At 49.4% G+C, this 72,089-nt stretch overlaps 1 protein-coding gene across 1 annotated transcript; it reads left to right on the forward strand.

Moving 5' to 3' along the window:
- Nucleotides 1-24,853: 24,853 nt before the first annotated feature.
- LOC144766958 (glutathione S-transferase P 1-like) lies at nucleotides 24,854-35,493 on the forward strand. Its single transcript, XM_078650644.1, has 5 exons — nucleotides 24,854-25,123; nucleotides 27,092-27,179; nucleotides 34,548-34,651; nucleotides 35,000-35,107; nucleotides 35,187-35,493. The coding sequence occupies exons 1-5, from the start codon at nucleotides 25,037-25,039 to the stop codon at nucleotides 35,373-35,375; spliced, it is 576 nt and encodes a 191-aa protein (XP_078506770.1). The 5' UTR covers nucleotides 24,854-25,036; the 3' UTR covers nucleotides 35,376-35,493.
- The last annotated feature ends 36,596 nt before the right edge of the window (nucleotides 35,494-72,089 follow it).

Below are 72,089 nucleotides of genomic sequence, written 5' to 3' on the forward strand. Positions count from 1 at the left end.
AATGGTGTGTCGACACGAGGAAACCGTGGTGGTGGTCCTCAACAGGCATCACGAGGTAGAGGTCGTGGTTCACCCCAAAATCAGATTGATCACCATCAAAATCAATTAGACGCGAATAATTGTTTTGACCAGCGAAATGCGGGGTCAGTTCGATCTGCACAATATAATGTGGACGATTATTACGTAGAACATGAGACTGTTGCAAACGGCCATTACTAGGACAGCCACCGACAAAGAGAGGGAGTAGTATCAGTTCCGGTTGATCAGAGTGGGCCTTACGTTGCAGTGACTACGTCGGGCGTAGTTGAGCCTTTTCTGTTAGACACTGGTGCGACGAAAAGTTCCATCATGCATTCGAAACTCCCTGGCGCACCTTTGTCTGGCTTAACGAACGTTTCCGTTGGATTCTCTGGCGCCCCTGTTAGCAACCCCGTCTCTAGTACTTTGCCCCTTACGATTGGCCCTCGTGAGCTGAAGGCTCCGCTGATTCTATCTACCGGCTGTGGTGAGAATCTTTTGGGTCTGGATTTGTTGAAACGACTATATGCAACTTTGTATTGCTCTCCTGAAGGAGTGGAGCTTACATTAGGTCGGAGAGTGATCTCTCCTATGTACTTGTCGATCGATAAATTCCCACCGGAATTGAGTTCCCTTCCTGCGTCTCTATGGGCCACAGGTCCCAATGATGTGGGTCTGTTAGACATTCCACCTTATGTGATTCAATTGAAACCAAATGTGCGATTACCACGTTTACCTCAATATGTGGTGAGCGAGCGCTGTTAGCAATCGTTCATGATCTAATTAAGAAAGGTGTTGTTGAAGAAACTCGTGGAAACGTGTGTAACAGCCCTGTATTGCCTATTTTGAAACGAACTGACCCATCCAAACCTCCTGTGTATCGTTTCGTAATAGATTTGAGAGAAGTAAATAAAATAGTGATTCCACAATTTCCCGTGGTCCCTGATATCACGGCCTTGCTAACAATGATTCCGGCCTCTGCCTCCTGGTTCACTGTGATCGATCTAAAGAATGCTTTCTTTAGTATCCCGATTGCTGAGGAAAGCAGGGACCTATTCGGATTCGCATTAGGTGGTCGCAGTTTTAGGCTAAAACGCGCTCCACAGGGCTACTGTGAGAGTCCGTCAATCTACAGTCAAGCACTTAAAAGTCAACTTGATGCCTTTGTATTACCGACGGGTGCGGCTTTGATTCAATACGTTGACGACCTGCTAGTGGCAGCTGATACAGAAGCTATTTGCAAAACGGCTACAGTATCATTATTGCATTACCTGCATGACTTACATCACAAGGTATCACCTTCTAAGCTACAATATTGTTGTCAAGAAGTTACCTATTTAGGTCACTTATTGTCAAAAGAAGGGAGAAGGTTGACCCCAGAGAGAATTGCAGCGATTTCCCGAATGACTGTGCCAAAAACCCAGAGAGATGTTCGTGCCTTTTTAGGTATTACGTCCTACTGCAGACAATGGATTCCAAATTTTTCATTGTTGGCGAAACCATTGATAGCCCTTACGTGCAAGGATGTTTCATCTCCATTGCCTTGGACTGAAGAGTGTCAGAAAGGTTTTTCTGAATTGCGTGATGCGTTGTGTTCGGCTCCTGTGTTGGGTACTCCTGACTAAGGTAAGCCGTTTACACTATACGTTCACGAGAGGGATGGCTGTGCGTTGAGTGTTCTGACACAACCTTTTGGCGGCAAACAACGCCCATGCGCCTATTTTTCTTCGACTTTAGACCCAGTAGCTAGAGCCTTGCCGAGTTGTTTAAGAGCAACAGCGGCAGCTGCGGCGTCCATTCGACAGTCCGCAGGTCTGGTTATGGATAATATGCTTACGGTGATGGTCCCGCATGCAGTTGACACCCTTTTGAACCGAACGAAGACTCAACATTTGACGAGCGCAAGATTGTCTGGATATGAGTTAACGTTACTGGCCAGTCATATACGGATAAAACGATGTAATGTGTTGAATCCAGCAACATTGCTGCCGATCGACACAGAGTCAAGTGGTGAAGCACTACATGACTGTTATCTAAAAACTGAGGAAGAAACAAAGGGTCGTATTGACCTAAAAGATACTCCATTGGTAGATCCCGATGGTACTTTGTATGTGGATGGTTCCTGTTTTAAGTTGCCGAATGGTGATGTGACGACTGCGTATGCTGTAGTAACATTGAGTACGATTGTAGAAAGCGCAAGATTGAGTCAGAATTCGGCTCAGGCTGCTGAGCTGATCGCATCGACAAGAGCGTGTGTGTTGTCTAAAGATAAACGGGTGAATGTGTTTACAGATAGCCAGTATGCGTTTGGTGTGGCCCATAGTTTTGGGCGATTGTGGAGAGAAAGAGGATTCCTTACGTCGCATGGCACGAAGATTCAGCATGGTCAGCTTGTGAATGACCTTTTAGATGCACTCACATTGCCTAAACAGGTGGCCGTAATCAAATGTAGTGCACATCAGAAAGTAACGGATGACTTGGGTCGTGGTAATGCGTTTGCGGATGAGACGGCTAAAGAGACAGCTAAAGATTTGACGAATCGAATGTATGTTACGAGTTCAGTGAGATGGCCTGCGGAAACTAGTATGTGTGAGGACACGATTGAGAGTGTGAAGGGAATACAGAATGAAGCCACTGAGACGGAAAGGTCTAAATGGAAAGAGAGTATGGGAAGGCTGGATGAGAACGGATGCATATGTGCTCGCTGTCGTTACAATGGCTCATGGTACAGCACACATAAGCACGAAAGGCATATGCAAGTTGTTGTCTCATGTATGGAAGAATGATGGGATTACTAAGTGTGCAGAGAGAGTGGTTAAGAATTGTATGGTGTGTTTGATGCACAATCCCGGTAAGGGCACTCCCACTCCACCTGGTCATTTTGCCCCTCCTACTTACCCTTTCGAAGTTATCCAGTTGGACTTCATCCACATGGAGAGATGTAACAACTTGAAATACGTGTTGGTGGTGGTATGTGCATTCTCCAGATGGATTGAGGCTTACCCCCTTAAGGAAAATACTGCCTTATCCACGGCAAAAATTTTGCTCAAGGAGTATTTTCCCCGATATGGAATGCCTCGGGTTGTATGGTCGGACAACGGAAGTGAGTTCGTGGGAAGGGTGATGAAGAGTGTGTGTCGTGGCCTCGGTATAAATCAAAAATTTCATAGTGCAAATCCTCCACAATCAGCGGGCTTGGTGGAAGGATACAATGGCACCCTAAAACTAAAATTGGCTAAAATTCAGGCAACAACTGGGTTATCATGGCCCGATGCTTTGCCTCTAGCTCTCCTATCGACCAGGGCAACTGTACACTCAAGAGTAGGGCTTAGTCCATACGAGATTGTGTTTGGCCGTCCTGCTAATATATGGGGAGTCTCAAGGCCTAAGGAGTTTGATAGAATCGAATATCCAATGTTGATTGATTATCTTCATGATCTGACTGCTAAATTGAGTTTGATTCATCAACAGGTCTTTGAGGCTCTGTCGTCGCGAACAGAGGGTCCTGGTCATCGGCTCCAACCAGGGGACTGGCTCCTTGTCCGCAACTTCGGACGAAAACGGAACCTTGAGCCGAGATTTGTGGGACCATACCAGGTGCAACTAGCTACGAGGACGGCAGTCCGGCTGGAGGGACGGAAGCACTGGGTACATGCTACCCACACCAAAGAGTCCCGTTTCCTTTGCCGTCGGACACCTGGATGAGAAGAAGTCTTTCTTCATCTGAAACCGACACTCCACAACGCTTTGTCCCATTCAGCGAAGCTCAGCTTGTATCTGACGCCCTTGTTGATTCCCCTCAAACAATTTCCTCTCCGTCAACTCTGGAAAATTCGAGTACTGAACAATCATCTGAACAATCGAACACTCGTTTGCCATCCAATCCACTATTTGAAGACCAGACTGGCCCTGGGAGCAGCCGATACCTTCTTCGTCCACGTACAAGCCACGAATAAAAAGATTTTTGTTTTTAGGTTTCACACTTGCCCTGAACATAGTGGACATTGTATATTGTGTATTTTTTTTCCCTTTTCGTACAGCCAAGAACATTATAATAAATTGAATGTTCAATTTAGCTAAAACCTATCATCCAGGTTGGCCGTAGGGCCGTGCGGGTACTTCCTTCTGTTTAGCAGCTATCGACACTAGGTCGGTTTCTTTTGTCGATTTCTGGGAACTCCTGGGAATTGATAATCGCTACTCAGAACGAAGTGCGTCAAGAACGTCGCGGACGGTTGTTAGGGGATGGAATCGTCATTGTCTGAGCTGTCTAAAAGAGAGAAAATGTTGGCGCAAAGATCTGCATTAGGTAAAATGTTTCGTACAAAATGGTTTTTTCTACAGGTTTTCATATTGTTCCTGACTGTATCTATGTTACTGGTGGGGGGAGTATATTTTGGGTCCCAATTCTTACTGCTTTCTACTATACCTACTCTTCCATCTCATGATCTAAATTTCGTTTCAACTGTCTCTCCACATTCCTTTTATCTTCTGCCTCAGCACGAACAAGCCAGACGTGCGGAGTTTAGAAACAACTCCTTTATTCAACTCTTGCATCAGCATCAGTTAGTGGTAAACACTACCAATTGTTGGGTGTGTGGGTTAATGCCACATACCATGGATAAGGGTATTCCGTACTTGGTGCTGCCTTATAGTTCCCAAGGGTCAGCTCGAGCATTGCAAACTATGTTCCGTAGCGCACTAGATTCCTACCCCCATCGAGAACCACGCTCAGCGAACTTTGGTCCTGGCCCGTACCACAAGACTCTGGCGAGAGCTATTGCTGATTTAGATAGAGATATTTTCGACGCATCGCTTATCCCAGAGGAGGAGGTGCGAGCATATAAGGAACTAAGTGAGGCCGAGTATAGTGTATCAGTGGGTGATAGGCAGCTTAAAAGCTCATCACCGATATGGATTGTACCTCACCTTGGTAACTTCTGCCTGAAAGGTCTTGGTCGAAATCCGAGAGCTCAGTTTGGGGAGAGTGCGTGTACTGAAACATATGTCTTACCAACGCTCTCATCCCCTGTCTTCCTAACTGCCACGGGTACCTATTTTGTATGTTATGATCGAGCCTATACGTGGTTACCTCATGACTTCTCGGGTACCTGCTACATTGCAAATCTTTTGCCTCCGACTTTCACTGTGGCCTCAGATTATCACAGAACTAGAGTTGTGAGAGGTGTTGTCAACAAAGAAGATACTGCCGGTCAAGAAGCAGGAGACTTCTTTAAGGGTTTCCTACCGTTCTGGGGCCCTATGGTCAATAGCAGGAACCTGAGGCAGTTAACTCGTGTAGTAGAATCAACTGCCAACATAACTGCAAGTGCCCTTGGTAATTTGACAGCCGAGCTTCAGGCGGATAGACTGATGACGTTACAGAACCGTATGGTTCTAGACGTTGTTCTAGCAGATAGAGGTGGTGTTTGTAAGGTCATCCATTCGAGTTGCTGCATATTCATACCTGATAACGCTCCAACGGTTTATCAAGCCATCTCTAAGTTGCACAAAATTTCAGAGTCCATACACGTGGACGAAGGGAATTGGACGCTTCTGGGATGGTTTTGGGGCCTGATGTCAACTTGGGGTTGGAAGATTCTGATGATCATAGGGGTTGTTGTGACGTTTCTATTCACATGTTGTCTTTGTGTGCAATGTGGTCCTGCCTTATGTGGCCTTTGTGCTACAACGTGTATAAGACAGCCAGTTGTCACCAAAGAGGCATTGATGGATAGAATAATGTATCAGCAACATCTAAATGATCTGATGAATATCGAAATCGATTATGATTCCGACTAGTGCTTGCCTACATGAGGGCAAAAGGACCGTCTGAGGTTCCGTAAAAATTATTACGACGTTCTGGGCATTACAGAATATGGACGAGTTTGGTATCTACGAACCGTAAATGGCGAGTTCGATAAGTGTACGCATTTTCGCTACACTACCTGATAGGGTTCGCCTAAAATTACGTGTTCTTCATCTGAACCCTCGGGTTCCATTTTAGATACGGCATCCATTTTGTTTCTTGCCCTCACGTAGTCAGCGAGCAGGTAACTGTTCGCCCCCTGACCCTCTAGTTCCCAAGCCTTGCGGAAGACGCATATTCCTTTCATGCGTCTTTATGGCCGGAGGAATGACACAGCGAAGGCAGATGGCTCAGCTTGAGGGTAATCTGGTCGTGCCGGTCTATTGTGACAGCCGTGCAGGCGATGGGATCCAGCTCTTTGATCCTACGATCATGCTTCCGATATTACCCCCACACTCTTTTCTCTACACGTGTCTGACTTCCTTGCAGCTGCTCTTGTCTCTTCTTCTTGGTCATTTACAACTCTAATGGGTGTGCCTAATGGTGGGAAGATGTACTTTTACGGTTGGGAACCGGCATTGCTACTGTAATTATGTTCCGGGGTTCTGAACACATGAAAGCGACCCTTTTGAAGTTTACTGTGGGAACTGAATTGTAATCTTTTATTCGCATGTTGTGCAATGGCAACATTTTGTATAAAAGAGAGCGACCTACATATGCAATTTGAAGCAGACTCGCAGAACCTACATGCCGATGTACTTCGGATGACTCTTGTTTCCCTGCAGTAAATAAACGCTGATCTTTGACGCTGAAGGAAGTGTCCCGTGTCTCTGTCATTGTGCGCCGAAACAGGTATCCCATGAAGGTTATAGGTGTTGTTCCCTGGCACCGCTGGTTCTGTTAAAAGTCCAGTCCTTCAGTTGGCGCCCACCGTGGGGCGACATCAGCGGTACCGGTCCAAAGCCTGACGATCGTGAGGAACTTCGTGTGAAATCTCCGAGGGAAGGTGCACCCCGCTTCATCGATCCTATTGTCGAAATAAGTGGCCCGAAGATTTTCCCTGCGAAGATTCCCGCCTCCTGACGGCTACGACGGACCGATGCCCTGACTGTCGACCTGTCTTCGACGCCCGGCGCAGACCTTACGTACAAGCGAGACGATAGACAGGCCTTCCGGATGACGCCATTGAAGTTCTGAGTTAAGTATTTGTGGGTCGCTCCCAGTCCTTAGTGGTTGTTCTAGCTTCTTGTAGCTTTGTTGTAGCCTTCTAGGCTTTGTTGTATTGCAGCTCTTGAAGCTTTGTTGTAGCCTTTTAAGGCTTTGTTGTATTGCATGGTTCCATTGCATTTGTGGTTCTTAGTTGTGGTTCTTAGTATTTTATTTGACAGTTGCAATTGCCAAAAACCGAGGGTTTTGTCTTACACGAGGATTTAGCACTTCGGTAACCCTTGAAGTTTGATACTAGGTTAGTGTGCACGATGCCTAGCCATAGTGGTTTGTTTGGTATCTTCAAATGTTGCGCAATGGATTCCTGGTTGGAGGACTCGTGTCCGATACCTCCAGTTGGAACTCCGATATATGAGCTCTACAGTCGACATGGTGTGGGTCTGGAGTTCTGGACTTTTTGGTTCCGTCCAGAGGTGTCAGGGATAACACCCGAAGACCCCGGAGTTCCACCTGTCTTGGTGCACAAACAAACAGAAACACGGGCTTCTCGATGGTGGCGTCAAAGACCAAAGGTTTATTACTGCAGGGACACAGAAGTCACAGAAACTACACATGGGCAGTATCTAGGAGCCTGTTCGATTTGTACAAAGAGGGTTGCTCCTTATATACTAAATATTGGGCTTCAGGCAAATTCTTTACATGTTACCACAGTTCTAAACATTCGTGTCTTAAACAATAAATATTTGGCGTTGCACAGGGATCGTCAACAGTATCTGATGTCAAAACATTACAAATGAGGGGTTCCCACTAGTCCATCATAATCCCATGTCAATTCTTCATTCAAGACCCGGACCGCCTCATCGTAAATTTCGTTACCTCCCCCTAATAAAGGCCCAGAAGGAAAGGAGTAGAGCCAGGTGCAGAAGATAGAAAGACAGGATAAGAAATGTTTGTGGGTCGTAAATGGGCACGGTTACCAGCTTCGGCCGCCTAATCATGATCAGGCCAACGAACACAAGAACCAGTATAGCAGGACTGGCCTCAGGCTGGGGAGGCAGTTCTTGCCGAGTCATGCTGCCACAGCGTTGCTGGCCTAAGGTGCACGTGTCACTAGCAAGGTGAATCGCCGGTTAAGGCCTACGTGTCCTTAAATAAAAGAAGTCATTGCGTGTCCATTGACTATGTGAGGGCAAGGAATACAAAATGGCTTCCGTGTTCTAAGATGGATGCCATGGGTAAAACACAAATGTGTTGGTAACAGGAGTGCTCTTGCTCGTAGCATCGCGAAAATACCAGGGTATACTGAATGGATCATTTGCGGTTCACTGATACCAAAATTATGTATTTACGACAATGATTACAAACACGAGTAAAATCGTCACGGAACCTCAGACCCTCCTTTTGCCCTTACATAGGCAATTACTCAGTCTATATCAGAGTCTAATTCTATGCTCATTAGGTCAGCAACATGTTGTTGTATCATCATCCTGTCTCGTGCCTTTTCTTCTAATGTAGGTGGTTTTCTGAAACAGGTTGCAGCACAGAGGCTACACAGAGCGGGACCACATTGGATAATAAGACAGCACGAGAACAGAAATACTAGGATGACACCAATGACCATCAGAACCTTCCATCCCCACGCTGATACCAGAGTCCAAAACCACTCCATGAAGGACCAGTTTCCCTTATCTACGTGTATAGAGTCGGAAATCTTATGTAGCTTAGAGATTGCTTCATAGACTGTTGGAGCATTATTTGGAATAAAGACACAGCAGCTTGATTGGATCATTCTGCATACCCCACCTCGATCTGCAAGTATTACGTCTAGAACCATACGGTTCTGCAACGTCATGAGACGATCCGCCTGAAGCTCAGCTGTTAAGTTACTAAGGGCACCAGCAGTTTCTGTAATAGTAGATTCAACTACCCGTGTTAGTTGACGAAGATTTCTACTATTGGCCATAGGCCCCCAAAACGGAAGGAAACCTTTGAAAAAGTCTCCAGCTTCTTGACCAGCGGTATCTTCCTTGCTGAAGACACCTCTTGCTACTCTGGTTTTGTGATAATCTGAAGAAGCAGTGTATGTCGGGGGTAACAATCGAGCAATATAACATGAACCTGAAAAGTCAGCAGGCAGCCATGTATATGCTCTGTCCTGACAAATGAAGTAGGTACCCCTAGCAGTCAGAAAGGCAGGGGAGGAGTTAGACGGAAATACGTAAGTCTCAACGCACTCACTCCTCCCTAGCTGAGCTCTCGGATTTCTCCCATTTCCTTGCAAACAGACCTGACCTCGGTGAGGCACGACCCAAACTGAAGTGGAGCTTTTACGCTTGCTTTCTCCCAAACTAAGGCGATACTCTGTAGAGTTCCAACTCAAATACACCAGTAATTCATCTCTAGGATAAGATGGAGTATTATTGACGTCTTTAATCATATCAATAATTCCCTGGACTAAAGCTTTGTTGGCTGAATTGTATTTAGTGGACCGTGGTGGACGCGGAGGATAGGTCTCAAGGGCATATGAAAAAATGGTCTGAAAGGCATGAAATGATCCATTATAGCTGAAAGGCAAGACTAGATAGGGAATGCCTTTATCCATAGTGTGAGGTATCAAGCCACACACCCAGCAGTCTGTAGTATTAACTATCAGTTGGTGTTGATGCAAGAGCTGTACAAATGTATTGTTAATAAATTCTGAGCGTCGAGCTTGTTCATGTTCAGGAAATGAGTGAAAAGAATGCATAGAAGAAACCGTAGAAGTGGTAGGATCAAGGGGAGGTACTGTAGTTACTGGCATAAAAATCAAATGTACACCAAAGACGATTCCACCCACCAACGTTATCAAAACAATTAAACATGTAACTGCACATTGCATTAGAAAGCATTTGCTGTGTAGTATTCTGTACAGTCTATTTCTGCGAACATAAATTACATTTGCTCGTTGTAGCTCAGGAAGCTCCATCTTCTACGACCGTTCGCGACCACTGATGATGTGTACGTAGATGAAAATGCCTCTATCAGCCCTGGGAGTTCCCAGAACTAACAGAAAGATCGACCTTGTGTCTGACCCCCGCAGATTCAACTAGGCACACAGCCACGACCCTACGGCTACCCAGACGGCAAGGCAATTTTAAAACAAAAAGAAACAATACAAAGTATTAGCAAACTTCCTGGCTGGAGGCAATGTATAGCAAATTCAAATCTGAAAATAGGCAGTTTCCTGCTTTATTTGTCCATATTGCGAGAACGTAAGTTGTATCTCAGTTTTGCAGGAGCTGTCTGATCTGGAAACAATGTATTTTCAGCTGACGTTGTAATGTTCACGTTCGCAGATGGCAAATGTTCTTTGGGTGTGGATGACAAATGTTCAGGGTTCAAAAGAGCAGTTTCAGGAGGAGAGTCAGAATTTGGTGAATCCGTGATCAGTTCTGCATCGCTGAAAGGTATGAACCTGGGGACTTGTTCCGTTTCAGAGGCACCGATTCCTTTCTTTACCCAGTTGTCGTAAGGAAGTGGCAGAGGCACACGTTTAGCATGTGTCGTATGGATCCAATTTTTCCTTCCGGCCACACGAATAGCAGTTCTCGTTGCTAACAGGACTTGGAAGGGGCCAATGAATCTGGGCTGGAGATTTTTTGTTCTTGCAAAATTTCTGATGACCACCTGATCACCCGGTTTCAGCTGATGGCCTGGACTCTCCGGTGGCTTTGGCAATGCATCGAAAACCTGTTGGTGAATAAGACTCAATTTAGCAGTCAAGTCGAAAAGGTAATCAATTAACATTGGGTATTCCAGCTGCTTAAATTCTTTCGGTCTAGGTACCCCCCAAACATTTGCAGGACGGCCAAAAACTATTTCGTAAGGACTAAGCCCTACTCTAGAATGTACAGTTGCTCTTGTTGATAGCAAAGCCAAAGGCAATGCGTCTGGCCAGGACAATCCCGTGGATGCTTGTATCTTAGCGAGTTTCAGTTTAAGGGTGCCATTGTAACCCTCGACTAAACCCGCGGACTGGGGATGATTCGCACTATGAAATTTCTGTCTAATCCCTAGGCCGGCACACACACTCTGCATAACTTTCCCTACGAACTCACTTCCGTTGTCTGACCATACAATCCGTGGCATTCCGTATCTGGGGAAGTATTCTTTAAGAAGAATTTTGGCAGTGGATAAGGCAGTATTGTCCTTCAGTGGGTATGCTTCGATCCATCTGGAGAAAGCACAAACTACCACTAGGACGTATTTCAGATTATTGCAACGATCCATGTGAATGAAGTCTAGCTGGATCACCTCAAAGGGGCAGGAAGGAGGAGCGAAGTGACCTGCAGGTGTGGGGATTCCCTTGCCAGGATTATGCATCAAGCATACCATACAATTTCTCACCACTCTCTCTGCACACTTACTAATCCCGTCATTCTTCCAGACCGGAGCCAACATCTTACAAATCCCTTTTGAACTGATGTGCGCTGTTCCATGTGCCATCGTTACTACTGCAAGCACATACGCATCAGGCAACATCCAACGCTGTTGTTCCGACAAGTCAATCCAACACCCACTCGAGTCCAATTTACCCGTGCTCTCTCTCCATGCAAGTTTTTCCTCCTCAGTCGCCTCTTTCTGAATTTCCTTCACGCTTTCCACTGTGTTCTCACACATTCCAGACTCAGAAATCCATCTTGCAGACGTTGCAACATACATTCTACTCATCATATTTCTAGCTGTCTGTTTTGCAATCTCATCAGCAAAAGCATTCCCACGACCAACATCATCCGTGATTGCTTTATGAGCACTGCATTTCACAATCGCAACTTCAGTCGGCAAGGTTAGAGATTCCAACAAGTCATTAACTAGCTGACCATGTTGAATCTTAGTCCCATGGGACGTAATGAAACCTCTTTCTTTCCACAAACGGCCAAAACTATGGGCCACGCCGAACGCGTACTGACTATCTGTGAACACATTCACTCTCTTTCCCTTAGCTAAAACGCACGCTCTTGTTAGCGCGATCAATTCTGCAGCCTGGGCAGAATTCTGACTCACTCTTGCAGTCTCCACAATCGTACTCAAAGTCGTTACTGCATAAGCAGCAGTCACATCACCATTCTCCAATTTGAAGCAAGACCCGTCAACATACAACGTGCCATCTGGTTCTGACAACGGAGTGTCTTTTAGATCGATTCGTCCTTTTGTTTCTTCCTCAGTTTTGAAACAACAGTCGTGTGGTTCGGAATCACTCGACTCTTGGCTAGTCGGCAACAATGTTGCTGGATTCAATATATTGCATCTTTTGATCTGAATATGACTAGCTAACAGTGTCAGTTCATAACCTGATAATCTAGCACTGGTAAGGTGTTGCGTCTTGGTTCGGTTCATGAGTGTATCCACAGCATGAGGAACCATAACTACTAGCATGTTGTTCATTACTAAACCAGCAGATTGTCGGATGGAAGCTGCAGCTGCGGCTGTAGCTCTCAAGCAACTAGGCAATGCTCTAGCTACTGGATCTAATGTTGATGAAAAATACGCACAAGGGCGTTGTTTATCACCAAATTTCTGCGTCAAAACACTCAATGCACAACCTTCTCTCTCGTGGACATAGAGCGTGAATGGCTTACTGTAGTCGGGTGTACCCAATACAGGTGCTGAACACAGTGCATTTCGTAACTCAGAAAAACTCTGCTGACATTCAGCAGACCATGGTACCGGACTCGGAACACCTTTCCCAGTCAAGGCTACCAATGGTTTTGCTAGAAGAGAAAAATTTGGGATCCATTGCCTACAATATGAGGTAATACCTAAAAAGGCACGTACTTCTCTCTGCGTGCTAGGAACATTCATCTGTGTAATTGCTTTTATTCTCTCTGGGGTCAACTTCCTTCCCTCCTTTGACAAGAGATGACCTAGGTAGGTCACTTCTTGGCAGCAGTATTGCATTTTTGAAGGTGACACCTTGTGATTCAAATCTGACAAGTGATGCAATAAAGAAATCGTAGCTGTTTTGCAAGTTTCCTTGTCATCGGCAGCCACTAGAAGATCATCGACATACTGTACTAAAGCAGAACCACTAGGAAGTACGAAGGAATCTAACTGGCTTTTTAATGCTTGACTGTAAATGGATGGGCTTTCACAATAACCTTGTGGAGCGCGTTTAAATCTAAAACTTCGTCCTCCTAGAGAGAAACCGAAGATATCTCTGCTTTCCTCGGCTATCGGAATGCTGAAAAAGGCATTTTTCAAGTCGACAACTGAAAACCATGCTGCTGTAGCAGGAATCAACGTCAACAATGCAGTAATGTCTGGAACCACAGGAAACTGTGGGATCACAATTTTATTAACCTCTCTAAGATCAATTACGAACCTATATACTGGAGGCTTTGTAGGGTCAGTTCGTTTCAAAATAGGCAGTACAGGACTATTACAGACATTACCTCTAGTCTCTTCTACAACTTCTTTCTTGATCAGGTCTTGTACTATCAGTAGGAGCGCACGCTCACCTTCATTAGAGATTCTGTATTGTGGGATTCGTGGAAGTTTAACATTTGCTTTCAAAGTTACTACATAGGGTGGAATTTCCAATAGACCTACATCATTAGGACCAGTCGCCCAAAGAGTATCAGGGAGTGAACGCAGCTCTGGTGGGAGCGCATCCATCGACAAGTACATCGGAGAGATTATTCTTTTACCCAACGTAAGCTGTACTCCCGCTGGAGAACAGTACAATGTCGCGTACAGGCGTTTTAACAAGTCTAAACCAAGCAGATTTTCGTTACAACCTGTCGTCAAAATCAGGGGTGCTTTCAATTGACGTGGTCCAACTGAAATAGACAAAGGACCAGAAACAGGGTTGTGAACAGGGGCGCCCGAAAAACCTACTGAAACGTTTGTTGAGCCAGACAAAGGTGCGCCAGGGAGTTTCGCATGTATGATAGAACTTTTTGCTGCACCAGTATCCAACAGAAACGGTTCGACTATACCTGATGTTGCTACTGCGACATAAGGCCCACTCTGATCTACTGGTACTGATACTACTCCCTCTCTTTGTCCATGGCTGTCCTAGTACTCACTTTGCTGAACTTCCTCACTAGCTTCATAATAGTCTTCGACATGATACTGTGGAGACCTATTCTGTTGGGCAGATTGTCCATTTCGCTGGTCGAAATAATTAGAGGGGCGATCACTCGTCTGCGGAGGCATAGCACCTCGTCCTCGACCTCTAGAGTTTTGCATAGAACTACCACGACCTCTTTGAGCTGCCACAGCATTATTTTGCGTTCGAACTGGACATTCACTTTTGTAATGACCTTCCTTTTTGCAATAAGCACATTGATTCCATTGGTATTGTGGCCTTTGAAAATTATAATCCGTTCTTTGATATGACCCTTGCTGCATATTAGTTTGATTCATGCGAGGCGGATAAGCTTGCTGTAAAAGTACTTTAGTTTTCAAATCTTTCGTCTTTTTATCTGATTTTTCCTTCTCTTCTTTATCCCTATTTTCATAGTACTGAGCAGTCGCAAGTATTTGCGCAGTCGTAGAGACAGCCCACGCACTTTCAGAATTCTTTAATTTACCACTAAGTTCTGGCAACAGATTGTGCACAAATTTATCAACAAATAATCTCTGGCCTCCTTCTGTGCTCATATCCTGACCACTATGATCCACGAAAGTCTCTTCGAATCTTGTGAAAAAGTCGGAGACGCTTTCGTCTTTCTTTTGTTTGCACGCGGACAATTTGTCCCAGTTAACGCGCAATGCTGGCATCAAGGTTTTCATTAAATCGATTATTCTACCAGGCAAATTAGAAATTAAAGGTTCAGGTTTGGAACCACCTATTTGTTGACCATCCGCTGCAATTATAGCTGCCCAGTCACCACCTAGGGCAACTGGATGATTCTCTTTACGAATTTTAGCCCAAATTGGTTGCGGTACTACATTACCAAATAGCAGATCTATGTCAGCAAGATTCAATACACAAGCGTCAACTGTTTGAGCCAACTCTTTGTAGTACCCTGCAGGATTTTTACGCGGATCTGGCAAGGCCTGTTTCACTGCTAATACTTCAGCTCGCTTCCATGGAATATGTATCCAGACTCTCTGGAATTGGGCCGGAGCGGCTTCAATACCAAGGTTTGCATTAGCTTGCACAGCTTCACGCCAAATTGGTGGAACCTCTCTCATTGGATATTGACGATTTTGTTTCGTACTACGTTTCTCTAATTCTCTCGGTGAACGAAGGGATGAGTCATTCCTATAACTTAAAATCAGTTCCATCGCTTCTTTTATATTTTGTTCAACTATCATACCTGCAGCAAACTCTTTCTGAACATTAATTAATTCTCCTAGATTTGATTCAGGGTCATCCTCTTCCAATTCCTCACGTAGAAGGAAACACATTTCATCGAACACATATCGTTGTGTCGGTTCGTTCCATTGCATAAATGTATCTAATACATTATGTACATTATATCTTCCAACTTTCGAAACCCATCTAAGAGCAGTGGAATCTAATATTCCTCTTTCTTCAGTACTGGGAAGCTGACTACATCTCTGCACAGAGTCAGAGGTAGGAGTCTTAATCAGAGTTTTATAGAAGGGAGATAGAATATTAGAGACAGAATCAGTGATTCTTCGACGAACAGAAAGCGGAGTCATAATATTAGCAGAGGCAGAAAATAGAGTAGCAGTTGGAACAGATAGATCAGGAACAGTAGGAGCAGCAGACAAGATAGCTTGTGAAGTAGCAGGTGTGAGCGACACAGGCATAGGTAAAGAAGCCGGCAACCCTAGAAGAGGGGTTGTCGAAGGAACATTAATATTGACCACAGGAGGTACAGGAACTTGATTCAGGGGAGCGGGAACAGGGACACCAGGTTGTCCAGCAACCGGTAATTGAACATTCGGTATAGGTGGAGCCGTAGCACCCTGTGCATACGGTGGGGGTGATCGTAACAAGTAAGACAACAGGGGATCCTTTTCAGGGTCCTCTACTATCTTAGCCGTACTCGATGGCAAAGCAGGATAGCACTTGTCTATCGCTAAATTACGCTCTCTATCGGCCACCTCCATCGCTTTCTCAGACTCGTTGAGTTGCAGCTGCCTAGCAGACTGTTCTAAAGTCAACTCTTGCTCTTTCTGTTCTTTCTTCAACTTTTTAATTTCTCTCTGTTTAGATTCTTTTCGCCAATAACGGAAAGAATCAAACATTGCCGGCCGGGCTTTCTTCTTAAACAACCTTCTTTCTAGATTATCGAGAACTTCAGGTTCAAAACTACCATGTAGTGGCCAACTAAGGACACCATCTTTCTCTGTGTAGCGGATCCATACCTCATTATAAGAGATAGGGCCCACACCAAATTTGCAATATAGATCATAAAGGGGAGTTCCAATCGGAGGAACCAAACACGAGTCCTCCAACCGGGAATCACTGTTGCAACTAAAACAAGACAACATACAATTTTTCCGACTTACCATTTTATAATCCGAAACACAAAACAAACAAGACACAAACAGAAAAGATGCGCACTCGAACCAAGAACTTAGGCCTACCAGAACTGACAAATGTATCGATACCTGAACTGAACAGAATGATTATCGTAACCAGAATAACCAGTGATAACCTTACAGAACTGAACTGAACTGAGAACTAAAAGGATTATCCAAATAGGAGCAACCCTTACAAAATAACCAACTAGCAACCACTGAATACTTAACTGAGGCACTGAAGACGTCACCAAGGAGAAACCCGTCACGTTTCGCCGTACTGAGGACTGCACCTCGGGTCCAAGACAGGGCGACGGTCAAGGCAACGGACCACTGCAGCCGTCTGAACGGGAACCCTCGTGGAAGAGAACGTCGGGGCCACTTTTGCGATATGCCGGGATCGATGAAGTGGGGCGCCTCCCTCTGAAATCTTCACACGAAGCTCCTCGAACTCTTCAGGCTTTTGGACCGGTACCGAATGACGTCGCCCCACGTTGGGCGCCAATTGGAGTTCTGGACTTTTTGGTTCCGTCCAGAGGTGTCAGGGATAACACCCGAAGACCCCGGAGTTCCACCTGTCTTGGTGCACAAACAAACAGAAACACGGGCTTCTCGATGGTGGCGTCAAAGACCAAAGGTTTATTACTGCAGGGACACAGAAGTCACAGAAACTACACATGGGCAGTATCTAGGAGCCTGTTCGATTTGTACAAAGAGGGTTGCTCCTTATATACTAAATATTGGGCTTCAGGCAAATTCTTTACATGTTACCACAGTTCTAAACATTCGTGTCTTAAACAATAAATATTTGGCGTTGCACAGGGATCGTCAACAGTATCTGATGTCAAAACATTACAAATGAGGGGTTCCCACTAGTCCATCATAATCCCATGTCAATTCTTCATTCAAGACCCGGACCGCCTCATCGTAAATTTCGTTACCTCCCCCTAATAAAGGCCCAGAAGGAAAGGAGTAGAGCCAGGTGCAGAAGATAGAAAGACAGGATAAGAAATGTTTGTGGGTCGTAAATGGGCACGGTTACCAGCTTCGGCCGCCTAATCATGATCAGGCCAACGAACACAAGAACCAGTATAGCAGGACTGGCCTCAGGCTGGGGAGGCAGTTCTTGCCGAGTCATGCTGCCACAGCGTTGCTGGCCTAAGGTGCACGTGTCACTAGCAAGGTGAATCGCCGGTTAAGGCCTACGTGTCCTTAAATAAAAGAAGTCATTGCGTGTCCATTGACTATGTGAGGGCAAGGAATACAAAATGGCTTCCGTGTTCTAAGATGGATGCCATGGGTAAAACACAAATGTGTTGGTAACAGGAGTGCTCTTGCTCGTAGCATCGCGAAAATACCAGGGTATACTGAATGGATCATTTGCGGTTCACTGATACCAAAATTATGTATTTACGACAATGATTACAAACACGAGTAAAATCGTCACGGAACCTCAGGTCCTATTATATATAATGAATACTGGGTCCGTTACACAAAGAAAGACGGTGTCTCTTCTTCTTGGTTATTTACAACTCTAATGGGTGTGCCTAATGGTGGGAAGATGTACTTTTACGGTTGGGAACCGGCATTGCTACTGTAATTATGTTCCGGGGTTCTGAACACATGAAAGCGACCCTTTTGAAGTTTACTGTGGGAACTGAATTGTAATCTTTTGTTCGCATGTTGTGCAATGGCAACATTTTGTATAAAAGAGAGCGACCTACATATGCAATTTGAAGCAGACTCGCAGAACCTACATGCCGATGTACTTCGGATGACTCTTGTTTCCCTGCAGTAAATAAACGCTGATCTTTGACGCCGAAGGAAGTGTCCCGTGTCTCTGTCATTGTGCGCCGAAACAGGTATCCCATGAAGGTTATAGGTGTTGTTCCCTGGCACCGCTGGTTCTGTTAAAAGTCCAGTCCTTCACCCATAGGATAGAATGGGAGGGTTGTTTATAACATATTATAAACATAACTGGCCCAGGGAATTAGGTAAGAAAAGAAAATTTAGTATGCCTGAACTCAGAATCTAAAGATGCATCTTTTAGTGAAGGTGATTTTTACATTCTGCGTTTGAAAATACCACTTTTAGAAAGTGGGTATTTTCCTGCTCAGTCATCCCGTGTGCCTCTGCTGGAATGTGGATTGCCTGTCTGGGTTTTGGATGACAGAAGGCTGGGGGGGGGTGGAAGGGCTCCAGATAGTCTAGGTAGGTCAGGAAAGGGCTGAATAGACCCCGCTATGATGGGAGAAGGGGGAGGAGATTTCCTTGCACCTCAAAGGGCCTGGTCTGCCTCTGACAATGCCATCTCCACCTCCTGCCAGGAATTCACACCAGAGAAGGAAGAACTGGTTCTGGCCGGGCACAGACACCCCCTGCCTGAAAGATCAAATGATTTTTGGGCATAAACACTGGGGCCCAGACCCTTGAACTTTAGAACTCATCTGGATCAAGAAGGCTGCCAAGAAGAAGAGCTGGAGAAGCTGTAAGGAGGAACTACCACTTTGCTGAGTGCTTTGCTGGGTTGACCTGCAGTGGCTGCTTCTGTCTTGGGCAGTGAAAGGCCCGGACTGGACTTTCTGCAACCTAATTTGTGAGTCCCTCCAATGGCTTGAGGTAGAGCTTTCCTCTGTTCATGAAGTCTCAGCTAAGACTTCAAGCTCTTGCCTCCAGCACTGGGGACTGTGTGTTTTGTGCTGCATCAGAAGAACAGCAACTCGACGAAGTCTACGATGCGGAAGACGACTCTGTGTCCTTAAGGCACCACAGAGGGCACCACCACAATGCCGCAACGTAACCTTGGTCTCACCGACGACGCCTGCTGACTCCGACACAAGCCGCTTCTCGCACCGCAACCTGTGGGCACCACACTCCACATCGCCTCGCTTCACGCCGAAGACTTGGCACCGCAGAGAGCACCGCCACAGCGCCGCACCATGACCTTGGTCTCACCGACGACGCCTGCTGACACCGACACGAGCCGCTGCTCGCACCGCAACCTGGGGGCACCGCACTCCGCACCTCCTTGCTTCACGAGGATGCCTTGGCCTCCCCGCTGCCGCCGCTCCTTGCCTAAATTGAAGCTGCTGCTCGCACTGTGGTTCGAGGGCACATCTCGTAAGTCAAACAAAGCTCCGCCCTCATCCCGCACCGCAGCCTTGGCCCTCCAACGCCGGCACCATCGACTCCTGCTCGTCAGCCGACGACAGCGTTTCAGCAACAACGACGCCGCTGTGTTGCATGCACCACTAACCTGGAAGGAGGCCCGATCCACAGGCACGAAGAGGAGCTCCCCCGCATTCCCTAAGACAGCCCCTAATATAGAAAATCAGTAAGTCTCATACAAGAAAGCTAACTAAAGGAGATGTGGGGAATACACTCAGGACAAGCGACCACTTCTTAAATCCCACAGCAGGCTCAAGGGAGTCAGGTCAGAGGAGAAGACAATAGGTAGTAGCCTAAGAGAAAGAAAATAAACAACTCTCATAAGTTTCCCCCCAAGCTATACCGTAGGTGAATCAGTCAGTAAATAGAATGCTTGTTCTGCAGAGACGAGAATACACTTACCAGCTGGACATCTCCGTGGAAAATAAGTAAAGGTAACAGGCTGCTTAAATCAGGATAGGTAGACAAATGCTTCTGTGCTCATCCAAACGCAGTCGTGTAAGTGGCCGGTAAAACAAGGAGCTCAGTGCAATGAAACCGTCCTGGTAAATCTAGTTTCAGAAAAACGCGCCCGCGAGTCAGTTTCGGAGGATGCGGACGCGAGCCAGTTTTGGAAGACGCGCCTGCTGTACTTTGGGGTAGACGCGGCCGCGTGTCAGCTGACAGCGAGCAAGAAGGAAGACAGAAGAAGGAATGAATAGCGGCTAGCGCAGTGAAGCAAAAAAGGCGTCCACTATATCGGTAGGGGAATGTGGAGTCTGGAAAGAAAGAAAATCCACTGAGCACCACTGAAAGGGGCGGGGAGTCAGGTCGGGACCGGAAGCCAAGCAAAGGGTCAATCGGCTGACCTCGATTTAAAGCCTAAGGGAGCGTGTGCAAACGCCCTCACGTCAGCGTGGCAAGGGGAACTCTTCAAAGAGCCCTTCATCTCTGTAGGACATGCCCCCCCCCACGCCCAATTAGGTAATGTCGAGGCCATCTAATCACACAGGAAGCTTGGGCTCTGACACGCTGCTTGCACCGAGACCTGCCCGCACCGTGACGAGCACCGCCTTCATCTCGCACCGCGACCCTGGTCTCACCGACGACGCCATCTGACGCCGCCACCGAGCCGCTGCTCGCACCGTGGCCTGGGGGCACCGCACGCCGCACCGCTGCACTTTGCACAGCAGCCTCCACCGCCTTCCGACACCAGCGCTCCTGATTCCATCAGAGAGGAGCTCGACCTGCAACGCGAGGGACTTCAAGGGCCTCATCACCCTGCATTTCTCACAGGTATTGTTTGCAGGTCTTCCCGACACCGTAGTTTGCCCGCGACCCCTGGACCAGCCAGAACTGTTGGATTTGTTGTTCACGACGCCGTGGTAGCCCCGGACAAAGCTACCGACATCGAGGAACTTTGTTTTAAACTTATTTTGGTAACTACAGACTTTTTTTCATATAGTACTGTGGATTTTTGTCGTTTTGGTCTTGATTTAATTGTATAAAAATATATTAAAATTTTTGATATTTTTCTAAACTGGTGTGGTGTCCGTTTGAAGTGCATACACTGTAGTACTGTGGGTTCTGTGCACATGCTTTACACACTGCCTCTAAGATAAGCCTAGCTGCTCGTGCGAGGCTACCAAGGGGGTGAGCAGGGGTTATTTCAGGAGTGTAAGTCTCTTATCCTGACTAGAGTGGAGATTTTTGCCTGGCTTCGGCCCGTGCCCGAGCCCAACAGAAATCCCATTTCTAACATGCACAGTCTGGGCACGGCCACAGTGCACAGTTTGCATGCACCGTCAGAGCACAGTCTCCGTGCATGGGCTCGTTGCACAGTGTCCGTGCATGGGCTCAGTGCACAGTCTCCATGCATGGGCTCAGAGCACAGTCTCCGTGCATGGGCTCAGTGCACAGTCTCTGTGCATGGGCTCAGTGCACAGTATCCATGCATGGGCTCAGAGCACAGTCTCTGTGCATGGGCTCAGAGCACAGTCTCCGTGCATGGGCTCAGTGCACAGTCTTTGTGCATGGGCTCAGTGCACAGTCTCCATGCATGGGCTCAGAGCACAGTCTCCGTGCATGGGCTCGTTGCACAGTCTCCGTGCATGGACTCAGTGCACAGTCTCCGTGCATGGGCTCAGTGCACAGTCTCCGTGCATGGGCTCAGTGCACAGTCTCCGTGCATGGACTCAGTGCACAGTCTCCGTGCATGGGCTCAGTGCACAGTCTCCGTGCATGGGCTCAGTGCACAGTCTCCGTGCATGGGCTCAGTGCACAGTCTCCGTGCATGGGCTCAGTGCACAGTCTCCGTGCATGGACTCAGTGCACAGTCTCCGTGCATGGGCTCAGTGCACAGTCTCCGTGCATGGGCTCAGTGCACAGTCTCCGTGCATGGGCTCAGTGCACAGTCTCCGTGCATGGGCTCAGTGCACAGTCTTTGTGCATGGGCTCAGTGCACAGTCTCCATGCATGGGCTCAGTGCACAGTCTCCGTGCATGGGCTCGTTGCACAGTCTCCGTGCATGGGCTCAGTGCACAGTCTCCGTGCATGGGCTTGGTGCACAGTCTCCGTGCATGGACTCAGTGCACAGTCTCCGTGCATGGGCTCAGTGCACAGTCTCCGTGCATGGGCTCAGTGCACAGTCTCCGTGCATGGACTCAGTGCACAGTCTCCGTGCATGGGCTCAGTGCACAGTCTCCGTGCATGGGCTCAGTGCACGGACCAGGTGAACTGCTGCCGTTTCCACTTCCTGGATTCCCGCCCTTGCATCAGTCTGTCTCTATAGGGTGCACGTTTAGGTTAACCTGTGGAGAGGTTCAAGTTTCTTGACGGAACTTGAGCAAACCTTGCATGTTGCTGGCACCTGTATAGCGCCCAGAATGTGGCGTAGTAAGGGTGGCATCGACCCTCTCGAGCAACAAAATAAACTACTCCCTTACCACAGTGTTTATAATAAAGTACTGCCACACTTTTGGCCCTGAAGAATCCTCACACCCCTGGGTCCCAATGCCCCTGCGCCCGTTGCATTATTGATGGGTAGTTCAGTTCCCTGACGTACAGTGCGCAGACAACCATGTGTGTATTGTGTAATTATACGCAATAAAATCTGGTGTGTATGTCTGAATACATACATTCACACGAATGTGTGGGAGCTACACACATGTGGTTATTTACATTAACTGTATTTTCCAATCCGTGGCTATGTGTTTATCACACCCTCTCAACCCCCACACCTTCTCAAACCCCCCCACACCCTCACGCCCCCTCGCCCTCAAACACAACAAAGCTTAGCATAACTCAACAAAGCTTAACATAGCATAACACAACAAAGCTTAGCATAGCATAACTCAACAAAGCTTAGCATAGCATAACTCAACAAAGCTTAGCATAGCATAACTCAACAAAGCTTAGCATAGCATAACTCAACAAAGCTTAGCATAGCATAACTCAACAAAGCTTAGCATAGCATAACACAACAAAGCTTAGCATAGCATAACACAACAAAGCTTAGCATAGCATAACACAACAAAGCTTAGCATAACTCAACAAAGCTTAGCACAGCATAACACAACCAAGCTTAGCATAGCACAACACAGCAAAGCTTAGCATAGCACAACACAGCAAAGCTTAGCACAGCACAGCAAAGCTTAGCACAGCACAACACAACAAAGCTTAGCATAGCATAACAAAACAGCTTTTCTTTGTTCAACATCTCAAAGTTTAATTGTTCAAAAAAGGGCCAATACAGTCTTTGCAACCTTTCATGATCCGACATAAAACGTCGTATTTCTTTTAAACTGTCTCTTCTTCAGCTGCCAAATCTTTAAATAGTCATTTTATTTTACCAGCATATGGCTGTGTGCTTGTACTGAAGGACAGAACAAAAAAGTTAATGTATTTTTTTGCAATGTTGTAATATTTTGTATGTATTTTCCTACCTTGTATTTACAGCCTTGAAAAAGTCTGAGTACTTATTGAGAGTACGGACGCAACACGTGTCGGCTGCCTTTTTATCAACTAAGAATAAAATGTTTTATGGATCTTCTAATAAAGAAAAAGATGACACAAATATGAACTTTATCTACTGATCTGTTCTGTCCTTCAGTACAAGCTACAAATTATATTCAGATCTGAATCCTGTTATGACTATACAACCCACTAGTCTCACATGGATGTGTTCTTTTAGGATTGTGCTCTCTTTGACTTCTTTTGTCTAGTTGTACATTTGTCAATCTCTTGTTTTGACGTTTTGATCCCTCTTGGTAGTGGGGGATAGTGGTCCATGTAGCACTCCGTCTTTGATACTTAAGAGTGTATTGACTTTTCCAGCATTGTTTTTCAAAATACTATTAGTGTATGTGCGTTTTTTTTCCAATTCTGGATACACCACTACCGATTCTTTTATACATTATGGCTGTGTGCTTGCCTGCTTGTGTGCCTGTTTTTTTATTTTGTGTTGAACTGTTTTTTTGACGTAAATGCATTTCTCATGTGTGATGTGCTGCAACTGGTACAGAAGTCATTATGTATGATCATATCTGCACTTAGCGCTGCCCCTAACCCCACCCTCTTGCCGCGCTGCCCCTAATCCCACCCTCTTGCCATGCTGCCCCTAACCCCACCCACTTGCCGCACTGGCCCTAACCTCACCCACTTGCCACACCTCTAGCTCATTTTAATGAGTACCTGCAGTTATTTTTTTCCATTTAAAGTACTGCGCCCTCTCATGCCAACTCTTGCCCACTGGGTTCTTGCCCTCTTCTGGTGCCCGGTTTAAAGCGCACACATGACCAATGCGGGTATCGGAGCGCTGTACGAAAGTAAGAATAGAACACAAGGGAACAAATGAGGTATTTAAATAACCACAGGGTCAAACAAAGGGGGGCGGGGGGACAATCTGGGTCAAAGGTCCGAGGGGGGGGTCAGTCAGACTGGATGGAGGTGGGGGGGACACATTGGGCATCAGCCAGACTGGAGGGGGGGGGACAATCGTGGTCAAGGGGCAGAGGGGGGGGTCAGAAGTCCGGAGGGACCAGTTCAGCTTCAGAGGGTCCATAGAACGAGGTAAGGGAACAGAAACGCGTAGAATTCAATATTAGCTGCCCCCGGGTTCTTGCCCTGCTCATGCCAGTTCAAGCCCTCGTTTGCTACCCTCTGGGTTCTTGCCCCTCTAATGCCACCTCTTGCTAGCTGCCTCATGGTTTATTGCCCCTCATGCCACCTCTTGCTAGCTGCCCCTAGTATTTTTTTCCCTCATGCCACCTCTTGCTAGCTGCCCCCTGGGGATCTTGCCCCCCTCATGCCAGTTCTTGCCCTTGCTTGCTGCCTCTTGGGTTATTCCCCCATGCATTATTGCCCCTCTAATGCCACCTCTTTCCCTCTCCAGGTCGCGTGGAGGCGGCCCGCATGCTACTGGCTGACCAGGGGCAGGACTGGAAGGAGGAGGTGGTGACCTTTGACCTCTGGACCCAAGGAGACCTCAAAAAGAAATGCGTAAGTCTGACTGAACACAGGGTTAGGGGGTGGCCGGGGTGCCTCGGAGGCGAGGGTACCTGGAAGGCGCCTGGAGGGGGATCCGAGGCTCTGGGACGCGCTTCGAGGCGCTGAGCCGGTGCCTCCACACCGTGGGTTGTGGGACTTACGTCGGACATTGGATCGCGGTGTGAGGGGGGGATGGGGGGGATGAGGGTACCCTGGAGCATCCTGATCCCCTTGGGGGCCAGTTTGAATTCACTGCCCTGAGCACAGACTGGGCCCCCTCACGGGCCTTGTGCCAGGCGAGGACCACAGCTGGCGCTGCCACTCCCGGTTCTAGCCCCCAGGTGGGGTAGCAGGGGCAGCTCTAGGCTCATAGCAGCCCTGGGCAGGGAGCATAGGTAGGGGGCCCCGGAAGAGGGGGTCCAGGCAGGACGGAGCCCCCCGGTTCTCAGGAAGGTGGAACAGAGCCAGGGGCCACAAGACCCAGCCAGGGGCCGCCACACATCTGTATCCATCCTCAGAGGATTATTATATTAAGGATATATATTGGCGTGGCGCCCCCTGGGGTTTGGCAGTCCTGTGCAGGTGCACAGCTTGCACATGCCTAAGGCCGCCCCTGGGGGTAGCAAGAGAACCCCAGCTCGGGTGGGGGCCCTGGGCCTCTGCTTGGCTGCATCGTCCTTCTGGGCGTGGCTTCCCAAGCTACCAGGGTGCTGTGGGGCACTGCGAGGCGCTAGAGGGTTACAGGACTTGGTGGCCTAAGATGTGAACATTTGGATCCCAAGAGCCCCCTTGGCACATTCACCCCCTCCCCTGGGAGACTCTGGCGGAAGCGGCCCTCGGATGCTTGCTTCCGGTCCAGGCAAGACCCGGCCTGGCCGTCAAGGCTGGACTGTCCCATGAGGCACAGGGTCAAGACTGATTTGCATATGACTGGGTTCAAACTGGGGTGGTGAGCGAAAAATGGTGGATTAAACACAAATCTGTGACTGGGGGCGAATGATTCATTTGCTCAGCATTCCGTGAGACCATGGGGTGTATTATATGGTGTGGGCTCAAATATGATACTTACAAACCCCTTTAAGACCTTTAGTTTTCATTGGTCAAACCCTCAGGCTGGAGGTCATGGGTCTGACCCGAGGCTCAGAGGAACAAGTGGAAGAAATCCACAAGACCTCAAAGAAACCAGCACCTGTGTGTGCCTGTTCAGGGCTTAGTGGACTAATGTCCCCTGTAGGGGCCTGTCACCCCATGGTCACAGGTTCAAATCCAGCAGGGCCACCCAGCCTTTTATCCTTCTGAGGTTGATAAAATGAATACCATTGAGCTGGATAACCTCTTACTCAGCCCCAGATACCCTTGGATGAATGTGGGCTTTGCAAATGCACCTTATGTTATAAGAAACAGACTATTTTTGGAAACCAGATTAAAAAAATCCACCAGAGGGTTCAGAAGATGTAGATTACAATGTATAATTGCATATTTCTCTCAACCATGAACAACCATTGGCAAGTTCGACACATTTTGTATTTAGAAGCTTCCCCCAGAAATGAGGCTAGTTGACCGCAGTCCCTTTGGGTGACCAGCTCCAGGAGGGAGCCAGTCAAGGTGACCAGTGCGGTCCTCGGAGGTAGGAGGTAAGTGGCAGGGAGCCCCACACTTCAGGGGCCCGGGCAGAATCTGGTGAGACGGTGTCCCTGGAAGTCTCAGAGCAGGAGACAGTGAAGGAGAGGACCAGGGGAGGGGGTCAGTGTTCCTAGTGGAGGGAGGGTGGTGAGCTAACATTCAAGTGGGGTGTGTGGGGGGGCAGGGGGAGCGGGTATGGAGGGACAGTGTTTCTAGTGGAGGGGGAGCAGTCCTTGGGAGGGGGGTGGAATGAGCAGGTCAGGTAATGTTGTTGGTTTCGGGTGGAAATGGAGGGCACATAATCATTCGTGGACAGAGCGTTTGTTCAATTTTACCCCCCTGTCCTTGCCCCCACAGGTGTTTGGGCAGCTGCCGGGCTTTAAAGATGGAGACTTTGAGCTGTACCAATCCAACGCCATCCTGCGCTACCTGGCCCGGAACCACGGTGAGTGGGGGCTGGGGGAGGGGACACCTGACCTGGGGGGGGAGGGGGGGGGGGCGTTACCACAGGAAGCGTCTTCAAAAGGCTGCTCCTTGCTAAGGATCACTGCTGTATGTTCCGGAGCCTGTGATTGTGCCTGTTAGAAATGGGATCCCTGGCTGGCCAGGGCTTTCGCCAAAGTCAGTCAGAGACCACCACTCCCAAGTCAGGGCAAGGGAGTTACACGCCAAGATAACCCCTGCTCACCCTCTAGGTAACGTAGTGCCAGCAGCAAGGCTAAACTTGGAGGCGATGTGAGTTAAGTATATGCGCACGCAGCCAGGCAACAACACCCAAGGCCCACCACAAAGGAAACTCCACACAAGGTTATATAAAAATAGCCTTTGTATTACACCAAAACACATTAGATAAAACACACACTTTACAATGTGCCAGAGGCACGGGCAGAATTGACAGGGGATATGTACAAGACAGGGCCACCTGGACCACTGTCAGGAATCAGCACTTTTGGAAGTAACACTTTTAAAAATAGCACTTAGAATGTAAAACATAGAATGTAAAATCACTTTTAGCACACAACCAGTAACTACTGGTAACCAGGACCTCACTAGCACCACCTGCACTAGGAGAAAAACAACCACCTAAGTATCACAATACCTGTAGGGGTGTAAGCACATAACGCATTTTATTTTGAAAGTTTTATATAGCGCAAACAAGATCTTTGCAGATAACAGAGCGCTTTACATAGGCAAGGGTTAGGGTGGGTAATGCAAGTAAAACACAAGTGCAAGGGATCAGAACAAGTAGTACAGATCGACGCACAGTCTTAAAAGATCAAAAGTAGTAGTTCAAGTGTGTTTAGCCATGAGGATAGCTTTAACTTCTTTCTTAAAAAGAAAAGTGGAGGGGATGAGCCTGGTTTCAGGAGGGAGTGCATTCCAGATCCTGGGCGCCATTCCGGAGAAGGAGCGTTTGTAAGTTCTTTCCTTCCGAAATCTTCGAGGTTTCAGCAGAAGATAGTTTGTGCTTCTGGTGGTTCTGGAACCGCCGGAAATTGTCAGCTTCTGAGTGAGGTAGCCAGGTGAGTTCAGGTGGATAGCCCTGTGTGTCATGCAGGCAATTTTCAGGTGTATTCTGGCTTCAAAAGGCAGCCATTTCAAGGATTTAAAGTCAGGGGAGATATGCGAGTGTTTTTTAGATCCAGTGATGAGTCTCGCTGCCGCGTTTAGCGAAGCTCTTAGGGGTGCAGTTGTAGTTAGGGGGAGACCGCAGAGGGCGATGCTGCCGTAGTCTATGCGCGGGATTACTAGTGCTTGTACTGCAGTTCGGAAGTCCTCGGCTGGGAGGAAGGGTTTAAGTTTCCTCCGTGTATTGATTTGGTAGTTCGCTCCCTTAGTTGCCTTGCTGATATGTTGCTGCATGTTGAGATTGGCGTCAAGTGTTACGCCTAAAGATTTTGCTGAATCCACGATGGTCGGTTGGACATTGAGTGCAGTTAGGTGTTTGAGTCAGGTTTGCGTGGTAGAGTTTTTTGCGGGAGGTGAGATCAGAAGGAACTCGGTTTTCATAGCATTGAGTTTGAGGTGGTTATCGGCCAGCCAGGATTGGGTGCTTCTGATCGTTGAGTTCAGACGCATAATGTCTTCGGGGGATTGTAGTTTGAGATAAAGTTGAGTGTCATCGGCGTACATGTGAAAGTGTACATTGGATGCTTGTAGCAAGGAGGTGAGAGGTTCCATAACTAGGTTGAACAAAGTTGGGGATAAGGAGGATCCTTGGGGACCCCTAACGATACCGGTACAGGAGAGGACATCAGGTTGTTGCTCTTGAATGCCTGAGACCTGTTGTGTAGAAAGGAGGTGAACCACTGAAGAACAGTCCCAGAAAGACCCATTCTTGTCTTTAGGAGTTCGAGTAGGTTCTCATGTTTCACAGTGTCGCATGCTGAAGAGAGATCAAGAAGGATGAGGAGGCAGGTATTATTTTGATCTAAAATTTGGAGGGCGTCAATTATGTGAGTCATAGCAGATTCAGTACTGTGCCCTGCTCGGAAGCCTGATTGAGGGTTGAGGAGATCAAACTGTTCTGTGCTTTGTTAATTTAAGTTGAACGCATTTTTCCGACAGTTTGGCGAGAGTGGGAATGTTGGTAATAGGACGGTAGTTGTTTAGATCAGTGGGGTCGGCTGTTGGTTTCTTTAGTAAAGGTGTGACTTGTCCAACTTTGAGGGAGTCAGGGATGGTTCCTTGTTGAAGTGAGCTATTGATAATTTTAGTCCAGAGTGGGAGGAGCAAAGGGGTGAAGTCTTTTACAGCGTTAGCAGGAAGAGGGTCACTGAGGTGATTGGATGGTTTCAGGGAGCTGAGTAGTCTGTCAATTTCTTCTTCAGAGTAAGTATCAAAGGATGACCATGTCTCATTGTTTTTTGAGATGATGAGGTCGAGGATCGAGCCTTTGTCATGGGTCGGGCTGTTGCAAATTTGGGTGAGGTCAGAAGCGTTGAGGTAATTTTTGAGGCTATTGACCACTGCATCATTAGTCATTCCAGTGAAGATTGTAATCTCCAAGGTATATTTGTGTTTTGTCGTCCTGAGTTGATTGAGATTGTGTCCATGAGTTGTTGGGAGAAGGTGAGGTTGTCCCCAGGTGGGTGGTAGATGTGTAGTGAACATACAGCTTTGTTTTCACTGATGACATCAAGGCAGAGGTATTCACATGAGGTAGGAGAAGGGGCGGTGACTTTATTAATTGAAAGGTTGCTCTTGTAAATGCAGGCGATTCCACCGCCTGTCTTGTTGGACCTGTCAAGTCTAATGATGCAGTAGTTGGGGGGGGGGGGGACTAGGATATCCATGATAGGAGTAGAAGATTCAGTTAGCCATGTTTCAGTTAGGATGGCTAGGTCAACGTTCGAGGAAATGATATCAGCGATCTCCGAGGAGTGTCTTTGGGCCGATCTTCAGTTGAGAAGTGTGCATTTGAGTCTGGGGGAGCAGAGGGAGGAGGAGGAATCTCGAGTGAGGGACTTTTGTGAGGTTCTTGGGGACAGAGCTTCTGTTATGCGTGGGGTGTCTGAGAGGGTTGGCGAGAATAGTAGGAATGGACAGGTGTGTGGTGGCTAAGATGGAGGTGGATGGCGAGCTGTAGTTTTGGCGAGTCGGGGCATATGTGCGGAGTAGGGTGTGTATGTCGAGGTCCGAAAGAGTCTTGGTAGTGCGTCGAGGGCGGTTGGAGGTATTGCGAGCAGGGATAGAGATCCAATGAGCGGGGTGAGTAGGGTGTGAGGGGGGTATGTTATGTTGAGAAATGGAGGGGGGTGTCTGGGGTGTGTGAGGGGTAGCTCTTTGAGGGTGCGGAGTTGAGGGCGATTGGATGTATTGCGAGAGGGGATAGAGGTCCAATGTAGGGGGCGAGTAGGATGTGAGGGGGAAATGTTGTTAGGTTGAGAAGAGGAGGGGGGTGTCTGGGGTGTGAGGAGTAACTCTTTGAGGGTGCGGAGTTCTTCTCTCACTTGGAGGAGGGTGGTGCATAACATACATTCAGCGGTGTAAGGAAGGAAAACACATGACGCATCAACAATACATTCAGAGGTGTAAGAACAAGGCACATGATGCCTAAACATTCAGAGGTGCAAGCAATTGCGCAAAAATCACATTAGCCACAACCTGTGGCAGTCCCTAGGCCAACTGGCCTCTCTAGGGCTAGAACGCCCTGTGTCCAAAGTCAGGGGGCCTAAACGTGGCAGTTGCCCACAGAGTGCTGGGCAACTTGTGCAGACAATGGGGAGGGCCAACGCTGGAGCCTCGTGGGCTCTGAAGAAATGCCCCTGAAGCCCTCGTGGCTTCACCACTACAACTGGCACGAGGTCGTGCTACGGGGGGAGGGGGGGCGGACACCGACAATGTGTCCCGGCTCCCTCCTCCCCGATCCTCTACACCGGGCCCCACTCACCAGGTCTCCTTGCAGCGGCGGCCTCTCTGCAGCGTGGCTCTCCCTTCCTCACGGGAGCCCCGCAGCCCTGCTCCTCGTGCCCCGGCTTCAAAGGCGGGACTTCAGTCAGGCCTCACAGGGATTGCCTGGCCGCCCAACCACTTCTGGGTCGTCGCGGGCAGCGCGGCGGCCCGTCTCAGGCAGGCAGGCGGGGGATGAAGTTACCGAGGGTTGGGCTCCCTCGCGTAAAAGCACAAAATTAGCGGCAAGGTCCCTGGCAGGGTGGGCACCTGCCAGGGGGCAAATTAATTACGAATAAGCGAGGTGGGCACTCGCTAGGGCAGGCAAAGCGCTCCCAAGCACTAGGTAGGCAGGGAAAAGCGCTCACAGCGTTAAAAGGCACAAATAAAGTGCTCCCAGTGCTGGGGACAAGGGAGAGCGCTGCCCAGGGCTACAGAGAACCAAGAAGTCCAGAAATGTAGTCTTTCAGGTAGGCAGGGGGCAAGGCTGGGCCCAGAGCCAGCTCACAGCCTCCAGGCAGGGAGGCAGTCCAAGTGGCGGTCCTCTGGCCCAGCAACAACAGCAGCCCCCTCAGGCAAGATCCTGGAAGAGAACAACCTGTGTCCCATTTTTATACACCACACTCCTTTGTCTGTAGGTGCAGGGTGGGGGAGAAACCAGTCGCAGCTGGTTTTGGAGCACCCTTGATGGCCCAATCACCCTTTTCATTCACTGGCAGGGCTAGGGTCATTAGACGCACCACAGGGGGCGGAGCCAGCATTGTGTGGGGTAAGCCCAGCCCATCCAGGACACGGGTACACTCCTCCCACACATCACTCATGCTAATCCCACACTCACCACCGGGCAGACCCATCCAGACATCCTGGAGCCTGGCATCCCAGCCAGCTCCAGCCAATCACGCTCCAGCACACGTATATCAATGTCTAGAAGTGGCACTTCCACACTAGACACATACACGCCGCATACATCATCTCGCAGCATTCAATCACACGAGTTCACACATACCAAACTCGAGCCTGTACACCTCACGCATCAGGAACTACCAGGGACAGACATTCCCCATTCATTCCTATGGGAGGGCAGGCCTGTCTCACCACATGCACTCAAGTGTGCACACACTTTCCACTGGGACACAGTGAAAGTGCGCAGAACCCAAAAATCACCATCACCAGGTCGCCATTTAAAGGCAAAAAGTTTAGGGGTGAACCTGCCAAAAGGGCCAAGTCCAACAGTGCCAATCTGTTCTCTCCCTGTGCCTTCATAGAACAAGCATTGGCATAGCCAATAGGTCTCACGCCATTGGGACCTTATACGTGTTGAGCCATGCAACAGTTAATGTTGCACCAAGGATATTGTGCTGCATAACTAAATACTCATGGTCCCAAAAGCGAGACCTTTTGGCTATGCCAATGCTTGTTTTACATAGTTGGCCAAGTGCCCCTTAATGTTGTGATGTCTGGAAACCTGGTCTCTGGAGCAGAAGCCTGAAACAGGCACCTGTCGGTAGAGCACGCGCTCCCTCCTGCCTTTCTCTTAGTCTTCACCATTTCTAGAAATAATAAAATATTCAAGACTTGTGGAACCTCACAGCCGAACCTCTCCCAGGACCCCAGACTGTGGCCAAACCTCTCCCAGGACCCCAGACTGAGGTCAAAGCCCAGAGGCTGCTGTCCAGGAGCAGAGAAGAACCAAGGTAGCAGGAAGGGGGGGGGGGTGCAGGGAGCAGAGAGGGAGAGAGCAACAGAGGCCAGAGGGCTGTGGCGGAGGAGAAAGGGAGGAGGGACAAAGGATAATGAGCACAGAGGGGGGTGAAGGGAAAGGAATGCAGGAGTGAGAAGAGGGAGGGATGATAGAGGTAACGCGTGGTGCAGGGGTGCCACAGCAGAGGACGGGACGTGCAGAGACCGCAGGGGAAGGGAGTGCGCGCACAGGAGAACAAGCATTGGCATAGCAAATAGGTCTCGCCTTTGTGACCTTATAGGTGTGTAACCATGCAACAGTTAATGTTGTTGCACCAAGGATATTGTGCTGCATAACTAAATACTTATAAGGTCCCAAAAGCGAGACCTATTGGCCTGTAAGGATTCTGTTACAGAGCTACGAGAATGGTTATGGTGTCTTCAAGGGGCAGCCAATAGCACTTCGCTTCATACCGCCTTCATCCAATTGTAACGGAATCCTTCAGTCGCACTAGCAAAACGGCAGGAAAATGCCCTGTTTGAATCGAGCGGGAGGGCGTGGGTGGAACGGCCGAATTCCATCCTCAGGGCTCATGTCTGGTGGGAGTGGAAAGAGCCTGTGAATGTGCATGTAAGGTCCATGTCTGGGAGTGTGGAAAGAGCCTGTGAACGTGCATGTAAGGTCCATGTCTGGGAGTGTGGAAAGGGCCTGTGAACATGCGGTCCATGTCTGAATGTGGAAAGAGGCTGTGAACGTGCATGTAAGGTCCATGTCTGGTGGGAGTGTGGAAAGCCTGTGCACGTAAGGTCCATGTCGGAGTGTGAGAGTCTGTATGTACATAATTATGGCGGTTCCTAAGGTGAACTACGGACCATCGCTATCCTCCTGAATTCTTTTTAAAGCTTATGGGATATCCATTGGCCATATCAGGCGACATTTTACCGATATCATCCAACCACAAGGCATCCCGCTGTAAATAATAGTAGTCTTCAAGTCTCAATGTTTGCCCACATTGATACGGACGGACGTCCATCTGCGTAACTTTCTGCCCAGATATATAATAGCGGTGCCCCATAAGTCAAAATTCTAATAAAATCATCAATTTTTAATCCACACAATCGCTTTACAGCCGGGGTTGGTCATCTAAACCCCGTCAGGATGTAACATTTGAGACCTTTAAGAAACTTCTGCACTAATCTTTGTATCCATTATCTGGAAACCTGTTATCGCTTTTCCTGTTGAGCAAGTTGCTATATACTGACGTTCAGTGCAATAGACTGTCTCCTGATTTCGGCAGTAATGCCGAAACGTGCGTAGCTTACATCTACTGCATTGCCTCCAACTCTACATCTACCGTATAGTTATTGTTTGTCCATTTTGGAAATGTGTTGCTGTTCTGATGAATCATTTTATCTAAATTCTATTTTTGAACATTGATTTGTTAATGTCACTATATATGAATTGATATGAACTAAATCCAAAAAAGAGAGAAAAAATGAGATTTGTAAAATAAACAAATCTATATTTCTATAGTAATATCGGTATTATTGATCAGTTCATAATCACAATAAGTGGTTAAGTTTGTGCATTACACCTAGAATATATTGTCACATGTTAATTTAACTTGCTGTAGTCCTTTTTCCTAACGTGTTTCTTTTTCCCTGCGTATAGCTAGCTCATTGGGTATGTAGGGGGCCGCTTCTTTCCAAAGTCTAACCCGCTCACGCCCTGTTCCTCCAGATCTCTACGGAAAGGACAACCATGAAGCCGCCAACATGGACATGGTCGCTGATGGCGTGGAAGACCTGCGCATGAAGTACGCCAAGATGATCTACCAGAACTACGTAAGTGTCGTGACCACCTCTCCCGCCTGCGGTCTCCCTCCTTGGAGGGGGCACATCCGTCCACTTGTCTCCTGGGACTTGGCACTCGGCTCTTATAAAATGGCGCCTGGTCGTTAAGGTCCCTCAAGCCAACCCTTGGTAGTCTTCTTGCCCACCTGCTCTTGTATGTCTGATCAGATTGGGTGGTTGTGTTGTGGGATTTTTTTTTTTTTTTTTTTTTTTTTTACATCACTCTGAGCCTCAATCTGAAGGAATGTTGGTTTGAAGATGTCGACTGCTAATCAACCCCAGTCTTGTAATGTCCAGGGATCTTGATGACCAAGTCAGTGCTTTTTTTCCCTCCCACAGGAGGATGGAAAGGCTCCATACATTGAAAACCTGCCTAAAGATCTTCAACCCTTTGAGTGTCTCCTGTCCAAGAATCACGGCGGGAAAGGGTTCATTGTTGGGAACAAGGTAAGTGGCTCGTCTCTTGTGGTGGTTGACCTCCATCTCTTCCAGGGTCTTGCCTCTAACTCTGCCTTCTCTCCCTTAGATCTCGTACGCGGACTATGTTCTCCTGGACATCCTGCTTGCGCACCTGGTGCTCGCTCCAGACTGCCTGAAGGACTTCCCCCTCCTCCACGCATACGTTGAGCGCCTCTCTGCACGACCCAACCTCAAAGCCTTCCTGGAGTCTGATGCCCGCAAGGCGCGCCCCATCAACGGGAATGGCAAACAGTGATCCCCAGTCAGAGATGATCACTGGTGGGGGGCTGGCCACCTCAAAAGATGCACTTCTACTGCCCACCTGCCCTTTGTACCCAACTAGAAGTAGCCTTTACCCCCAAGTGTTGGGTGGCAAAGCACCCCGTAGCCGCCTGCACCGAGGCTGAGGGCGCCTTCACCAGCACTTGTCTAACCCACTCAGGTTTCAGTTCTCTAGGGACTTGCATGGAGCTCTCCAGGGGTGAGCGTTTGTGAAGGTCTTTGGGAATAAAGTAGTTCAGCTCTTAGTAACTTTTGTAAACTAGGACAACTAATGGATAGTCTGAGCACATTATCTCTTAAATGTCCATCTCTGAAGGACCAAATAATGTGAATCTTTGGGAAAATGTTTTTTGTACCATTTGAAGGTAAATAAATGCTCTGAAATGTGAATGTTTCTTGCTTCTTGGAGGGGTGGGAGATGGAAGAACAGTGAAAGGACACTACCACTCGCCTTCTTTTTGCAAGATTTTAGATACTTCTCTTCCCCAGCATGAAGTGTCCTGGCCTTTTACCCAGCACAAAGGCCCCCTCCCACCCGACAGTGTTGCTGAGGAGCTGTATGTTTGTAGCATGTATGGCTTTATATACACATGCTAGGCACACACCTGCAAATCTAGTGTTGTGCTCGGATGTGTGCACGTTTTTAATCTGGGAAGACCAGGAACTACCGCAGCCCTTATCCTTCTCGACATCTTAGCAGCCTTCAACAGTTTCTCATCGCACTCTTGCAGCCACACTTCATGACGCTGGGATACAAGGAGCTACCCTTGACTGGATCCGATCCTTTCTCTCTGGCAGAACCCAGAGAATCAGACTACCGTCCTCTCCAAACCCACCAATATCCACTACGGAGTACCCCAAGGCTCCTCGCTCAGCCCCACGCTCTTCAACATCTACATGGCCCCTCTCGCCTCGTTCATCAGACCGCATGGGATCAGCATTGTATCCTACACAGACGACACCCAGCTCATCCTCTCACTCACGAAGAATCCCGAAGACCGCAGACTCCTTCCAGGAAGAGAGAACGTGGCAACATGGATGAAAGACAGCGCCTTGAAGCCCAACTCGGTGAAGACCGAGGTACTCCTCCTCAGACCCTCCAACTCTGCCTGGGACAACACCTGGTGGCACTCTGCCTTCGGGAATCCACCCACCCCTACAGACCATGCACAAAACCTTGGCATCATCCTTGTCTCTGCTCTCCATGAACCGCCAGATCAACGAAGTCTCCTTCACTAGCGTCAACTGCCTGCGCAACCTCCAAGACCTTCAAATGGATCCCCGCCCCCGGACTGTAGAAAGACCTTCACCCACGCCACAGCCAGACTCTTCCTCGGGACACTGCATCACAAACACATGACCCAACACCTACGAGACATCCACTGGCTCCTGTCGAAGAGGGTCTCCTTCAAACTCATCACCCACGCATCTCCAAACATCGGACACAAATACCTCGAGTGTCCTTCCACGCACCCAAGAGGAACCTCCGCTCTGCCAACCTCACCCTGGCAGAGGTTGCCCGCATCCATAGAAACAGGCAGGAGAGTCTTCTGCTACATCACATCCAAGACCTGGAACGAGCTCCCTGTGAACATCACTGTCACCAACCCTGCACACTTTCAGGAAGGACCTCAAGACCTGGCTCTTCGACTGATCCGTAGCTGCGCCCCCTCCCGCCCCCTAGCACCTTGAGTCCCTCACGGGTGAGTAGTGCCCTTTATAAACCCCTGATTGAAACCATTCAACTCACAGGGTGTAGTGACTCCTCCGATTGCGGTATGTGCTGGGGCATCGGCTCCATTAGTTCGCTCCACTGCCGGGTTCAGATGTGTCCTCAAGCTCTAGGTTGATGCCACATGGTGTTGGCAGGCCGGTTCAGATCTTTTACACTTGTTCGTTCTACCTATCGTCATATATTCTCCCCAGTTCCAAGCATTGCACATCTCTCAATTGGCTCCACAACTAAAACCTTTACCGCCCCACCCGCGGCCTCGCTCCACAGTGCTCCAGTTATTCCTCAATTTGAATGTTTCTCTGATGGATAGGACTCCATTCCTGCCAGTTTTGAGCAAAATGCTAGGACAGAGCTCCATAACCTTGGTCCCTGGAACATCAGGAGGCTTCCTGTTTGGGGTACCTCGCCTGCCCTAATAAAGACCCCCTGCTACCATGTGTGATGCTGTCGCTTTGCTGCCACAAGTGGATGAGTCTCCGCTCCTGGTCAGACCAGGACACCACAGGCAGCCTGGGACTTCTGGCGCGGAGGCTCGGGTATTCTTGCTAGAGGAAAGCGCAGGCTGACAACCAAATTAGTGAGCCACCGTCTACCCAGCATCCTGCATGTAAGTTGGCTGCAGTAGGTACACACGGCTGCCTCCAACTACTCAACACTACTCCCAAGCTGAGCAGTCTTCCAGAGGGTCTAACTTCAGCTCTCAGGCCAGTCATGGGCCTCCAGTCTGCCACAAGGCCATGGTCTGCATCAAGCTTCTGACCGGATGTCCTCCCAGCCATCATCGCCAAAGTCCTTGACAAAGCCATGCCATCTGACCACATCTCTGGTTTAGACCACAAAACCAGCCTGTAAGCCAGAAAAGGAAGCAAGACTTTCCGAGCCTAAAAATGGCTCGGTGCTGCCAGAATGGCCTTTGATACCCAAACTACTGGCGTCCAGGGCAGCTTCTTCCAAGGAACAAGAACAGCCAATCCTCTGTGTCCAAGAGGAACCCTGCACCCAGCAGCAGCAAATCCTCCTACACCCTGAGACTGGGCAGATCTTGCTTGGCTCCTCCAGCGGCAAAGGACCCTGTTCCTCCTAATAGAGGATTTTGTGGAAACCACTGAGTTTGTGCTCTAGAAGTCTTGGCACATGACATGTCTCCCCTTCTGGCCATGCCTTCTCTTCGTCTTCTCCCCCCCCTATATGCCATTGGGCTCACACCCCTATGAAGACCAGCGGGTTGACTAGGTCAATCTCATTGGGATAACGACCCTGACTTCTATCTGGCTAAGATCCCTGCCGGGCGACTACTCATACCATGAGATTTTGCAAAGGATGACTGTCTTTCAGAAGATGGAAATCAATAAACAGCAAGAGAGCTACTCCCTCATGAAAGCCTTACCCCTGCTGAAGGGGGGGGCGAGGTGAAGCTTAAGCTCACTCCTGACCGCTTTAAAGAACCAATAAAAGAAATAAAAACCATCTCTTTATGCTCCTCCTTCCATGGTGGTACACACCGCCCAACAATGTGCCAACTTTCAGGGCGTGGAGATGCATCTGAGAAGTTAGCCTGGCATATGATGGCAACAAGTTCTAGTGGGCACCTTGCACCAGTCTAATCGACCCTTACTGATGGTGGTTGTAGAGTCAACCTTATAGAAAGCTATCCTAGTGGTAGCATGAACCAGCAGTCTTCAGGCTAAGACTTCAGAAGGCGAGTTAAGCAAGTTGTTTCACCATTTATAATCCCTTAAATACCAAATGAAAGGACACCACACAAGGTACATATCAAATATATATGTATTTATCCTAAACACAGCCACTCTGCCCTCTTTAAGGTCAGGGGTAAAAATACAATACAAGTCACACAGTTAATATACGATGAGTTGCACAGTATACGTTATGCCCTAGGGCCAAACAAACCATATACTAAGAGTGGTATAAGTACCACATGAGAGTTTGAAAGCAGACCTGTGGAATCCCTGGGGCTACTTGACCAAAGGATAGGAAGGAGGAGGCCCACAGGAGACGCGTGCAGTGTCTAAAGACAGACGCAGGTTACCATTGACTTTCTATGGGAAACGAAGAAGTTACAAATATGCAATTTGAGGACACTTCCAGATGGACTAGGATGGAACCCTTTTAAACTAGGGCACTTCGAGAGTTAAGACCCACGGGAGCACCGAATTACTTGTGTTACCTCACACAGGGAAGCCGGGTGCATAGCTGTCTTTTCGTGTCAGGTTTCGTCTCCATTTTCTATGGAGAGTGTTGTAGTGGTTAACTCCCTTCTGCTTTCTTCACATCAATGCTCTCTCTGTTCAGCCTGCATGACAGTAGATTAATGTATGATGTCATGGAATGTTGGTGTGTGGACTAGTGGAGAGTGTCAGTTGGAGGATGAGAGGCTGAGCAGAGGGAGACTGCTCCTGGTGGGGCTGCTGTACATCTTTACTTCTATCCTATTACCATCCTACCTTCTTCTTCTACAACTGTAACTAAAGCTAATAAAGGAACTACTTGGAACTACCACCTGGCTTACACTTTGGACTATTTATTTACAACAGAGAGCTGCAAAGAAGTGCTGCAGGCGACCAGAGAAAGTCTGGGTGGATCGAAGATGTGAAGAAGAACCTGAAAGCAGAGGGGACAGAGTCTGGGTCACTAGCCAGTGACCAGGAAGGAACCAGGTGATGTCGGGTGCTTGAAGGTGAGTTTGTCTCTTCAGCCACGAGGTCCAGGAGGCATTAACGGTGACCAGGCGCTGGATTTGAGTTGTCCCACAATGGATCTAGATGACTGTGGTGTTAGTATCTGGTTTGGACCCAACAAGTCTTTGCAACCGCAACCCACGCTGGATGTAGAGATTAGCTCTGTTGCAGACCAGCAAGGTCTATGGCGCTTCTCCTTTTCAGGGAAGCTGGAGCAAGCCTGGACCAACCAGGTCAGCAACGCAAATTCCAGATAGCATCTTCAGGGGGCTCACTAGCCAATGGGAAGATGTGTTGAGCTCAAAGGCGGGGTGCACTGGACACTTGCGGAGTGTGGGGGCCTGGTCTTTGGTGCTCGGTACTGTGGCTTCTCGTACCCCAATGCACAGCTTACTGAGGCTTCAGGAAAGGAGTGCAGATAGCAAAATGCAGGATGTCCAAGATGTCTGGTCCCACGTCTATCGTGTCTGCCACGGGTCTCCGCTTTGCTGTGGATGTGGATCGGGGTCAGAAGTCTGGTAGTCCAGTTCTTGAGTCCGAGTCTTCGTGTTCCGACGGGAGCTGTGAAACTGCAGACCGGCGAAGTTGCTGTTGGTGCCTGTTTGCACAGGGTGGTCACTCCTTGACCACAAGGGAGATGTCTTCTGTCTTCCAGTCAGAATGGAATGTCGAAGGTCCAAGATATGTCTTTCAAAGATTTGTCCAGGATAATCTAAAATCCCTGGGACACAGCTCCTATACTTATAATCAGGATGGTGGCTGGATTACCTGACTAGGTCCCTCCTATGGGTGGAACTGAGAAGGGGGTGATTACACCACTTTCCCTTTGTCAAGTTTCGCGTGCAGAGCTGGAGTGCCCCAGCAACTGGTTTGAACTGGGCTATGCATGGTGCACCTTGTGTGCCCCAGGCAGTGTCTAGATGCATTCACTGAATGCAGCCCTCTTGCCCCAATAGTAAAACCCCTGTCTGGGGAGGTGCAGGAAACCTATTGTCCAGGCCTCCCCTGCCGGAGTTTCTTCCAGCAACAGGAAGTCAGACTCGTGTCTGTGGCAGCAGCATCCATTTTGTGATGCTGAGGCTCTGTTTAACTTTAACCGGGTAAAGCAGTAACTTGCATGTCTCTTCCCTCTAGAAGGGTGGAATGCTACCACCGCTGCCAGAATTGGCAGGGGGGATAGTACACCTTATACGACATGTTTTGATAAAGCCAAACCAAAGTTAGCATTAACCGTGAGGATTATAATTGGGCTGTGGGGTTTTAGGTTTTAACCTATAATAACTGATAAAACCTCACTGAAAGAAAAATAGCCCTCACTGGAGAAAACATATAAACACTGAAAAAACACCTGGACAACCACAAAATAAATGTCATTCAAAGAACGGAAAAAGAGAGTGTAAGTCATTGTTTTCTTCATGAAGGGGTCAATACAATGTAACTTTGTGATACAAGTAGCAGTAATAAAGACTGGCTAACAGTAGTCTGCTTGAGTTTTGTTTTTTAGGGATGCCACTAAAATATTGTTTCTACTTTTTCAGTTTTGTGACCTTTGGTCTAAAGATGCAGGGTTTTGTTTCATATATTAGATCTAGTTTAAATATTTTATAAACTATAGAATCAGGAAATATCAAACTCATATTTGATATTTTGGCTGCATTTGATTCTTTCACCGATAGGTAAAATGGCTGGTTTCATTAAAATCTTTCTTAATGTGTCATCACGTTTACCCACAGAGAATGGGTAAAAACCCTTAATACATCAGACCATAGCATCTAGTGGGTCAGTATTGATAGTAGGTGAATTGCCAACACCTCAGGCTTTAAACATTCAATGCAAGGTATAGTGACAAGTATCTATATCACCAAGCATCTGGGAAAGTGGTGAGAACATGACACCAGACGTTTGGAAAACATGAATGCAGTGTCACTTGTAATGCTCCGCAAAAAAGGTTCTTTCCAAGTTCAACAAAGATTGGAGTGATATTGTTTGTATTGTGGTTCTCAAAAATCCGGACCCCGTTGTTTTCCCGATATCGAGGTCCAATACCCGTGTCACAAAACCTCAACGTATCGATACGATTTTGGTGTCTACGAACCGATAATGATTAGGACATCATTCCTATGTATTTGCGTTACAATCGAGGGTTGCCAACACCCCTAAATCACAGTTTCCGTCCCATCCCTTAAACTCCATTTTGTGAACGGCATCCATCTTGCCCTCATGATAAGTCAATTAAAGGTCGAGCTTGATCCAAATAGACATGTCCACCTTTCGTGACTTTCCCCTGACCTGTCCCAACTGACTCCACTGTCTTCGGCCAAACCTGTTTAGGCAGCTCCTCGCCCAGTGGCCGAATGCGATAGCATCTACGCATAACATTCCACGAACCATTCACTACATACAGACCGCGCTTTCTGCAAACATGCACCTGTCCACGTTCCTTGTTTATGGCCAGGTTTATGACTGGGTTACACCTTTCTTTATTGAGGTTTCATCGATATCTGATGGGAGTTCCAGGCCTAACTGGGTAATCTATCAATGAACTGGACATCTAAAATATGGGCTTGCTTGCATGACTTCGCTCTTTGTATTATTGTAGAAATATGTATATTGCCATACCATAAACTCAAGAATTCTTGCTTGAAGCCATATATCTTGTACATAAGGAGAAGGCTGGTTCTGTAAAAACGAACAGTCTCCCAAAACCTACTCTCCGTGTGGTGTACTTCTGGGACACGTGTTACTTGGTAGCTACCAATAAAACTTGATCTTTGACTGCGATAGAAGACTCGTTGTTTCTGTGGTCCGGAACAAGGGAACTCGGAGGTCTTTGGGTGTTATCCCCTGACACCAGCGGGTTCCTAAAAACCCGTTACCTCAGTATTTGCAGTGATTCAGCTACGTATATAAAAAAGTTGTGTGATGACCGGTCAAAATTGATACCCGAGCTGAAGTGATTCCCTGTAGTAGATCCTTGCCACTTGTTAGATGGTATGCTGAAAGCAGCTTTACAATCTTATGAGTTAATGAGGGATGCTATTGACTTTAGTCCATTCTGGTGCACTGGTTTCTAATGCACAGGAACTAAAACGCAAATATTTATCATTTCGTGCTTTATGTGGCATCAGAGAGTCATCCCAACTGTGTCCCTTAGCTGATGGGTCTCAGCCCAATGTGCTAAGAATGCTGAGAGGGCCTTTTCACAGAAGTTTACATGGGAAGGAATGAGCGAGTGCACATGACCCAAAGACTCACTGAAGTATTGTGTGGTGCACTACAATAAGATTCATTTGCAAACCTCTATTTGGACCTCCTACACGAAGTACACTGTCTATATACCATGTTCTTTCAGTGCAGAAAGCAAGCAATAATAAAAGCAAACCGTTCCATAAACACCGGAAAAACACTTTTTCTGTTTTTAGTGGCGTAAAAATGTGTAACCACTGGTAACTGTTAAAGATATTAAACACTGAAAACCCCCCACCAAAATTTACCAAAAATAGAAACTGAAAACAGGAAAGCCTAATTATAATGCACTTAAGAGTATATGATATGGCTATATCATAGAACTGCTATAAGGAGATGGTTCTGAAAGCTGCAGAGGGGCTCAGCTCATGCTAGGGCACCCTCTCACATAAAACCAAGCACTCTGCCTCCAGGATTGTTGAGGCTTACCATAGGCATGGCTTATAGGTGTCTATGTAAAGGTAGATATACTATAATCTAAGTAAGGGGTGATTACACCACCTTACCCAGGCTGTGTGAACAGACCTGTGGTGTCAGTTCGGAAGGCAAACCAGGGGTGGCACAATACATGCTGCAGCTCCTGGTAGGCCTAGGGTGCACCTATGCCCTGGGTACCTATGGTACACTATACAGGGGCTCACAAGGGTGACCCAGTAACCAATCTGGTATGTACCTAAAGTACATGGAGTCCACTTAATAGAGCAAGCAGGTAGTCTGGGGCCCTGAATAGCAGGGTCCCAGGCCAACTATGTCGAAAACAAGCAAAACAGTGGGGGTAACCATATAGTCAGATTCCACCTTCCTACACCCCCCCCCCCCCCCCCACACACAAATGAAAGGAGATAAGGCTATCCTTGTCCAGGTAAGCCTATATTGACTAAGTGGCCATATAAGGAAGTACCTGAACTGGCATGGTTACCCCCTGTCTTATGGTCCACTAAGCAATCCCTCGCCCTAAGGGTATCTGAGGGTCTCCACCATTGGGAGTTACTTCCTATGGGGTGTTTTGGCAAATTAAAAGGCTGGTGCTGGGATTGAGTGCTGAAGTGAGGCTCTACTAATGATAGGCTCAGCTTCCTCCAATCACTATCCACCATGTATGCCTTTCTTTCCATGACTGAGTTGCACTGCGCTCTCAGGGTCAACCTTTGGCTACCTACAGCTGGAGGTTGGTTCCCTTTGGTTGGACCCCTGGAGGGACAGGTCAGGTTTGGGACCACTGGGTCCCAGGTTTGCCATTGCCCAACAGAGTCCATCTGGGGGAGGTTCCTCCCCAAGGGTAAGCCAGATCCCTCAGAGTGTTAAGGAGTTTTCACCTGGCTAGGGCTGCTAGACTGGGTGCCCCTAATCTGCTGATGGGGGGTTCCTCTGGACAGGGGACCATTATACCTGGTATAGAGGGGCAGGTTACCTTCTCCAGACTGGGTACCACCTTGGAAGGGTCCACTGACATCAGGGGCTCTGCCAGGCCAGGTCTGACTACCTCTGGGGCAGTTCCATCACAAGGGGTAGGGTCAGGTCCCCGAGGAGGCTGACCCTTACCTACAGTCTGGTGGAAGGGAGACTTTTCTTCCTCCCCAATGCTCTATGTCTGTGTGGAGTGATCCATAGTTTCAGGCTTCACAACACAAAAATCTGTTTGGGTTTGGGCTGTGACCATCACAGCCCTCTTAACCTGTTCAGGAAGGCCTATCCTTTTGGAATGGGCCTGTTTCTCTACCTCGGCCCAGGCTGAGATTTCTTGATCATTGCCCAGTAAGCAATCTACAGGCAAGTTTGTAGACACTGCCACTCTTTTTGGGCCTGTGACACCTCCCCAGCTGAGATGTACTACTGCCATGATCTGTCTCCACTCCATCAATATTGACCACCTGGTAGCTAAACACAGGCAACAGTTGTTCTGAGGGTACTAGATGCTCAGTCACCATGGTGATAGTACCCCATGTGTCCCTGTAGGCCACAACTGTCTGATCATTGATATGGGGCTCCTGTCTGTACTTGCCCAATGTATTGGGACAAGCAGTGACGTTGACAAACCCCATGCCACCATCACAGACATGAGTTGCTGTGGTAGGGGACCTGGTTAGGCCTGAGTCCACCTGAGTTCCCAAGTATACCCAGCCAAATGTTTGGTGGCACTCCCACCACCTGGGGGATTACTACTAGTAGTAACATGAGGTGTTGGAGTATTAATTGGAGGAATATTTTCCTTATTGTTGTCTTTTGGGCAACTGCTATCAGTTTTCCAGTGGCCAGGTTGCTTACATATATGGCAATAAGGTTTCTTAACATTAGAGGAAGGAGTATGGGACCCCACCCCCCTCAGAGGATTTTTGGGGCCCTGGAGTGGATTTGTCCTTAGATATATCCCCACCTTTCTCTTGAGGTATGGTAGAATCTTTCTTCTGGTCACCCCCCTGATCTCTAGGCCTCACCCTGGTTCTGACCCTTTTGTCTGCCTTCTTACCCAATTCTTGTGGAGAGGTCAGATCAGAGTCCACCAGGTGCTGATGTAGAAGCTGGTTTTGACATTTATTAAGGATCTGCTCCCTCATAATCAAAATTATACAATCCTGTATAGTCGTGTACTTTGCTGCCCAGTAACTAGCCCTCCAGAGCCCTAGTAGCACAATCTACAAAATCTGTCCAGTCCTGAGTCTGTGTCTTCTGGGTGTCTCTGAACAGCCACCTATACTGCTCAGTGGTTAGGCCAAACCCATCTATCAGAGCACTCTTCAGGACATAGTAGTTGTCAGCATCCTCTTCTCTTACAGTGAGGAGCTTGTCTCTACCTTTGTCTGCAAAGGAGAGCCACAAGATTGCTGCCCACTGCTCCTTGGGCACCTTCTGCACTTTGCAGGCCCTTTCCAAAGCAGTTATCCATTTGTGGATGTCATCCCCAACCTGATAGGGAGGGACAATCTTGTTCAGGTTTCTATGGTCATGAGACCTTTCCCTATCTCTAGGAATTATGCTGCCACCAGTGGGCTCTAGCCCACTCAATTTCTTATCTCTCTCAAGAGCCAGGGTCTCTTTTGCAAAGGCAACTTCTTGCCTCTTGATCCTAAGCTTGGCCTCTCTCATCCTAGCTTCATGCTCTCTTCTCTGAGGGGAAGTCATCCTCCTCAGAGCAGAGGCATTGGACCCTACTGATGAGTCAGAATGTTCAGAACCACTTGACAGTGATCTGCGCCTTCTGGTTCCACTGTTAGGCCTATTTGGAAGGTTAGAGGGAGGCCTACCATGGCCCTCTCCACCTCCAGATAGTCCTGTGTTGCCCAGGTCAGGTTCATCAACCTCCTCCTGGTCGGCATCCACTTCATCGTCAGAGACCACTGGATCTCCCCAGTATTCTCTTCTGTTGAGGGATGCCCCCCCTCTCTACTACCTTGGTTACCTGGGTCTGATGCATTCTCTACATCATGAGCCACTAGGATATCTACAGGGTGGTTAAAGGTTGGACTCTGTCCTTGTCTCAGTCTTCTGACTGAACACAGACTTCTCAGTTCTTGAAAAGTGAATGAGTCATACTTAGAAGGCACCCTCTCGGTTTCTTCTTGGACAGGTCCACTAGGGCCTGCTATCAAGGACATTTTCTAGTGAGGTGTGGTGTGTGCACAGACCTACACTAAATGGTTTCCTACTAGAACCTCTCTAGGAGTTGTAGTCAGGGTGTGCTAAGCCATTACCACCTACAACTACTAAGTTCAGTTGAACTTATGTATATAAGACTTGATTTATATGTATCTACAGGTACCTTGATATGATCTTTCAGATGATATTACAAGATTATTTGGTAAAGCAAATTGCAAGCTCTTATCTCAACCGCTGCACACCAATGTGAGAAGTTAGCCTGGCATATAATGTCCACTAGTTCTAGTGGGCACCTTGCACCAGTCTAATCGACCCTTATTGATGGTCGTTGTCAAGTCAGAAAGCTATCCTAGTGGTAGCATGAACCAGCAGTCTTCAGGCTAAGACTTCAATAGGCGAGTTAAGCAAGTTGTTTTACCATATATAATCCCTTGAATACCAAATGAAAGGACACCACACAAGGTATATATCAAATACTAGCAGCCCGTCCCGACCTTGTCCGGGAGCAATCAGGCTTCCCCGACCCCCGCCCACTCGCCCTGACATTGTCCAGGAGCCCGGCCCCTCCCCCGACCCCCGCCTGCCCCTCCAGCAGCCCGGCCCCTGCCTGCCCCGACCCCCGCCTGCCCCAACCCCCGCCTGCCCCGACATGACTTACCTCAGCCGCTGCTCCTCCCCCGCACTCCTCAGTTTACAGCTCCTCAACGCTGCTCGTCACCTCACCGCCGCTGGCCTGTCCGCTCCTCAGTTTACCGCTCCTCGCCGCTGCTTGTCACCTCACCGCCGCTGGCCTGTCCGCTGCTCTTCATGTCACCGCTACTCCCCCGTGCCATGTCCGCCGCTCCTCGTCTGGCTCCTGGACGCCACTCCTCCCCGCGCTCCTGACGTGAGCACGCACGTCGCGGCCGGCGCTACTTCGGAGGGACTACATTTTTTGTTTACTGGAAATTTTGAAATAACGTTTTTTTTAAATTTATATAGCCTATAACCATCTACACACCCTGACGATTCCAACGGTGTATCGGGTGTGTGGATTGGCGCTGTGGTTCCCGAGTTTACCCGCCTCAAAGGTGCAAAGTTCTTCCTTTATAATAGTAGTAAAGATATATGTATTTAATCTAAACACAACCCCTCTGCACTGTTTATGAGCTCAGAGGTAAAAATACACTACAAGTCACATAGTTAATATACGATAAGTTTTACAGTATACGTTATGACCTAGGGGCCTCACATCATATACTAAGAAAGTGGTATAAGTACCACGTGAGAGTTAGAAAGCAGGCCTGGGGCCTGTGGAATCGCTGGGGCTACTCTACTCGACCAAAGGATAGGAAGGAGGAGGCCCACGGGAGACGTGTGCAGTGTCTAAATGACGCGGGTTACCATTGACGTTCTATGGGAAACGAAGAAGTTACAAATATCCAATTTAAGGACACTTCCGGATGGACTAGGATGGAACCCTTTTAAACTAGGACAATTCGTGAGTCAAGACCCACCGGAGCACTTGTGTTACCTCATCCAGGGAAGCCGGGTGCATAGGTGTCTTTTCGTGTTGGGTTTTGTTGTCTATGAAGAGCTGCAAAGAAGTTCTGCAGGCAACCAGAGGAAAAGTGTCCGGGTGGATCGGTGATGTGAAGAACCTGAAAGCAGAGGAGACAGAGTCTGGGTCCCTAGCCAGTGACCAGGAAGGAACCAGGTGATGTCGGGTGCTTGAAGGTGAAGAAGGTGAGTTCAGCCACGAGGTTCAGGAGGCATCGACGATGACCAGGTGCTGGATTCGAGCTGTCCCATGAAGGATCTAGATGACTGTGGTGTCGGTATCCGGATTGGACCCAACATGCCTTGGCAACCGCAACCCATGCAGGATGTCGAAATTGGCTCTTTTGCAGACCAGCAAGGTCTGTGGTGCTTATCCTTTTCAGGGAAGCTGGAGCAAGCCTGTAGCAACCAGTTCAACAAAGTAAATTCAAGATGGCGTCTTCAGGGGGCTCACAAGCCAACGGGCATGTAACCGGGAAGATGCGTCAAGCTCTAATGCAAAGGCGGGGCCCACGGGACACTCGCGGAGTGTGGGGACCTGGGCTTCGGTGTAAATGATGCTCGGGCTTCTCGTACCCCAATGCACAACTTACTGAGGGTCCAGGAAAGGAGTGCAGATAGCACAATGCAGGATGTCCAAGATGTCCGGTCCCACATCTCTAGTGTCTGCCACGGGTCTCCGCTTTGATGTGGATTGGGGTCAGAGAAGTCTGGAAGTCCAGTTCTTGCGTCGCAGAGTCTTCGGGTTCCGACGGGAGCCTTGAAACTGCAAGACCGGCGAAGTTGCTGTTGGTGCCTGTTTGCACAGGGTGGTCACTCCTTGACCACAAGCGAGATGTCTTCCAGTCAGAATGGAATGTTGAAGGTCCAAGATATGTCTTTCAAAGTTTCGTTCCAGGATAATCTAAAGTCCCAGGGACACAGCTCCTATACTTATACTAAGGATGGGGGCTGGATTACCAGTGGTGTGGCTCACTGGTTAGAGGCGGCAGACCCGGAAGCAGAGAACGGCCCGGGACCAGGGTTCAATTCCCGACGCGGCAGGGTTGTGGACCAGGGTCAACGGACTCGATAATTCTTGCCTCGGTGCCTACTCTAACCAGGGATCACACTCGGCAACTCTGGGCATTAGCTTGCCTCATCTATACAACGGCCCCCCACAAGTCGCCGGGGATGCCTGGTTTCACCCTGGAGATACCCAGTAAGGGACCATCTCACAGGGAAAACCAGGACGGGTTCCCCAGCGGTCTCCAGCGCCACGATACTCCGGTAGGAGTCGCAGTGCGCTTTACAAGTACACCCACATTTACATTACCGGACTAGTTCCCTCCTATGGGTGGACCTGAGAAGGGGGTGGTTACACCCCTTTCCCTTTGTCCAGTTTCGCCCCAGAGCTGGGGCTGGAGTGCCCCATCAACTGGTTTGAACTGAGCTATACATGGAGCACCTTCCGTGCCCCAGGCAGTGTCCGTATGTATTCACTGAATGCAGCCATCCCTACCCCAATACACAAAACCCCTGTCTGGGGAGGTGCAGGAAACCTATTGTCCAGACCTCCCTTGCCAGAATTTCGTCCAGCAACAGGAGGTCAGACTTGTGTCTGTGGCAGCAGCATCCATTTTGTGATGCTGAGGCTCTGTTTAACTTTAACCGGGTAAAGCAGTAACTTACATGTGTTTTACCTCTAGAAAGGTGGAATGCTACCCCCGCCCCAGAGTAGGCGGGGGGGGGGGTAGTATTCCAAAGTTTTGACACCTTACACGACATGTTTTGATAAAGCCAAACTAAAGTTAGCATTAACCGCGAGGATTATAATGCACTTAAGAGTATATGGTATGGCTATATCATAGAACAGCTATAAGGAGATGATTACGAAAGCTGCAGAGGGGTTCAGCTCATGCTAGGGCACCCTCTCACATAAAACCAAGCACTCTACCTCCAGGATTGTCGAGGCCTACCATAGGAGTGGCTTATAGGTGTATATGTGTCTATATATAAGTTAGATATATGTAAACTATATCTAAGTAAGGGGCGATTACACCACCTTACCCAGGCTGTGTGAACAGACCTGTGGTGTCAGTTTGGAAGGCAAACCAGGGGTGGCATAATACATGCTGCAGCCCCTGGTAGGCCTAGGGTGCACCTATGCCTTGGGTACCTATGGTACACTATAACGGGACTCACAAGGGTGACCCAGTAACCAATCTGGTATGTAACTAAAGTACGTGGAGTCATTTTCATTTCATAGAGCTTTATTCGGAACATAAAAGACATGTCCATAAAAGCACAAACATTTACATGGCAAACATTTCATTATTAAAAAAATACAGAACAAAAAAAGCAAAAAAAAAATACATGTAATACAATAATTATCCAGTGCGGGATGGAATAAATATTTTAAAACAGGGTCTTAAAAACACATACTTTTCCTAACACCAATAGCCTTGAGTAGGAAAGTAGCTGTAAAAAAGCAAATGTCCGGATGATGCATATTAAAAAGCAATTTCATAGATTCTGTAATTTTTCTTACTCCAAATCTTTTCAAAATGGGTTTTAAATAAATTTTCCGTAATTCACTGTACAAGGAGCAAGAAAAAAGAAAGTGCATAGTACTCTGTTCAGTCCTGCTGTCACATGGACAGGGTCCCACCGGGCGTGTTTTTACATCAGGGCACGCAACCAGATGATGAGCCGTTCCCATCCTCATTCTAGTGAGAACAAACTGGTGTGAGACTCTAGTCACCTGAGTCAAATAAGGGTGAAATCCACTAAACTCATTCAGGCCATTGTACAATTTACAGGTAGAGAGTTTTGAATCTTCCAAGGCGCGCCTCTCTTTACAGAAATTCAGAAACACAATTTTCATATTTGATTTGGAGTTATCAGATGCACAAAACCGATCATTAATCACATTGTAACCGAAAACATTTTGAAAATTTTCGATATTATATTTGATCCAGGGGATTTTTAAGTGCTGGTCCAAGGTGAGGCAATCCTCAATGATAGCTCTGTTTAGTGCGGTGCCTTCATTCAACCAAACAGATCGCCACAATAATAAGGGTCTTAACATGATTAAATCGTTCAAGAAGTGGGACCCCGTTTCCTTGTGGACCAGGGTATTGGAGGTAGATTTGGGTAAGCAAAGGAGCCTTTTCAAGAAGTTATTCTCCTCTATCTGTAGGCCCTCAGCAGATGACACACCCCAAACTCCTACCCCGTAAAGGGCCGCAGATAGGCATTTAGATTGGTAAATTTTTAGCATATCTGCTATACGTCTGTTTCCCAGTTTCTTTGCGAAAACAAAAACCCCATTAGCACTTCTAATCATCTTAGTTTTTTCCGCTCTATCTTCAATGTCCCAGCTACCATTTTTTGAAAAATTAATTCCCAAATAGCAAAAATTGTCTACTTTTAAAACCTGTTCACCTTCTATAAAATAATGGGAGTTGACTTTCGTTTTAGTCTTAGCTCGTCCTGAACATTCCAACACATAGGTTTTAGACCTATTGATCACCAGTTTCCTGTTTTTGATGAACAGGACAAACCTGTCCATCAACCGTTGAAGACCCAGGGGAGTCCTGGACAACAGTACTGCGTCGTCCGCATAGAGTAACACAGGGATGTTAAGGCCGTTAACTCTAGGGGCGTCAGCCAATACTGTTTGCAGGACAGCATCCACCTCATTAATAAAGAGAGTGAACAGTAGGGGTGCTAAGACACACCCCTGCCTGATTCCTCTCCCTATCCTAAACTTACTTGTGCATTCCCCGTTTGGCCCATATCGGACACTGGAACTAAGTTTTTCATACAGGCGAGCTAGAAAATACACTATACTGTCTGGAGCTCCCATGTCAATCAATTTAGCCCAGAGTAGGGCGTGGTCGACCATATCAAAGGCACTACTTAGGTCGGCGAAACATAAATACAAGGACCCTTTTTTGGCCTGGGTATATTTCCCGACCAAAAGTTGTAAATTTAAGCACTGCTCTATAGTACCACGCCCCTTTCTGAAGCCAAACTGGCTGTTAGTTAAAATCTCGTTCGACTCTGCCCATTCCTCTAATCTGACTAATAGAACACGACTCATGATTTTTACTGATGAGTCCAGTAGGGATATTGGTCGGTAATTTTTTGCGTCGCCCCGGTCTCCCTTCTTATATATAGGGATTATAATAGATTCTGCCCAAGTAGATGGTATATTTGAGCAGACTGCTGCATTAAAGATCTTAGCCAATAGGGGGCCCCAAATCTCCGGGGCGGTCTTATAAACATCTATAGGAACCCCATCAGGTCCTTGGGCCTTACCTCCCTTACTAGCTCTTATACTGACCATAACTTCCTCTACTGTAATATCTAGTGCAACTATGGGCCATCCTTTTCCTACAGGAGCTATACTATTGCCAGAATCAAATATGGTTGAAAAATGTTGGATCCATGAGTCTATGCTCACATTAGATGTGAGCACTGGGGCCTTCTCGTCTTTGAGGAAAGGACTATTTACAGTAGACCAAAACAAGTTACAGTTCCTTTGTTCTGCTGCTTGGCTTAGATTGTCCCACGCTTCCTGCTGCAACTCAGACTTTCTGCGTTTAAGGACCAGTTTAAAATCCTGTTTTAGTTGGATCACTAAACACTTATCTCTAGGTTTGGCTGATAATGCTTTTTTAAGATCTCTCCGGGCATTCGAACATGCATGGTCAAACCAGCCCCTATTTTGTCTATTTACGTGCCTCACCTCTTTAGTAAACTTCTTCCTAATAATAAAATTAATTCTGTCAAAGTGGTCGATACTGGCAATATCTCTATCCCCCTGTTCGAGAATTGCCGAGATTTCCGTCATACAGCTATTGATGATGGAATCAGATGTTTCATCGGCTTTTTCTCCCTTCCACCTCAACCTAACTCCATTAATTCTATGTGGTTCAATATTAACAATTGTACCCGAGTTGGGGGTGGCGGTAGAATGCCAGAACTTAACTTCAGTGGTTACACAGTTATGATCGCTCAGCATTACATCGACCACCTTGACCTCAGAGCACATATGGGTTAGGTTGGTAGACATGCATATAAAATCGATTACTGTATTAGCCCCCCTCCCTTTGAACGTTGGGACACTTTCTCCCAGATCATTCTTTAAATTTTCCATGATTTCCATGTCATAATCTATCAAAAAGTTATTCAGGGTTTCACCATACAAATGATGAGGAAAATGAACTTCAGCTTCCCCTGAATGATTATAGACACCACATAGATTCTGGGATGATAAGGGGCAAATAGAAACATTAAAATCCCCCACAAAAATAAGTTCATAAACACCATTAAAATTCTCTACAAAATTACACACTGCTTTATGTAATTCATTTATAACTGTGTGCCTAGTACCATCAAATATATTATTGTAGAAATTAATCAACAGAACATTTCTACATTCACCTTGCGCAAGCCAAAGGATTTGGGAATGAACCCCCACTTTTACATATTTTTTTACTAATACAGGCAACTTCACTGAAATCATAACTAGCAGACCTCCTCTAGATCTCCCGTGCGGTGAGGCCAATGCGGGAAGCTCGTAGGAAACAAAGCCATCACTCCCCTTATATTCTCTACACCATGTTTCCTGTAGACAAATAATATCAAATAAGCCAATTAAATCCTTCCAACCCAGCATATCCTCTTTGGCCATCAAACCAGCAATGTTCCAGCTAGCAATATGACACGTTGCCATAACCCTTGCTAGGCTGACGTTTGGCATATCATCAATAGATACGGACATGGTATTATTTACATTAAAATGCTCTATATTAAACTCTAAATGCTCCTCATCGCCCCCATTAGACATACAATCAGTATTCACAATATTAATCTTTTCAGTTAAGGACTTTTTTAACTCTCCAGCATTGTCTCTCACCCGAACTAAGTTACTCTTATGTCAATCATTTTGGTCCAGGAAACTCAATGACTGGAACCTGTTCTGTGTTGGGACTTGGTAGAACATCCCATTAACAGGTGACATTAAACTATCGCTTACTGGTGGGAAATTAGACGCATGTGTTATAAATCTATTCCCGCCATGGGCCAGGTTCATCATATGCATTGGCGTTACAAAGGGACCATCCTGAGGGGGAAAACAAAGGGTATGTGGCCCTGGTCTGTTTACCTTAGGGTGATAGGTATTATTATTCGAAGAACCTTCCCAACTGTTAGCTGAATGTAACCTGTTTAAATGGTTGTAGAAATATCCCAATGGCCTTGCAACGACATCTGTCTCTGACTGCGTGATTGAGGCCGCTCTAAGGAGGACCGTCGCAACGTGTTGCGGATGTTTGAAATTAATAATCACGCAGTCACCCCCACATGTTTTTTTGGTGTTACCTATCCAGTTGACTCTTCTGATAGAAACAATCTGGTCAGAGTAGCCAACTGGATAACCACAGTGTCGATTAAGCCAAGAGATAGCTTTGTTTTTAAGTGAATCTGCCGGCTCTTGGGTATTAGGGGCTTGTGTGATAGGTGGGACATTCGTTAAAACTACAACAAATGGTACACATTCGGGTGGGAGGTCAGCAGGGCGCTTACTTGCTCTAACTGTACCCCTACTGTTCCCCCTGTGGCAGCTGCTGTCGCTGTAATAGCTGACACAGCTGATACATGACCAGACCGCTCCCCATTTAGCGATGGTGTTGGTCATACATCCTGATTTGGGATAACCTATCCTAAACTTGATGACCCTGCTCTCTGCTGCTGAGACGGTCTGCCCTTATCCTGCACAGCAGAAGTTGTCGACACAGGTCGTTCGTTGGATGGTTGTTTCCCAGTATTAACTAAAGCAGGGGAGCTAATTATGTTTCCTGGTTGGGCCCTTTCCTGAGTTGAAACCTGGGTTGGTGAAGTTATATCTTTAGATGTTAGTACCGTTTTATCCAGGGTAACAGTATGTTGATCAACCGCGTCCCTTAATCTTAATACTTCCCCACACAGGCCCTCTATTTTAGCAAGCAGTGGATCGATAATAATTTTGAGTTTCTTGTCAATAGAGCCCATTAGCAAATCTAATTGGTCAGGATCGATAGAGACACAACTATCTTTAATTAGTGTCCCTATATCTTCTGAGTTATCCTTATGGGTTAAATCCTTTTTATGTTTTCTGCCTGAGTGAACATTTCCCCTTTTAGGTACTGTTTTCCTACAAGCTCTCATTAATCTTGTGGCCCTCAATGACTGTTGGGGAGTACCTTCACAAGTGTCACACATATCGTTTTCCGCTATGGTCCCATGATTAATAACCTCATTGGTATCTACAGCGATACTGTTCTTGTCCACAGTAGATGTAGCATGTTCACTGGGTGTATTGGTGTCCACAATATTAATGTCCGGTGACTCAATTAAAGGGGAGATTTCCATATTGCTTTTCCCAAGAGATTTCCTCCTGTCCGTATTTATTCTGTTTACTACCTTCAACAGATAGTTATCAGGTAAAGTGGATTGTATGGACATGGTGGCGGTAAGTCAGGAGACAGTCAATGAATATTTTAAAAAATCGATGAAAGTGTCGCTATATACAGCTTGAACGTACTCACGGCACAAGGATAAGGGGGGTGGCCCGTCCCGTCCCTGGTCGTCCCCGGACGGCCACAGACGGCCCGCCCTCTGCCCGGGCTCAGCCCGGCGCCGCCCCCACGCGTCCCGCGACGCGGAGGGAGCGTCCTGTTAAGTAGCGCCTCCGGGCGAGCAGCGGCAGGAAGTGGCCGGAAGTGGTCGCACTGCCCTCTGGGAGCTGTAGTCTCCAGCCGCCACCAGCCGCGAGATGTAGGAACGCGGCAGCGGCGAGCGGCGAGACCTACAGCGTCAGGGCCCCAGGGGCAGGAAGACGTCCAGCAGGTAGGTGCCCCACAGCGTTGTGGCAGAAATTCCCCCCGTACGTGGAGTCAATTTTATAGAGAAAGCAGATAGTCTGGGGCCCTGAACAGCAAGGTCCCAGGCCAACTAAGTTGAAAACCGGCAAAACACCAGGAAAAAAGTGGGGGTAACCATATAGTCAGATTCCACCTTCCTACAATGCACACCCCACCTGACCAGGAGTGCAAAGGAATGGACATGGCAGGTAACGTATCACTGGCCAGCATGTTACACAATGGCATATCACTGTTTCCATAGGTTTATGCATGGTATGATCGGGCTCACTGGGATGAAATGGAGTGTCTTCAACCCCTCCCGGACCAGTGCAGAAAAAGCGGGAGGAGTGTGGGGGAGGAGGTGGTGTTAGAGGTTGGAGTGCAGGTGTCCAAGGGGCTGAAGTAGGTTGGTCCTCGATTGTGCGGTGCCCTGTAGGCGTTTCAGCATTTTGGACTGGCACTGTTTATGGATGGGGAACCAGTGGAGTCTTCTGAGGTGAGGAAGGATGAGGAATCGCCTCAGGAGGTTGAAGATAGCCTGGTTGCTGAGTTCTGAATGGTCTGAAGTCTGTTGTGAGGTGATGCCCACTTAGAGGGTGTTGCCGTAGTTCAGGTGGCTGGTGACGCTGCGTCTGGTGCTGATGGAGAGCCATTTAAAGATCTTCCAGAGCATGTGGAGAGCGTCTGCATCAGTTCATGACATTACTTCACGTTTTAGGTCTCGCCTAGTGCAGCTACTTGTGCTGCTCTAGCAAAGGGCCTCTTGGAATCACTTCAGACTTCTGAGAGACTTCTCTGTGGGTCTGCCTCCACCCACACATCCCATTGGCATTTGTGTGTGGATTTCAATAATAAAAGTATGTAATTGGCCAAAGGCAGGTGCATGCCCTACCTTATTCGGTAAATGTTTACTCTCATGGCCTCCAGCCTGCGGGAGTGAGCAGTGGCACAGGTGTCTTTAAACACAGTGCGGTCACGCGCAGCTGGAACCGCACAACTTGTATTTGCATGCAGGGGATCTGAAATAAAGAGCTGTGGTAAGAAAGACGTCCAGTACAGCCTGTTTGGAGTTTCATCGGTGAGTTAGCCTGCCACAGCGGTGGCTTTTTGTTGCGTTTTTTAAACTCTTGAGTCATTAATGACGCACAACTTGCTTGATGCTTAGCAGTGTGTGTTTTTGCTGTTTTAATGAAGTAAGTGATGTATGATGTCTTGTGCGCTTGACTGTTTATTTCATACACCGGTCACTGTGCTAAAGTGTTGCTGTTTTTTTAGCAAAACATTTGTATTAGTTGGTTTAGAATAGTGTCAGTGGTGTAACTCCCATGCACATTTATCGATTTCATCTGTGATGACATTTCTTAACTCTGAAATGTTATTTGTCTCATGTACGTACTGTGCTGCTGTTTGCAAACTGTGTCTGTTTTGTCTTTTTGCTTAGTATTGTGCGGCTTGCACTGCTGCAACCTTGGGTGAAATACTCTGAATGAGAGAGCATCACTGACACTTCACCGTAGGAAACGGGAAGTATGGTATGGGTTGTGGCATTGTGTCCAGAGCTGTCGAGTTAGAACGGGAGCCAGGTTCGAATAAAAAAAAAAAAAGTGACCTTGTGTAATGTATATGATGCTCGTGTACAGCGATCCGATACCTGCGGGTCGAGCTCGTGTTATAAGTACCAGTAAGAAATGTAAACACCTGTACCTTTGTTTATTCCCATGTCAAGTTATGTGAGCTGGGTTCACAATTATTGGTACAGCCCAGAACACCTTTTCCAATTTTAAGTATATAATGTGGTAAGATGTATAGGGAGTATTGGAATACAGCAGGCTTACCCACTTCTGAAATGTGTTAATTGTGATGCATGTTAAGATTCTTCCACAACAGAATGGTCACAGTGGAAATGATTCGCAAAGTATCAGAGAACACATATGTAGACAATACACATAGAATTGTGACAACACCACAAAAACAAATGCGATGAATGACTGATTTAATCAATTGGACAATGGTTGTTAAAGGATCAACGGTTTAGATGACAGACTATGTCACAATCTACATTTTTGATAAAGCCGGTGCAAATAGAGTGACCAGTGCACAAATTGGGATCATCCCAAGTGATGTGCAAGGGGACGGTAGTGCATATATACATCCACATTCAGTTTAAAAACCTATCTTGCCAGATTTCTGGCAAATACAAATAATGCGAAAATAAAAACAGTGAGTGCAGTTATAAAATCACTGTCATCCAGGTTTGGTGTGGAATAAAAAGGAAAAGTCGACGTTTTGACCCCTGTGGGGACCAGCAAACTAATGTCTTGGAGGTGGGGGTCTTCTTCAGGACCAAAAGGTAGAGGGGGGGGGGGAAGGCGGCACCAGCATCAGCAGGAGTACTTCGTGCTGGGAGATGTCTTGACGCTTCCCCCGGGCCACAGGTTACGGTTGAACCTTGTGCTTTCGCTACGGATTGATCAGCCCACCTGTTTGCCTATGGTACACCCCACACTTCCCAATGGAGCCCTGAAGGCCCCCAATCTCATCTCCCAGCACAAAGTACTCCTGCTGATGCCCCGCCCCCTCCCTCAACCTTTTGGTCCTGAAGAAGACTCCACCTCCAAGACATTCAGGTTGCTGGTCCCCTCAGGGGTCGAAACATCGCATTATTTGTAATTATTATTTCAGGTGCATTTGTTTAGCCAGCCTAGCTGTGCTCCTGTAGCCAGCCCCAGCTCCATTGCGGTCAGCCTGAACTTCTGACTAGGTCCCAGTCCAGTGTGACCAGATATCCACAATTGGCACTTTAAGCCTTTTGGCGCTAATACAGTTCTAATATAGTTTGTCATTTTTGGTCTTATTTCTTAAATCAGGCTCTGTTTCCACACCTGTTGTGGGCTTCTTTTGTGGTGTGTTTTCACTGTTTGAAGTGTGCACAAATACTTTACACATTGCCTCCAAGTTAAGCCGCCTCTGCTCTGTGCCGAGGGCTAAGAGCAGGTTCATTTGGGGTTTGCTTGTGCCCTACCCAGACAGGGATTGTGGTTGCTGCTTGATGAAGACTTACAGCCCAGTCAACCTACAACCCAATTTTACACTAACTACATCTTGTGTTGGAGGAGGCTGTGCCTCTGAGATGGGAATGTATTTCTTAATTTTATTTTATATATAAAAGACAAAAAAATGTACAGGGTGCCTGCACTCCGCCACCTCTTGTGACTTGTGAAAAATGACGAAGAACCAATTAATTAATTGATTGAAATGAAGCAATCACACTTTGAAGAAGCAATGGATGGTTCTTTGAACAATTCTAAGTGAACTGGCAGGTCTGACAGACAGGCTGCACGCCCCCCCTTCTGAATGGTTTGGTAATAAATATTAAACTTCCCATGTCATCTGCCACAGTGTGAATGAATGCAATGGTTCAAAAATGGCCACATATACTTTACTCGCTCTTACAGAAGCAGAGGGGAGGGCTTCATTTGCAGAAAAATAAATGCCAGGGCATTCGACAGGAGGCCACTGCTGCTTGTGCCCCCCCAGTGCCCCTGCCAGCGCTGCCAGGTGTCTTCAAACTCCTACAGAGGTGACCATTGAGACTATTCCAGGTCACCTAAAGCCATAATATTTAAGGCTAACTGAATTGTTAACCAGTCTGCCTATGGCCTGTGTTTAAAAACAAAAGTAGACAGCGCCACCATGTGGCGGAGCTTCATAAACCAGTGCTGGTGTTAAGAATTGCAATAACCACAGGGACGGTGGCCTGCCAGAGTCAGCAGACCAAGACTATGATTGCTTTTAAATAAATACATTTATTTTGTTCAACGCAGGCTGTTTCCTTAAATGATGAACATTTGAAGTGTTTTATTTACTTTTTTATTAGGCAGTGACCCGAGGGACCAATGCCCACTCTTAAAAAAAATATTTTGCCCGCCATTTTCAAAGGGAAGGTGGTTCTTTGGGCGCCCCCTTTCTGGTTTGCGAATGGGTTACCACCATTTTTCAAATGGCAGAAAAATACAAATGTTTTGAGTCGGCAGTTCGGACCCAAAACATTCATACGTAACATTTATATTTGGCAATAGGAAGGGACGCCCTTAACCCCCCCCCCCTCCTTCCAAACACCGGAGAGCAAAAGCTGAATTGTGATTCAGTAATAAGTTGCTGTATCGCAATTTGGTCTTCGTGCAACCCAAACAGAATTTTTGCAGTCACAAGCAGCCCAATAATCGGGGCTTTCGCGTAAACAAAAATACTTCTTGCCCCAGGTGCCAAAGCTGCTGCGTTTCATTGGTGTTCGTACTTACGGAGTCTGAATGAGCCTCCAGTTTTCAAATAAATCCGAGATTCGCAGGGGCAGATTTACAAGCCCCTTGCGCCTCTTTTACGCCACTGGTGCGTCACTTTTGTGACGCAGTGGCAGCGCAAAGCCAGCACCATGCTGCGGGGGATTTACAACGTGATGCATCTGGGAGATGCGTCACGTGGTAAAGCCCTGCGCCAGAAGGAGGCGTTCCGGCGCAGGAACGCCTCCCAAAAGTGGCTGTGTGAAATCTACAAGATTGCACTCAACCTGACGACACAGATTCTGAGGTGAAGGAGGGGCCTGATGTGCTGGCAGAGGGGAGGTCTTTGAAATAAGCACCCCCCCTGTGCCTGACCTCTGCCCCCACCCCTGCTCCCCCTGTGCCTGACCTCTGCCCCCACCCCTGCTCCCCCTGTGCCTGACCTCTGCCCCCACCCCTGCTCCCCCTGTGACTGACCTCTGCCCCCACCCCTGCTCCCCCTGAGATTGACCTCTGCCCCCACCCCTGCTCCCCCTGTGCCTGACCTCTGCCCCCACCCCTGCTCCCCCTGTGCCTGACCTCTGCCCCACCCCTGCTCCCCCTGTGCCTGACCTCTGCCCCCACCCCTGCTCCCCCTGTGCCTGACCTCTGCCCCCACCCCTGCTCCCCCTGTGCCTGACCTCTGCCCCCACCCCTGCTCCCCCTGTGCCTGACCTCTGCCCCCACCCCTGCTCCCCCTGTGACTGACCTCTGCCCCCACCCCTGCTCCCCCTGTGACTGACCTCTGCCCCCACCTCTGCTCCCCCTGAGACTGACCTCTGCCCCCACCCCTGCTACACCTGTTCCAGGTCAGCCAGCAGCTCCCCTGTGCCTGACCTCTGCCCCCACCCCTGCTCCCCCTGTGCCTGACCTCTGCCCCCACCCCTGCTCCCCCTGTGACTGACCTCTGCCCCCACCCCTGCTCCCCCTGAGACTGACCTCTGCCCCCACCCCTGCTCCCCCTGTGCCTGACCTCTGCCCCCACCCCTGCTCCCCCTGTGCCTGACCTCTGCCCCCACCCCTGCTCCCCCTGTGCCCGTCCCACCCCTGCTCCCCCTGTGCCTGACCTCTGCCCCCACCCCTGCTCCCCCTGTGCCTGACCTCTGCCCCCACCCCTGCTCCCCCTGTGACTGACCTCTGCCCCCACCCCTGCTCCCCCTGTGACTGACCTCTGCCCCCACCCCTGCTCCCCCTGAGACTGACCTCTGCCCCCACCCCTGCTACACCTGTTCCAGGTCAGCCAGCAGCTCCCCTGTGACTGACCTCTGCCCCCACCCCTGCTCCCCCTGAGACTGACCTCTGCCCCCACCCCTGCTCCCCCTGTGACTGACCTCTGCCCCCACCCCTGCTCCCCCTGTGACTGACCTCTGCCCCCACCTCTGCTCCCCCTGAGACTGACCTCTGCCCCCACCCCTGCTACACCTGTTCCAGGTCAGCCAGCAGCTCCCCTGTGCCTGACCTCTGCCCCCACCCCTGCTCCCCCTGTGACTGACCTCTGCCCCCACCCCTGCTCCCCCTGAGACTGACCTCTGCCCCCACTCCTGCTCCCCCTGTGACTGACCTCTGCCCCCACCCCTGCTCCCCCTGTGCCTGACCTCTGCCCCCACCCCTGCTCCCCCTGTGCCTGACCTCTGCCCCCACCCCTGCTCCCCCTGTGCCTGACCTCCGCCCCCACCCCTGCTCCCCCTGTGCCTGACCTCTGCCCCCACCCCTGCTCCCCCTGTGCCTGACCTCTGGACCCACCTCTGCGACACATGTTCCAGGTCAGCCAGCAGCTCCCCTGTGCCTGACCTCTGCCCCCACCCCTGCTCCCCCTGTGCCTGACCTCTGCCCCCACCCCTGCTCCCCCTGTGCCTGACCTCTGCCCCACCCCTGCTCCCCCTGAGACTGACCTCTGCCCCCACCCCTGCTCCCCCTGAGACTGACCTCTGCCCCCACTCCTGCTCCTCCTGAGACTGACCTCTACCCCCACCCCTGCTCCCCCTGAGACTGACCTCTGCCCCCACTCCTGCTCCCCCTGTGACTGACCTCTGCCCCCACCCCTGCTTCCCCTGTGACTGACCTCTGCCCCCACCCCTGCTCCCCTTTGACTGACCTCTGCAACCACCCCTGCTACACCTGTTCCAGGTCAGCCAGCAGCCCCCCCTGTGACTGACCTGTGCCCCCACCCCTGCTCCCCCTGAGACTGACCTCTGCCCCCACCCCTTGTCCCCCTGTGCCTGACCTCTGCCCCCACCCCTGCTCCCCCTGTGCCTGACCTCTGCCCCCACCCCTGCTCCCCCTGAGACTGACCTCTGCCCCCACCCCTGCTCCCCCTGTGACTGACCTCTGACCCCACCCCTGCTCCCCTTTGACTGACCTCTGCCCCCACCCCTGCTCCCCCTGTGCCTGACCTCTGCCCCCACTCCTGCTGCAGCTGTGCCTGACCTCTGCCCCCACTCCTGCAGCAGCTGTGCCTGACCTCTGCCCCCACCCCTGCTCCCCCTGTGACTGACCTCTGCCCCCACCCCTGCTCCCCCTGAGACTGACCTCTTCCCCCACCCCTGCTCCCCGTGACTGACCTCTGCCCCCACCCCTGCTCCCCCTGAGACTGACCTCTGCCCCCACCCCTGCTCCCCCTGTGCCTGACCTCTGCACCCACCTCTGCTGCAGCTGTGCTTGACCTCTGCCCCCACTCCTGCAGCAGCTGTGCCTGACCTCTGCCCCCACTCCTGCTGCAGCTGTGCCTGACCTCTGCCCCCACTCCTGCTGCAGCTGGGCCTGACCTCTGCCCCCACTCCTGCTCCCCCTGTGCCTGACCTCTGCCCCACTCCTGCAGCAGCTGTGCCTGACCTCTGCCCCCACTCCTGCTGCAGCTGGGCCTGACCTCTGCCTCCACTCCTGCTGCAGCTGTGCCTGACCTCTGCCCCCACTCCTGCTTCAGCTGTGCCTGACCTCTGCCCCCACTCCTGCTGCAGCTGTGCCTGACCTCTGCACCCACTCCTGCTGCAGCTGTGCCTGACCTCTGCCCCCACTCCTGCTGCAGCTGTGCCTGACCTCTGCACCCACTCCTGCTGCAGCTGTGACTGACCTCTGCCCCACTCCTGCTGCAGCTGTGACTGACCCCTGCACCCACTCCTGCTGCAGCTGTGCCTGACCCCTGCACCCACTCCTGCTGCAGCTGTGCCTGACCTCTGCACCCACTCCTGCTCCCCCTGTGCCTGACCTCTGCCCCACTCCTGCAGCAGCTGTGCCTGACCTCTGCCCCCACTCCTGCTGCAGCTGTGCCTGACCTCTGCCCCCACTCCTGCTGCAGCTGGGCCTGACCTCTGCCCCCACTCCTGCTCCCCCTGTGCCTGACCTCTGCCCCACTCCTGCAGCAGCTGTGCCTGACCTCTGCCCCCACTCCTGCTGCAGCTGTGCCTGACCTCTGCCCCCACTCCTACTGCAGCTGTGCCTGACCTCTGCACCCACTCCTGCTCCCCCTGTGCCTGACCTCTGCACCCACCTCTTCTGCAGCTGTGCCTGACCTCTGCACCCACTCCTGCTCCCCCTGGGCCTGACCTCTGCACCCACTCCTGCTCCCCCTGTGCCTGACCTCTGCCCCCACTCCTGCTGCAGCTGTGCCTTACCTCTGCCCCCACTCCTGCTGCAGCTGGGCCTGACCTCTGCCCCCACTCCTGCTGCAGATGTGCCTGACCCCTGCCCCCACTCCTGCTGCAGCTGTGCCTGACCTCTGCCCCCACCCCTGCTCCCCCTGTGCCTGACCTCTACCCCACCCCTGCTCCCCCTGTGCCTGACCTCTGCACCCACCTCTGCTGCAGCTGTGCCTGACCTCTGCCCCCACTCCTGCTGCAGCTGTGCCTGACCTCTGCCCCCACTCCTGCTGCAGCTGTGCCTGACCTCTGCCCCCACTCCTGCTGCAGCTGGGCCTGACCTCTGCCCCCACTCCTGCTCCCCCTGTGCCTGACCTCTGCCCCACTCCTGCAGCAGCTGTGCCTGACCTCTGCCCCCACTCCTGCTGCAGCTGTGCCTGACCTCTGCCCCCACTCCTGCTGCAGCTGGGCCTGACCTCTGCCCCCACTCCTGCTGCAGCTGTGCCTGACCTCTGCCCCCACTCCTGCTGCAGCTGTGCCTGACCTCTGCCCCCACCCCTGCTCCCCCTGTGCCTGACCTCTACCCCCACCCCTGCTCCCCCTGTGCCTGACCTCTGCACCCACCTCTGCTGCAGCTGTGCCTGACCTCTGCCCCCACTCCTGCTGCAGCTGTGCCTGACCTCTGCCCCCACTCCTGCTGCAGCTGTGCCTGACCTCTGCCCCCACTCCTGCTGCAGCTGGGCCTGACCTCTGCCCCCACTCCTGCTGCAGCTGGGCCTGACCTCTGCCCCCACTCCTGCTCCCCCTGTGCCTGACCTCTGCCCCACTCCTGCAGCAGCTGTGCCTGACCTCTGCCCCCACTCCTGCTGCAGCTGTGCCTGACCTCTGCCCCCACTCCTGCTGCAGCTGGGCCTGACCTCTGCCCCCACTCCTGCTGCAGCTGGGCCTGACCTCTGCCCCCACTCCTGCAGCAGCTGTGCCTGACCTCTGCCCCACTCCTGCTGCAGCTGTGCCTGACCTCTGCCCCCACTCCTGCTGCAGCTGTGCCTGACCTCTGCCCCCACTCCAGCTGCAGCTGTGCCTGACCTCTGCCCCACTCCTGCTGCAGCTGTGCCTGACCTCTGCCCCCACTCCTGCTGCAGCTGTGCCTGACCTCTGCCCCCACTCCTGCTGCAGCTGTGCCTGACCTCTGCCCCCACTCCTGCTGCAGCTGTGCCTGACCTCTGCCCCCACTCCTGCTGCAGCTGGGCCTGACCTCTGCCCCCACTCCTGCTGCAGCTGGGCCTGACCTCTGCCCCCACTCCTGCAGCAGCTGTGCCTGACCTCTGCCCCACTCCTGCTGCAGCTGTGCCTGACCTCTGCCCCCACTCCTGCTGCAGCTGTGCCTGACCTCTGCCCCCACTCCAGCTGCAGCTGTGCCTGACCTCTGCCCCCACTCCTGCTGCAGCTGTGCCTGACCTCTGCCCCCACTCCTGCTGCAGCTGTGCCTGACCTCTGCCCCCACTCCTGCTGCAGCTGTGCCTGACCTCTGCACCCACTCCTGCTGCAGCTGTGCCTGACCTCTGCCCCCACTCCTGCTGGTTTGAATGACACACTCAAGCCTGTGCTAGATCACAAGGATACTGTCCAAAGGTCCTGATGGTACGAGCACGGAGACCCAGCCAGAATCAAACTATTTCTTTTCAAGCATTCATTGGTAACTTTCAGGCTTAAGACAGCTAGTTTAGCGAATTGCAAATGAACTGAAATCAGTTGTGGGGGTTCAGCAGCAGAGCAGATGTTTATTTAATTGATGGAATAATGTTCATTTTTTATTGAACCTGGGACAATTGTGTCAGGATGACGTCGTAATCTTTTAATTCTCGTTCCCAACGTGGACATGTTGGTTTTCCCGGGAACCGTCACCTGTGGGCGGTGCTTTGCAGGAACCTCTGATGAGCCAGGAGCAGTGAACGAACCCCTGGTGGTCACCGAGGTCATCTGTTCAAGGGCAAGGGTCGGGTGAAAAGGACCCACGTGCAACGTGTCAACTCTGGCCTATGTTCGGAAACTCTGTGCTCAGAGCAGACCCTAGGAAGCGCTATAAGAGCTGCAGGTGGAGAGGGGACTTCTTTACATCCGCGCTGAAGCCGCAGCACCCAGTAACCTGCCGACGAGCGGAGTCTGGGGCCTCCTGCTGTTGTGGTGGACCTCAGCCAGGCCTACCAGTGCTAGGGGTTCGCCCTTCTCTGCTCAGAGTCCTCAGACCAATAGAATAGAAGTTGGCACAGAAACTGGAATACAAAATAAGTATTTATTAAACCTCATGAGGTGGAACTACATTCACACAACACCCTTCGGCAATGTATGAAGTAGCACACTGAACTGGAAGGAGCTTGTTCCTTTTATACCCACACAGGGGCTCAAATGAGGCAACTTCTCCATGTCCCAGTTCCCCCAGCAAAATCCCTTGACCCTAACTCCGCAGAAGACAAATGTAACAAATTGGCAACATTCTTCGATGAGAAAATTAAAAAAATCCTCGCCTCCCTACCCTCTATAGAAATCAGTTTTACAGGTGGTGACAGCTATAACTCTCCCCCCTGCACTAGTCCACCTCCTGACACTCCTGCACCCTACCTTGACACCTTCGGTCCGGTAACTACAGAAGAGGTAGCCGCAATGTTTGCCACAATCCAAAGTGGCTCTCCCAGCGACCCAGTCACCATGCGCTTCCTCAAGAAAGTTGCCCCCACTGTTGTCCCTCCGCTCACGGCCCTCATCAATGCCTCTCTACTGCAGGGATAAGTCCCTCCTAGCTGGAAAGCAGTGGTTGTTAAAGGTCTCCTAAAAAAAAACCTCTCTGGACCCTCAGGACTTAGCCAACTATAGGCCAATCTCCCTCCTCCCAGGGAATAGCAAAATCACGGAGAAACTAGTTAATCAAAAGCTGTCTCTATTTTTAGAATCTAACAACTTGCTCAGGAGCTCTGACGGGCTTCCGTCCAGGTCAGGGCACTGACACCGCCCTCCTGGCGGCAGTGGAGGAGGCCAGATGCATTTTGGATACAGGAGGATCAGTGGCAATGATCCTCCTGTACCTCAGTGCGGCCTTCGACACTGTCAACCACCAGGTTCTAACCCAGCGTCTGGGCGATATCGGAGTAAAGGGCACGGCCTTGAAGTGGCTTGCATCATTCCTCAAACATCGTTCTTTCCAAGTCTGGGAGAATGACAGCCACTCCCCTGCAGTTCCCCTCCGATGTGGAGTGCCGCAGGGCTCGTCACTAAGCCTGACGTTATTCAACATTTGCATGTCCCCGTTGGAGGAGGTGGTCACCCCGTTTGGAGTGACGATCATCAATTACGCTGATGATACCCAGCTGGTGGTAACCCTCTCCCACCCCAACCAAGAACCATCCAACCTCCACAGCTGCCTCGCTGAAATCCAGGGGTGGATGAACAACTCCGCGTTGAAACTCAACGGGTCCAAGACCGAAATTCTGCTGCTTGGACAAAAAGGGCCCTCCCTGCCGCCTAACATCTGGCCGCCTGTCTAGGTGAACCCCCTGTCCCCAAAACTGAGGTAAAGAGCCTGGGAATATGGCTTGAGAAAGACCGGTCCTTCAGAACCCAGGCAAAAAAAAACGGCGGGTATCTGCTTTGGACTTCTTAGGGCATGCAGGAAGGTGCTTCCCCTGCTCCCTCCCACTTCCCGGAAATTGCTGATCCAAGGCCTTATTCGGTCTAGGCTGGATTACAGCAATGCCATCTACCTGGGAGCCCCTGAAGCCACTTTTAACACCTTACAGAGAATCCAGATTGCCGCCGCCCGACTTCTCACTAACACCCCAGCCAGAACATCTGCAAAGCCGGCCCTGAAGCAACTTCACTGGCTACCAGTCAGAGAAAGGGTGGTTTTTAAGGCTCTTTGCCTGGCACATAAGCTCCTTCATAACAAAGGTCCCCCCCATCCTCAAAAACTTTCACTCCCTACACAGCTACCAGGTCACTCCTGTCGGACCACGAGAATTTCATCACAGTACACAGAGTGAAAAAAGCCCGGTCCGGGGGACGCCGTTTTTCGGTAAACACAGCAAAACACTGGAATTCTCTCCCCCGGAAACTGAGAACAGAACCAAATCTTCTCCACTTTAGAAAAGCACTGAAAACTCTCCTTTTCCCTTGATCTTTCCGTCTTCTCTGCTACCGCTCTCTCCTGTTTAGCTCGGTTCTAGCGCTGGGATGCTCACGGGTTACTACGCGCTCTACAAAACCTTAAAATAAGTACAAAGAAAAAGGTTTACATACATAAAAGGTCCTAGAGAAACAGTAGGGAGGAGCTAGCAGTTTGTTGACTCCGGTAAAAATAACCCGACAGTTACATACTAGAACATGTGTATGAACAGTTAAAGTTTCTTCTGCGCATGTGTAAAGAAGCAGAGCCTAAACATAGCCACTCCATTAGCAGAGTACAAGGGTAAATTACAGCAAAGAAGGAAAAAGCACATGGCAGACAAGATGGCTGCCAGAACCAAGATGGCTTCAGCTAAATGTTAACATCGATCACTGCCAATTTATAACACTGCAGCCTCTTCAACCAGGAGCAGACACCGGTCCACCTTGACGAGGGGTCACTGCTGACCTCGTACAATTGCCCTCAGGGTGGGCTTTAACCTCCCCTTCCCAGGGGTGCACTTTGAAATAGTAACATGTGGCACGTTACAAAAACGTGAAGTGATGTCATGAACTGATGCAGACGCTCTCCCCATGCTCCGGAAGATCTTCAAATGGCTCCCTGTCGGCACCAGACGTGTCGGCACAAGCCACCTGCACAACGGCAACACCCTCTATGTGGGCATCACCGCACAGCTGCTAAACAGTCTTCAGACCATTCGGAACTCCACAACGAGGCTCTCCTCGACCTCCTGACTCAATCTCATATCACCCCTCACCTCAGAATCCTACACTGGCCCCCACATCCATAAAAGGTGCCAGTCCACAATACTAACACACCAACGGGGTCTGCACAATCAAAGACCGACAAACATCAACCCCTTGGACACCTGCACGCCTCCTATCCATCTCTACCCCTCCCTCCCCCGCGTACACCAAAACAGGAGCAGTCGTCACTCCTCCATGCCTGGCCACCGAACCTGGAATGGACTCCTCCTCCCACACCCTCCAGGCTAGCCCGAGGCTTCTGTGCGGACAACTGCAAGGAGTGAGAGCCACCGTGGTTTTGTTAGTAGGACAGTTGTGTTCTCTGTGAATGAGTACTACCCTTTTTATATAGATGAGGGAGAAACACTTTTAGGGCTAGCTTGATAGCTAGCAACTCCACATAGAATATGGGTACGTGTTCATGAACGTTCAACGCCAACGAGTGAGGGGAGGCTTCCATTGTGATGGTCATCCGTAGCACTCAAGCCAATAAAGGCCCGCCTTGTAACCAGTTGTTGCATTTGAACACTGCAGAGAGCGAGGAGTACAGCGCCGACCAGCTCTAGTTCTTCCAATGGCTGTCTACTTGCGACTGTGCTGCTAGGCACTCCACAGGCACACGTGTAACCGGCCATGTGGTACTATAGCAATGCAGGAAGCCAGCACACTGAGAAGGCACACGACCTTTGACCGTTACCTGGTCTGGCTGAAAAAGAGGGAACAGTACTAGGAAAGCTCGGACCCTTGCAACCAGAATCACCGACGACCAGCTAACCTCATCACTCAGCAACTCCAGCCCAACCATTGCGGAAAACTAGGACGCCAACACCACAGCTCAAACCCTGCACAGATGGATCTCCAACAGCACCAACATCATAGCCCCCCTCAAGAAAAACACCACCACCCATGCCAAGAAAGCTAAATGGTTCACCACCGAACTTTGAGAGTCCAGACGCACTTGCCACTGCCTCGAATAGGCCTGGAGGAACACCAAATCCACAGAAGCCCACAACAACTACAGAGCCACCTGCAACGACCACCACCAACTCATCAGAAAAACGAGGAAAAAAAAAGCGATTGAAGACAATCTCCACTCATGCACAAAACAGCAAAGAACTCTTCAACATCATCAAGGAGTTTGACCAACCCACCAGCGAGTCTACTGACATCCCTCCCTTACAAGACCTCTGCGACAAACTCAGCACCCTTTTCCACCACAAAATCAACAGCTTCTACGACAACTTTGACGAAGACAACCAACTCACTGAACCCTCACCAACCACCCCAGACACCCTGAAGCCAGCGATCGACAACTGGACAGCCCTCACCACCGAAGACACACTGACGACAATGAAGTCAATCTACTCTGGGGCCCCCATGGACCCATGCCCCCACCACATTTTCAACAGAGCAGCCAACACCATAGTACCCATGCTCTGCCACACCATCAACCGCTCCCTGGCAACTGGAAACACGCTGAGATCAACCCCCTCCTGAAGAAACCCTGGGTGGACCCCACCAACCTCAAAAACTACAGACCTATCTCCCTGCTCCCGTTCCCAGCGAAAGTCATCGAGAAAGCCATCAACAGCCAACTCGCCATATTCATCGAAGAGCACAACATCCTTGACTCCTACCAATCCGGCTTCAGAAAAAAAACACAGTACGGAAACCACCCTCCTTGCCACAACAGATGACATCCGTACCTCACTGGACAAAGGAGAAACAGCAGCCCTCATCCTCCTCGACCTCTCAGGGGCGTTCGACACAGTCTCTCACCGCACCCTAATACGCAGAATCCACGATGTAGGGATCCAAGACAAGGCCCGACTGGATCTGCTCCTTCCTCTCCGGCAGAACGCAGGGGGTCAGACTATCCCCTTTTCTCTCAGACCCTACAACTACCACCTGCGGAGACCCCCCGGGGTCCTCCCTCAGCCCTACGCTCTTCGTCTACATGGCTCCGCTCACCCCCATCGTCAGAACCTACGGACTCAACATTGTGTCATACGCAGACGACACCCAACTCATCCTCTCCCTATCCTACAAACCCAACACCGCCAGACACAACTTTCGAGAAGGCATGGAAGCCATCGCCAAATGGATGAAAAACAGCTGCCTACAACTAAACACCAACACAACAGAAGTACTCATCATGGGCCCAGACACCTGGTGCGACACCTGGTGGCCCACCGCCCTCGGAAACCCGCCAACCCCCACAGACCACGCACGCAACCAGGGAATCATCCTGGACTCAGAGCTCAAAATGGACCGCCAGATCAACTCTGTCTCATCTTCCTGCTTCCACACCCTCCGCCTCCTTCATAAGACCTTCAAATGGATCCCCCCTCGAACACCGAAAGACAGTCACTCACGCCCTGGTCACCAGCAGGCTCGACTACGGCAACACACTCTACGCCGGAATAAACTAAAACCTCACCCGCAAGCTACAGACCATCCAAAACACCACCACAAGACTGGTCCTCAACCTGCCAATCCACTTCCACATCTCCCAGCACCTGCGCACACTCCACTGGCTCCCCATCGAAGTTAGAGTCACCTTCACGATGCTAACCCACACTCACAAGGCCCTCCACGACACCGGACCAGCATACTCAAATTTTATGCACCCCAATGGACCATACGGTCAGCCCAGCTCTCCTCAGCCATGGTCCCCCACACCAGAAAGACCAGATCGGGAGGCCGCTCCTTCTCCTTCCGCACAGCCAGTGCCTTGAACAACCTTCCGCTACACCTCAGACAGATAACATCCCTCCCCATCTTCGCAAGAAACCCCAAGACCTGACTCTTCGACAGACCCCCTTCTTGATGGACTGGAACCTTCAAACCCCCCTTCCCCCCCCACACACAGAGACACATATACACACACACACACACACACACACACACGAGACCCTTACAGGTGAGTAGCAGGGCTTAACACCGGATTTGTTTTGCAGGGCTGGTGTATGCTTTCCTCTTAAAAGTGGAGAATGGCCCATGGTAGGGCTGCACCAGACGCTGGAGAGGAGTCTGTGGTATTGAGGATAAAGACTAGGTTGTGTAAGAGAAGTGTGGTGGCTTGAGTGAGCGCTCGGCACTGCTGTTCGGTTACACTCTTGATCAGCCAATCGTCTAAGCGAGAGAAGACGTGGATGAGGTGTCTTCA

Source organism: Lissotriton helveticus, chromosome 1_1 (genome assembly GCF_964261635.1).
Source record: "Lissotriton helveticus chromosome 1_1, aLisHel1.1, whole genome shotgun sequence".
Taxonomy (NCBI): domain Eukaryota; kingdom Metazoa; phylum Chordata; class Amphibia; order Caudata; family Salamandridae; genus Lissotriton; species Lissotriton helveticus.

Bases quoted from the DNA above. Each gene is read 5' to 3' on its own strand.
- LOC144766958 (XM_078650644.1), top strand. From the start codon at position 25,037: ATGCTACTGGCTGACCAGGGGCAGGACTGGAAGGAGGAGGTGGTGACC. The intron at 27,180-34,547 runs GTGAGTGGGGGC...CTGTTCCTCCAG, and splicing joins CTACCTGGCCCGGAACCACG to ATCTCTACGGAAAGGACAAC. The intron at 34,652-34,999 runs GTAAGTGTCGTG...TCCCTCCCACAG, and splicing joins AGATGATCTACCAGAACTAC to GAGGATGGAAAGGCTCCATA.